This window comes from Eulemur rufifrons, chromosome 1, assembly GCF_041146395.1.
Source record: "Eulemur rufifrons isolate Redbay chromosome 1, OSU_ERuf_1, whole genome shotgun sequence".
Taxonomy (NCBI): Eukaryota; Metazoa; Chordata; class Mammalia; order Primates; family Lemuridae; genus Eulemur; species Eulemur rufifrons.
The window spans coordinates 13,408,583-13,480,671 of record NC_090983.1 but is presented as its reverse complement, the minus strand read 5'-3'; the positions used below and the strand labels follow the sequence as shown (position 1 = coordinate 13,480,671).

The 72,089-nt window shown below is 39.8% G+C and overlaps 1 protein-coding gene and 1 non-coding gene across 2 annotated transcripts; both read right to left on the bottom strand.

The window, feature by feature from the left end:
- Positions 1 to 1,750: 1,750 nt before the first annotated feature.
- LOC138387631 (U4 spliceosomal RNA) lies at positions 1,751 to 1,890 on the bottom strand. Its single transcript, XR_011233941.1, has one exon. It is a non-coding gene; the product is annotated as a U4 spliceosomal RNA (small nuclear RNA).
- Positions 1,891 to 23,569: 21,679 nt separating this feature from the next.
- AP1S3 (adaptor related protein complex 1 subunit sigma 3) lies at positions 23,570 to 52,811 on the bottom strand. Its single transcript, XM_069474100.1, has 6 exons — positions 52,730 to 52,811; positions 51,956 to 52,074; positions 41,570 to 41,748; positions 40,108 to 40,216; positions 28,780 to 28,917; positions 23,570 to 23,684 (listed from the first exon to the last, which is right to left on the bottom strand). Exons 1-6 carry the CDS (start codon positions 52,809 to 52,811, stop codon positions 23,649 to 23,651), a joined length of 663 nt encoding a protein of 220 aa, XP_069330201.1. The 3' UTR covers positions 23,570 to 23,648.
- Positions 52,812 to 72,089: the final 19,278 nt, after the last annotated feature.

Sequence of the window (72,089 nt, the reverse complement as noted above, 5' to 3'; positions counted from 1 at the left end):
TGGGCACGAAGGTCTTAGGGGCCAAGGGGAACTGTGAGACCAACACCCAACCCTAACACCAAGGAAGAGGAACAAATACAGATTGATCAGTCACACTCCGTCTGAGTGTGATGAGCCGCTGTTTGGCTCCTGACCTGAGGCTCAGTGGATGGTAAACGAGGGTGCTTCAAAACTCCACTCCCTTTTCTGGACATTTCCAGCTACTCCCAGGGACAGCTATTCATCTTGCCCCAGGGAGACCCCACTACGAGCTGTTCACCCAACTGGTCCCTGGAACATGGAGCCCAGGGTAGCGGCAGATGCCAGGAAGTTGTCTGTGGATGATTTAGACTCTTCATGCCCTCTGAGACAAGAACATTCCCCGTCCCTCACGCAGCTGAATCATCCTGCCACTGGTGCCCCCCACACAAATTTGTTACTTTTGATCACCATGATCCTGTGGATAAAATTGTACTACAGAAATACCAGACCATCAGTGGTTATAATGCAGATGTAAGAAAGGCTTTGTCTAGAGAAGAAATGCAGGAAGTTCAAAGTTCTACGAGTGGAAGAGGAGGCAACTTTGTTTTAGGGGATTCATGGTGGTGGTGGTAGAAATTTCAGACCAGGACCAGGACCAGGAAATAACTTTATCGGAGGATCTGATGGATAGGGAAGTGGATTTGGATTTGAAGATGGCTATCATGGGTATGGAGGAGGACCTGGTGATGGCAACTTTAGAGGTAATCCTGATTATAGAAGAGGAAGAGGAGGATATGGTGGTGAAGGACCTGGATACAGGTTATGGCAACTAGGGAGTGGGAAATTATGGAAGGGGAAATTACAATGATTTGGGAAATTACAACCAGCAACATTGTAACTATGGTCCAATGAAGAGTGGAAACCTTGGCGGTAGCAGGAACACGAGCAGACCCTATGGGGGAGGACGTTATGGTCCAGGAGGCAGTGGTGGCAGTGGGGATTGTGGTGAGAAGAGCCAATATTGGCTTCTTCCTATTTGCCATGGGCTTCACTGTGTAAGTAGAACAATGTTAGAGCCCTGAGTGGCAGAACGGCTTCAGGTTATGGAAACAACAATGTTAAGAAAACTTTTGTCTCAGTCATGCATAGATGTGCAGTGATATGGCAGAAGACACCAGAGCAGATGCAGACAGCCATTTTGTGAGTGGATTGGATTGCTTAATAACAATACCTTTCTGTGGAGGAAGGATTGTAAAAAAACATGCCTTTGATAAAGTTTATTCGCTTTTTAATTGCTGTTTCTAGTGGTCTTTGTAAGAGTGTAGATGCATTCCTTCTTTGATGATGTTAAATTTGTAAGTTTCAGGTGATATGGGAAACTTTTTTAAAGATTTTTCTCAAAGTTTTGAAAAGCTATTAGCCAGGATCCTGGTGTAATAAGATCTAACTTTTTCCTTTTAAAAAATGTAAGTGTGTGTATGGAGTTAAGCTGTTGTATATTTATGATCTAATAAAATTACTCTAAAGGAAAAAAAGAAAATAGATCCATAAAAATTATCCAATCTGAAGGAGAGTAGGAAAAAAGATTGGGGAGAAAAGGAGGACAGAGCCTCGGGGAGCCGTGAGATGAGATCAAAATTTCCACCATATGTGTAATTGGAGGGAAATGAAACCAGGTGAAAACCTAAATCTTTGGGAAATAATAAAGAGCATCAGAGTTGGTAAATATATGTAAATATATAAAAGACTATTTTTCCTCTTAATTTTTAATTTTTATTTTTTAATACAGTTTCCATAAAGACTTTCAAAACTTGCCAATGCTCACTATATTGCAAGTTATCATGGCAGAGTATGAGAAAAAGTTTTCAATTAGCAATAATCGCTCTGGGGATAAACCTCCTTGGCTATGATACTGCCAGGCTCAAAGCTCCTCTTAATTGTTAAAAATACATATGACTGTTTAAAGAATCACATTAAACCTACTATATGAAGATAGATTCATTTTTATCTAAATGTTGTCAAGCTTAGATCTTGAAAGGTCATCAAATTTTTCCCAGCATGAAACTGACATTTAGATATAATGTGATTATTATTTTCTGAAGTTAAATATACATCTTCTATCCACATTTACTTGTCATGCATTCTATTTGGAGTTTTTCCTCTCCTTTATAGAAGAATGTGTCTAGAGTTGACTAGTTTAGCAGGCTTCTAGCCTAATAGAATTACTCTCAGAACATCTCTTTTTAAAGGGAGATATTTATTAATGGACTTCCATTTTGAGAGATTTCTGATTTGCTAATCAATGAAGCAATAAATAACGAACACACTGCTATGTTGTCAGAACTCCTCGGTTCCAAGGAACCTTGTTCATTAAATCTGCCGATATTTAAGTTAACACAAAGATCAAAACATGTTCCTATAAGGGAAAAATTCCTATGGCAAAAACACAAAATGTGCCCCTATCATCAAATTATAATGTGAAGATCCCCCAAGATCTTTTTAATTAAATTTAAAAGTTTAATTAAAAATGCCTTCAAATTCTGATGGACAAAAATAAGGAAATCATATACTATGAAAAACCTAGAGCAAGAGTATACCAAATAAAGTCATTAAAGGCATTATGTTTAGATTCTTTTAATAATTTCTAGAAGTAAACAAAAAAAATCTATTTCCCCAATTCCTGCATTTGCCCGCTGGTCGTTTGTACTGCGTGCTCCATCGGTGCCCCAAGGTCTCCATGTCAACATTAAACGCCTCATCTTTGTCTCCAAACATTTTCCTCTCCTAACAACACATCCCATTTCCAAGGAAAGTATTACCATGTTCTTTGTCTCTGAAGTTGCAAACCTAAAAATTAATTTTAGTCCCACCCTCCCCCCTCATAAAAGGATTTACCTTGTCCTGACTGTTACAGCCTTACCAGGTTCACTGCCCACTGCTCAAGAGGAGGCCAATACACGGAGACAGCAGGAGTTACAGCAGAGAAAGAGTTTAATATCGCAGGCGCCCTGCAAGGAGACAGAGAGAAGTTCTCAAATCCGTCTCCCCAAGAATTTGGGAAAAAGTGTTTTTAAAGATAGTTTGGTGGGCAAAAGCCTAGGCAATTGGGTCTGTGATTGGCTGGGTTTGGGGCAGAACCATAAGGGTGTAGAAATTGTCCTCTTGTGCTGTCAGCTCCTGGGTGTGGGTGTCAAGACCAGTTGAGTCAGTTCCTTGGTACGTATGGGCCACCGGTCTGGCGGGGTCCGCCGCTCCACCAGAATGCAGGGCCTGGAAGATAGCTCAAAAACTAGCCTTGGGTTTCACAAGGGTGATGTTTTCTATGGGAGCAATGAAGAAAGCGAGGAATCTTTATGACAATCAAGTATATGACTCCTGAGTCATAAGCAGTTATAGGAAAGCAAGCTAGGGAACACTGCCTGGTTTTAGATATACATATACAAAACCATAGTTCCCTACCACAGTCCCCTACCACAGTTCCTACTTTGTGGCCCTTTATTAATTTTATAAAGGGTGGTTTCCTGACATTTTTTCTTTGCAAAGTATCTATAAGCTAGCCTTTTCTTTCCTTTGTCCCTCCTTCCAACCTAATTCAGACTATAAAACATTTAACCTGGAGCCAAGAAGCTTGGATTCAGGGATAAGGAACAGAGAGGTAAAGAAGACATTATCTGGGCCTTAATAATAACTGGTTTGTATTGCACATTTAAATTATTTCATCTAATCTTTACTACAATTCTATGAGACAGATGCTATTGGTATCCTAGCATGGGGGGGGGGGAGACTAAGGCACAGAGAAATTAAGTACCTTGCCCAGGTAACGCATATTTTATAACCGTAAGTGGTGCCTAAAGGAAAGCTAAGTCTGTTTGAGTGTAAAGCTCACATCTTAACCAGTTCACTGCTGCCTTCCAAGGCCAGCACTGGGCCAGCACGTAGTCTAATGGCATTGCTGTGCCCTACTCCCGCCAAGGCCTTTTCAAATCAATGAAGTTCAATGTTCAAAAACATGGCAGTCACAGAAATTTGTTCCGTGGATCAATACCTGCTCTATTCTGGTATGCTCTCCTTCACTGGCAGCTTTAGAGAAAACATAGAAATAGAATCTACCTAGCTAATTGGAGATACTTTCTAGTCTAAGGGCAAAAGCTATTTAGAATCCCAGTGCGTTCAGCTTCTGCTGGGTTGACCCTAATTATTTGTAGCTTCTCTGCCCTCAGCCCCCAAGGCCATCCTTATTCAAAGGGAGAAGTGTAAAATGCAAAAACTTAAAATCTGTTGGAGTTAAGAAAAGATATGGAATGGCCCTGCTGCTTGGGAGGAAAGGAGCAGTTGCTATTGAGAATGTGTGTATCACCAGCAGAAAGCAATTCCTGCTTGATCCTGAAGATGCAGAAAAAGAAGGATCAGAAAGGGAGAGGGCTTGCCAGTACTGTGTCTGTGATGGAAAGTTTTTGTTTTGCCTTTTGGAATGAACCTTCGTAGTATAAAATTTGTCTTCAGCTCTGCATGAACCCCAGGGTGTAGGAACACTGATGCCCCCTAACTCTGATTGCCCTTTTAGTATAGATTGGAAAGAGGGTCTCAGAGTCAAGGCTGGCATAGCCCGTAGGACAGGCAGATGGAAGCCCAGAAACATCTCCTTGCACCATCTATTTGTCATCTCAGCAAACAGCATCTGTGGGCAACTTTTCAGCCAGAGTCATGACTTAAGGAGTTGTACTGCTGCGTGAAAGTGGCAGGACCTGAGCTTTTTCTGCCTGTCAAAATCTGTGCCGGCTGGCACAAGCACAGAGATTCCTTTTAAAGTTGAATGTGTCAGCCAAATTAATCCCATTAAACTCTAAGTGACCTTCCACTGAGGAAAGCTCATTAAGAAGGATGTTGCTGTATTGCTATTCCTACTCTACAATAAAAATCTTCTTAGGAAAATAGAATTTTTTTAAACGTCATAGAGTATCAGAGGTAGAGATCATCTTAAAGTTCGTAGTCTGCCATGGAGGTCACCCCATCCAACCATCTTATTTGACAAATGCTTAGGGCATAAGAACAAGGAAAATCCATCAGAATATGTGAATTACCTAAGGTCTTTTTCCTTCGTTGGAACATAAATTTTAATACATGTACTACACAATATCTATAATTTGGTTTATGAAATAAACAATACATTTTGATGTTTTCTTTTGGTCCCTTAAAATAAATCTCTATATAATCTAAACCAATCCCTTGTCTAAGGATAGCTTGAAATAGCTCTTTATGTACAGTTCTAATCTATACCATTTCTCTGTTGATTCAAATGTCTTCCCTGGCCAAACTGATCTCTGCACCATTGAAATAAGCCTTGTTCTTATTCTTCACTTTCTTTCTAAGCTCTACCCCATTCTTGGTATTTTTTCCACAGGTCTGAGCCCACTGCCTTCTCCCCTATATCACTAAACATATCTTGACTTCCCTCTTTCTATATAAAGTTCTGCCTTGGTATGGGGTGGGGGGATTGGTTCCAAGACCCTCATGAATACCACAATTCATGGAGGCTCAAATCCCTTATATAAAATGGCATAGTATTTGCACATAAGCTACCCACATTCTCCTGTATACTTTAAATCATCTCTAAATCACTTAATACAATGTAAATACATATAAATAATAAATAATTATTACACTGTGCTTTTATTTGTATTCTTTTAATTGTTGTTTTGTTTTTAATTTTTTGATCCATTTTGTTGAATCTGCAGATGCAGAGCGGGTGGATATGGTGGGCCAGCTATACTTTAAGCTGAACTGTAACATGGTAACAAGTTCTTGTACTTCAGGTTTGGGGCTTCCAATGTCAATTAGAGTTTAGGAAAAAACAAGCAAAGTTCAGCATGAGATACATTATTACTATTATAATACTAACAACAATAGCTACTCCGTAGAGTGCTTACTAAGTATAGGACAACTTGCTAAATGGATTACCTCATTTTATCATGACATCTGATTTTATCAGGAGTTGGTGATATTGTAATCTCCTGCAGATCAGGAAATAGGTTTAGTTAGGTAATTTGCCTACAGTCACACAATTAGAAATAGTAGAACGGAGGTTTTAGTCCCAGGAGTCTGACATCAGAGCCCTCTCTTATCTACTGTGCCATTCTGCCTATAAATTTGTGATAGGGCATAAGTGAGATTATGCTGGAAAAGAATTTGTGACAAGATTTATTGGGCAGCTTTGAATGTCATGCTAAGGGCTGGTATAAAAAGGGGCACCTAACCCAGCCCGGAGCTGGGGTCTGGGGTGAGAGACAAAGGAAAAATTCACAAATGAGTTACCCTCAGAGCTGAGTTTTAAATAAAAAGTAAGAGTTAGCCAGTAAGTCAGGGGGCTTCTCCAATCAGTGGGGAGAACAACTAGAAAAAAATTAAGATAATACAAAAAAGTGTGGTGTGTTTGGGTATGGCATAATATTTAATATGGATAGATGTCTTGCAATTTGTCTTTGCAAGAGGTACCATTCCTAGAGGTACCATTCCAGTCCTCCAATCCCTCTCCTCAGAAGCAGTTCTGCTTTTTCATAAACTATCAGTTGAGTGGGTAAAATAGTAGCTTCTTTTGGTCATTTCTCTACTTTTGCCATCTCTGAGGATATCATCTTCAGTATGATATTGGATTTTTTGGTCTGAATTTCATAATGCTTCCGGCAAGTTTTCTAATAAGCCCTGGTGGAAAACATTGGCATAAACAATCAAAAGTTGCAAACCTTTAATGTAGCTCATGAGGAATTAAAGTCATTCTTATTTTAATGAGAATAACAAAGTGCTAAATGACCTTTTTCATCAAGGGATCATTAAAATACTATTATGTTTGTTTTATCTTGAATTTCCTTGCTTTTGTGGTTGTTGAGCCAGACTCTTAAGAAATAATGCTGATCAGACCTTTTTTCATTTATAAGTTTGCTATTTTTTTTTAATTTATAAGTTTGCTAGAGTCAACAGAACTTCTCTCTACTGCAATTTAAATTTTTGAAGAAAATCGAGCTTTCCTTCTAGCTGGGCTATCTGAGTGATCAGATAACTCTGTACAGGAGTCAGATGAGACTGCATCTATGTAACTTCAGAGACGAAAAGGAAATTATTTATGTTTTTGTCCTAAGTACTCTCAAGGCAAGTTCAAAAATAATAGAAAGTGTCCTGGTTTTATCTTTCATTCACCACTGCTCTCTCTCTTCAATTTATTTCTTTTGTGACTTTTCTTCTAGAGCTTAAGAAGAACTTTGTTGATCATCATTACCTCAGGTTAAATTCAGCTGGGAAGGAAGTGAGACGCATGGGAGTTGATAAGCAAAAATTTTTGGTTCAAATAAAACTGGCTTTTGGATATTTCCATCTCCAAGGAATATCGCAGGATGAAACTTTGGGAAAGCTTGTTCAGCATGTATCCAGTGCTTGCCAACCAACTGGGAAGGGGTGTTGTGGACTTTGGGGATATGAGGGTGAGAAAAACAAGACAGAGTCCTGGCAGCAGGAAATCTACAATCTGATCAGGAAGACAGATTAATTAGTCATGTAAATTAAGGTAAGCTGTGATAAACGCCAGACAGGAAAGGTAGGTGGCATGAGAAACGCAAATGACAGGAAGATCTGGAACATTCTTTCAGGGTCAGATGAGGCTTCTCTAAGGAAATGTCATTTCAGTTGAGAGGTGATGTTGGGCAGATCCTAACTGGGTGCGGAATAGAAGGTAAGGAGTGTTCAGGAAGGGACCGGATCATGTGCAGCGTCTATAGGAAGGTCGGAGTAACCAGGAGCCGTAAGAAATGTTTCATGATATAATTTCACATGAAATGTATCAGTCACTTTGAGAGGAAAAATAGAAAAAGGGGTCACAGTACTTAGCACAGAGTCAGTACAAAGTAAACTCTGGATTCTATTATTATCATTTTCTATGTCAACACACCGTCTCTCGTCTCTCTCCACAGGGCTGGAGCTCTGCCCAGGCAGCTTCCAAACAGGCTCCTGCGGGCGACTCGTCTGTTCTCTCTGCCCCTTTCCATGAACATTCTAAAAGCTGTTCTGTCACACAGCTGAAGTTTTTCTTGAATAGGTGAAATTAGTTTACTGGTCCTTTAACAAATACATGTTAGGTACCAGTGGTTAACAACAGTGACAGCTAACACTTGCTGAGTGTGTGCATTGTGCCCGGGGTCTCTTACGATGGGGAGCAATCATTTCATAATACTTTTAAGCGGCAGGCACTTTCACCCCTAATTTTACCAATGAGAACATAGAGGAACAGAGAGATTAAACAGTTTCTTCTGGGTCACGTACCTAGCAAGTGGCAAAGCCGGGCTCTGAATTCAGGAAATCTCTCTCTAGAGTGTGAGAGCTTAATCCCTTCTCCGAGCCGTGCTTTTTAAGGTAGACAAGGCTGCTGCTCACCTAGAGGCCACAACTTACCGAGAGAGAGGCAGGGAGATGGTGGAAATATAATAAACAAGTAAATAAATAAGCTGGATGATTTCCATATTTGATTTATTTTAAAAGGGAATTAAACGGTGACGTGATGCATGAGGACTGGGGAGTGGGGAGGCAGGGGGACCTGCTGCTTTAGAAAGAGGATCCAGAGGCAGCTTCTCAGGGGAGGCCCCTGAGAGCTGAGATCGGAAAGGTGGAAAGGAGACAGCTCCATGAAAAGGTAGAGAAAGAATTTCTAGCAGAGGAAGTAGCGAGTACAAGATCTTAGGGTAGGACGAGACTGGTGTGTTGGAAGAACCAAGAGAGGCCTGAGCAAGGAGGGGAAGGTGGAAGGTGATGGGCCGGATCACGTAAGACCCTGCTGCCGAGGCCTGGGTTATAACTGTCATCTCAGGGACAATGGGAAGCCAGGGAACATGTTTAAGCAAGGAACAATGTAAAAAGATCTGATTAATATTTTTAGAATTTCACACGAACTTCTGTTTGGAGAATTCATATGTCATAGGAGTCTAGAGTGAAGTAAGAGAGACCAGAGTTACTGGTGTCGACCTGGTAAGAAATGAGCATGGTTCATACTAAGGTGTTGGCCATGGACATGGAGAGAAGGGGACAGAGACAGGAGTTAAGTCTCACTGATGGATGTAAGGAATGAGAACAGAGAAATCAAGGACGATTCCCAGACTTTTTGGATAACTACAAATCATGCCTTATGCCAAGGAAGACAAGGGAAATGCAAGTTTGAGTGGAAAGTCATGAGTTTTCAGTTTGGATGTGAAATTTGAGATACCTCTCAGGCCTTCACATAAAGGCGTAAAGCATTAAGTTATATAAATGAGATTGGAGCTTGGAGCTAAAGATAGAAGTGTAAGAGTCATCAACACGTACATGGTATGTAAAGCCGTGGAGATCGCCTAAGTAGGGAAAAAGAGGAGAGGGCTTAGGTTGTGGTTCCGAGACTTTGCTGGCTAGTTGACCATGCCTCTCTGGGTCTCAGGTTCCCTCTTAGTTAATTGGAGGCAAAGCAATAATGATACACCCTGTCTCAGGCTAGAAGAATCTAGGACTAATATTCTTTCTTTTCTCTCACTCTTGATTGCTCCTCTACATTTCTGGCAGGTAAGGAGATATTTTTATTCTTTTCCCTCACAGGTTCTCCAAAGCGATTGAGTGACTGCTGAGGGCTTCCTGGAGCAGAGTGGAGAATAATTCTTAGATCACAGTTCAACTTTTCTTCCATTGAATCCTACCTGTGCCCCCAGCAGCTAAAAGCTTCGGAAAGGGCCTCATTCATTTTCCTTTCAGAATATTCACGATAGTGGGGCCAGCAATGTTACTAAACTCTTTTATGTAAATCCAGTCAATCCAAGTTGACATTCCACGGCACAGAGAAGTAAACAGGCACAAAGCTGTATCCACCAGCCACATAATCACATCTGAAAATTCAGTTTCAACACCAAGATTCACAAGGACCCAGCAGATCCTTTTGTCTGTCAACCCACAAGTATTTACTGGGTGCCCTTAGGGTGCCTGGTACTGGATGAGGCTGCTTTTGTGAGCAAGCCAGCAGGTTCTCTGCCATGAAAATAGAAATTTAATTACTTGTCCATCCAAGCATTTCCCTTCAGCTTTTCTCGAATGCTTTTTTGTGAATGACTAACAGAATAGCTGCTGCAAAGGCAGCCTGCAAATCCCAGCTGGAGGCCCTGAGAGGAAAGATGACTCATTCATACCTGACGTCAAAGCCCCGTTCCCTTTGGAGGAGTAGGAAGAGAATGGTAATGGCCCGGGTAGAATGACCCAAATGCCCTCCTGAGTCCCGTGTGGGTCATAACTGCTTCCTCTTCCCCCACCTGGCAACGATGATTTCAACCCAAAGAAAGTTTAAACTGCAAACTCTAATCTCACTGTCAAGTTAACTGGAAAACTAGAAACAGAAGTCTTTCTTCCTGTCAGGCAATATCAAATCTTTTTCATGAGTTTTTTTCCTTTGGAAAATATTAAAAGCATTCAGTCCCTTTCCTAGGGCGTTTTGTATTGATTTATGTCTTAGTTCATTCCAGCTGCTGTAACAAATACCATAGATTGGATGGTTTAAACAACAAATATTTTTCACTGTTATTTCACAGTTCTGGAGGCTGGGAAGTCCAAGATCAAGGTGCCAGCAGATTCAGTGTCTGGTGAGAGCTCTATTTCTGGTTGGCAGATGGCTGTCTTCCTGCTGTATCCTCACTTGGCAGAGAGGGAGCGAGAGAGGAAGGGAGGGGGAGAGAGTACAAGTGCACTCTAATCTCTTTCTCTTCTTATAAGAACACTAATGCCATTATGGGGGCTTCACCCTCGCGCCCTCATGACCTCATCTAAATTTAATTACCAGCCAAAGGTCCCACCTCCACACATTGGGGATTAGGGTTTCAACATATGACTTTGGCAGGGGATGGTGGAGGAGGCAAACATGCAGTTCATAATAATTTGCTTACAATATCTCAGCAGTGACCATTTCCAGATTGTCTTTCACTTCAAGATTTCCAAGGACTTTACCAGATTATGCATAGGGCTATTCCACTGTTCACTCTGATAGTTATTCAAACGGAGCTTCACGTGTGCCAAGGGACCTGCACGGACAATCCAACAAATCTCTGACATCCCAGTGTAAGCAGACAAACAAACTCAGCCTTGGAAACTTTTTGGCTACCCCAAGGTTTAGCCTCCAAGTATTTGTCCTGGGGCCTCCCACCTGGGCTATGCCCTAATTTACACCATGGGCAGTGCCATCAAATCCGTTCTAAATCTATCTCTTCTTTAAAAGGAGACTGGATATCTCATTAACAGATCGAGCCTGGATTGTTTATGACCATCACTAATGGTTACTTGGTCCACCTCTGAAGTCCTGTTTCAAGTCACATGTCTGGCTACACCAGCACCCTCTACTCACTTAGCTCTTTGAATTTTTCTTGCATAAGAGTCCTTTGGCCATTTTTTGATATATTAACTTTTCCTTGCATCTTATGATTTGTGTTGTGGCTCCCGAGAGTGATAAACTTACTTTATCACCATCTTAATTTTTGCGGTTTTTCTTTTACTCAGAGTACCCATCACAAAGCCCTGCATTGAAGGTTCACCTAATAAGAATTTGTTAGGTTGAACTGAACTCACATTATGATAACTTCTGAACTAGAGTCCAATGGCATAAATCTAATGGTAGCATTTCAGACATTATAGCAGATGAGTAGGAAAAATAATTTGAGGTTAGAAGGACTTTTAGAACCCCTTAACATATCCACGTATATGCAATTGGTGTGGACAGTTAGCCCTCTGATGTTCGTCCTGGCCCAGCTCAGGCCTCAGTGTAACATTATCACCCAAATACACACAGGACTGCTCGGTAACGGTAACAGGAAAACAATTACAACTTACCAAACCAGAATGAGACAAGGACCTGGCCTGTGAACTATCACATTAGCAGAGGGCACGTACTTTCTAGCATACAAATCTGCTAAGGAACGTAAATTAGACTGAGAAGAAGATGCCCAATGAATATTGAATAAGAGTCACACAGAGAGATTTTGAATAAGCTATGGAAAGCTAGTGAATGGTCTTTCCTTCTCTAGAGGGATAAAACATTGGTCACTTGGGAAATGCCTAGAGCCAGCATGATAAATCCTTATTCTCTGATTCTCTTTTCTAAATCTCCCGGTGTAAATCTACATCTTCTGAATTTCAGATCTCCGTCTTATTTCAAAACTCCTTGCCTTTCCCCCTTATCCTTAGAGGGGCATCCCTGTGCTAGTTGTTATTATTGTCACTCTTACTGAGACTCTGCCTGTTTTTATGCTGGAGACAATTTCAGTCAACCACCTGCCTGATAGCCCTCCAACTCTTTCTAATAATGTTCAGTCTGGAATCTTCCAAATTTGGGTGTGTGTCAAGAAAGTGAGGCCATTCCAGGAGCTCATGCTAAACAGATTCAAGCTCCAGGCATCTATTGAAGAATAAATAAAAAGAAGGTGGGGGTCATAAATAATTATTACAGATTTAAAATAGGCAGGTTATTCATGGTTATTGTAATATAGAGGATTATAATTTAGGGGCAAAGAGTCCGCAAATGAAGCATAGAATAAGTGTTGGAGGAATAATGACTCTAAAGAGTTTGGTTTTAACCCTCTAGAACTCAAATGTGTGATGGTAGTAATAATAATCCCACTTAAAACAAAGAGAAATAAAAACTGAAGTGCAGAGAGGTTAAATAACTTGAGTAACGTCACATGGGATAAAGCTGAAATTTGAACTCAGTTCTATCTGGGTCAGAAGTTTCTCCCGTCTTCCCACTGTATGTTGGGCCCAAATGTTGCTGCTTCTCAACTCCAGGAATCAGCAACTGTGTTTCTCTTGACTTGCCATTCGTTTTCTGTAGGTTTTTCATCACTATCGACAGCGGTTTTAAAGTAGAGTAAGAAAAGTCAAAGTTATCTGTGTGAAATATATCCTCAATTTTCCTGAATGTCATCTCCTCTTGTGTATTTATTTCTTTATCACATTCTTGAAATAAATCAAGTCAAATAAACTCCCCAACCTGGTATGTATGAACTGATGTTCCTACAGCCTTGAATGAAGCTTCATTTTCTGGCTCCACCATCTGTCCAACATTTAATACTGCCCCCTGGGCTTTCTCTCCTCCTTCCCTCCTCAGAGGTGTGACTGTCAACCCTTCAGGGCCCTCCTCCAAGTCCTGAAACTCCTCAGAGGCCTAGGCCACCTCTGGAAGATTCCTGCTCCAATCTCCTGGATTCCAATAATCCCAATATTTTTCCTTTGTTTCCTAAAACACAAAGTAGCATGAAGCAGTTACTAACTCTGTGGTACACCAGGATTCCCTTTTAGCTGTTGCAATCCTCTATCTTCCTTAGCCAATTCTTTATATCAAATTCTCTCTGCTAAAATAACTGATATCTGCTTTTAGGATAGAATCCTAACTGACACAGTAATTTATATCAGGAATTGGAATTCTCTGCCACCCTCTAGCTTACATGTATCTTCCCAAGGAGTCTAAAGTACTTAGTATCCCTTGCTCATCTCATTCCAATCAGCACAATGTCATCAATAGCACAGTATGTTATTCTCTGGAATGTCAAAATAGTCAACATCTCTGCAGATACATTGTGGCAGACAGTAGGAGAGTTGACACAGCCCTGAGCCTACACTAAGAAAGTATCCTCTTGGCCCTGTCAGGTAAAAGCAAACTGCTTCTGGTAGTCTTTGCAAATTGGTGTAGAGAAAACAGCATTTGCTATGTCAACCACTTCATACCAAGATCCCAAGGGCTTGGAAATTTTCGTTAGTAAAGATACTATACCTGGAACAGATGCTACAATTGGAGTCACCATCTGATTAAATTTATGATTATTCATAGGCATTTTCTAACATCTATCTTCCTTTTTGCACAAGCCAAATAGGCAGGATGCATGTGGATATGACAAATTTTACCACCCCTGTATCTCACAAGTCTTTGAGGTCCTTTTGGGAAAAGACTTAGAGGAAGACTTAGAGTACATACTTGTAACTATGTGGGGGGGGGAGGTGTGTGTGTGTGTGTGTGTTTGTGTTTCAGTAAAACAATACTTATATTTTCTGAGTCCCTACTAAGTATAGAACATTGAGTAAAAGATGAAAAGATAAAGACACAAGAAAGCTGACCTGAAGGAGTAATTCTTTTTTTTTTTCTGGAAGAGCTTCACTATTTGAAGAAAATGTACACAGATAAATCACTAATGTAATACAATCATTAAGTAGTATGATGGAGTAGAAAATGAAATAGCATGGTGAGAGTAACTTATACAGAAAGAAATTTATCATTTTTAGGAAAGACTCTTGAGAATATACTAGATAATTCTTTTGGAATTGTCTTGAAACCAGTACCAGCATTATAATCCACATCATATTAAAGTGGGATAGTGGGTGGGCTCACCTTTTATTTACACTTTTTTGCATTTTCTGAACTCTCTCTAATAAACTTTTTGCTTGTTTCATAATTCTAATAAATCTTATTTTTAAACCCTCTCAAACAAACCCTCTCATTTAATAGCTACCCAATAATCCTCCTTCTTGGATATTTCCCAAAGCCAGATGTAACTGACAGTGGTGATAATGATGCTTCTGATGATGATAACATGACTTTATCACTTTAATTCTGTGATCTGAGCTCTCTCAGTTTCTTCAAATGTAAAGTGGAAATGATAAGAATACCTACTTAATAAAGTCATTGTAAGAATTAATGCATGAAGAGACGCAAAACCCCTGCAATAGCACCTAGCACATAGTAAGAACTCAGTAAATAGTAGCAATAATAGTAATAACAAAAGACAAAATGAATAGCAACCAGTATCCACTGAGCATTCACTGTGTGCCAGTTACTATGCTAAGCACTTCAATGGATTATGTCATCTATTGTCCTCAGCCAGATGTAACTAATGAGGATGAGATTTTAATTTCAACTGCTTTAGTTATCCGCAGCCATAGTCTCTCATCAGTAAAATGGCAAGTATGGATAGGTATGAATAATTCATTACTCCATTAGCTACTCATTTCTGCAATTCCTTTAGATCTACCTACCTGAAAAACAATGGCACAGATTAGATCTTAACACCATGAGTTTGGGCCTTTTCCCAAAATTGGACAAAAGCTTTAGACTCCTCAAAGGCAGCCCAGCCTGGGTTTTACTATTTTGCCTTTGGAATAAGGACTGACTTCAGCATTAACTTCAGATGACAATCTCACTGTCAAGTGATCTAATTACTGTCAATGGATGCTATTTCCACTCTTTTAATGGGGCTTCAGTCTCCGATTTTAAAAAGAAGAAGGAGAAGGAAAAGAGGAAAGATAAAGGCGAAAAAAAAAAAAAAAAACAACCCTGCTTTGAATAGACTCTGCACTAGAAGTCACAGGTGGAGGTGATTTCTAACCTTAAGTAAGGATATCTTCAATAAAATGTTCCTTGCCCCTGGTTCATCCAGATAAAACCAGATCAAAAAAGCCAATACAAAAGGGACAGGCTGAAATGAGAGCTTGGTAGAAAATACGAGATAAACTTTTGGCCGTGTCTCCTACAAATTGCCTGGGGCTCTTGACACTAAATTTAGCCTGCTGAATTCAAGTCCACACCACAAATATAGGAAGAAGGGCCTCGTATAACTGACATACGGGCTGCAGAGTTCTTTCAGGGGTATAATTCACACATCAACACCAGTCATTCACATTTTTCTTTGTCATTGACTCCTCAGGGACAATTTTAAATCATTTGTGGGTAGATAGTTCAACCAACTAAAAAGCAAAATTTTTAATTTTTATAAAATAGATACTGTATGAATATTAATAAAACAAATGACCGTAAGGACATCTTATTCTCCTTCTGGACATTTTTTCCTTCTATTTGCTTCCTTCCTTTTACACAGCAGCAAACGTCATTCGTCCCAGAATGGGCTGACTCAATCCTGAACATGTAATCATACCTTCAGAAAATATTTAGTGACTGTTGGCATGCACCAGGCCTTTGTGCTAAGCTCTGGGGAATAAAATGATGATCAACACAGAGGCCCTGATTTCAAGGAAATTGTGGTCTAGAGGAGAATACAGATAAATCGGCAGGTAATATGAAAGTGCTGAGACAGGAAAGCACCACGTATCAGGAAAGAACCCAGCCTGATTATATAACCATTAAGTGAGAGTAGGCAGGAATCAGAGAAGGCCTCCCAAAGGTGGCCTATAGGCTGAGATGAAAAGAATGGAGAACAGAAAACAATTCCCTTGGCCTGGAGGGCTGAGCAGCCGGCAAGGCTGGGCAGGGTCCACCTCTCCCCACCCCCACAGGTCTACACTCCCGTTCCCCAGAGGAGCCCGTCCTAAGGCTGATGGACAAGCTGCCCCGAGCAGAGTTAGAACCTCAAAATCGGCAAAATCGCCAATCACATATACTCACCCTTTGTTCACTTTGTCCCCTTCCCTTGGGAACATGGAGACGACTTTTGAGCCAGAAGAAACAAAGCCTGAATTATACTAATTTCAAAAATTGGCTGAGAGTTTTTACCCAAGCCGTGCCAGTTCTGGCTCTCACCACATAATCCCAGGAAAGTGAGAGGGCCTGACTTTCTAACGGAACCTCCCCCCTCCAGCCCCAAAACACCTTCCCAGACGTTCCCTCCAAGTGTCCCCTTCCTGGTCTCCACAATTATCTGTTTTCACATACTGTACTACTGAACCACAGCATCTGAATTGGGTGGTGAGTCAGGGGTCTCTAAGACCACCCTCAGGCCTGGTGATTCACTAGAAGCACTTACAGGACTCACAAGCTGTTATCATCACAGTTACAGTTCATTGCAGTGAAAAGATATAGATTAGGATCAGCAAAGGGATAAGGCACAATGGAGCAAAGTCCAGAAGAAACCAAGCGTGAGCTTCCAGCTGTCCCCTCTCAGCAGTATCACAGCAGATGCACTTAATTCTCCCAGCAAAGATGTGTGACAACATATGAAAAGTGTTGCTAACCAGCAAGGCTCACTGAGCCTTGATGTCCAGGGGTTTTACTGAGGGTCAGTTACCTAGGCTGCTGCACCCATGTGACTGATCTCAGCCCCACCCAGAGCAAAAAGACTGTTCACCAGAATCACATAAGCAGGAAAAACTTCCCTGGTAACACTGGCACAGCACGGCCCGAGGCCTCAGGCACGCAGAAACACTCTTATGAGGCAGAACGTTCCAAGGGCTCCGAGGTTTTATCTCAAGAGCCAGGAAGTTCAGGAGGCAGGTTTTTATTCAAGATGTGAAGATTTTGAGCAACCCAGACATGCTGAGTTAACCGTCTCCTGTACAGGTTGTCACCAGAGAAAAAGATCTCTCTCCTCAAATGGCTCTATCTGCAATATCAAGGACTAAAAAGGGACAGTGGGACCCTGAATCTATAGTCAAATGTGTCCAGGGGGATGTGGCAGGTGGGAACCCCATGGCCCTGGTTTAAATGCACTTCCTTCCATGGGAAGTTTGAAAGTGTGACATACTTATTTATGTAGTAAACATTATGTAATCCAACTGAATAGCAGCATGAAGCTCACTGCCTCTGGAAGTCTTAAGGAAGAGCCACCTGGTTGTCACTGTGTGGTCACATATACAATATTCTCTGCTCCTGCAGTCCCCAATAAAATTCATTAATGCTGGGGAAAGGAGTAATAGGGGCAGTTTCACAGGAGCTGGCACCGGGCTGGGCCCTGAGTGGTGACCGAGACTCGGGGGGATGGGGAGGCCCAGGCAATGTATATAGCCTGATCTTTTGTACCCCCGTAATGAGCTGAAACACAAACAAACAAACAAACAAACAAAACCAATCCTAACAGGGAAAAAAAAAAAAAAGGAAAAGGGCAGGATATTCCAGGCCGAGGGCTCATGCATTAGAGACTTGAGAGCTCAGTGTATTTACAGCTTCTGGACCATCGTATTAGAAAGGTTACTTTTCTACGTCCTGTCTATAAGGTCAAGTTTGTAAGGCTAGTTGTTATAAAGTAGTTTATGGCAAAGTATCCCAGCCTTTTTATGTCATGGGACTCATAGAAAATAATCCTACTTTTGGTACACTTCCTTTGGTAGGGAAAGAAGGCTCCTCTGGGGCCAAAGGATTCAACTCCGTCAGGTCACCTGCACTGCACTTGTGTCACTCCCACGTCCCACAGCACACTGGCGGGGAAGCCAGCCGCGGGGCAGACGGCCACAGGGAGGCAGTGGTGAGGCATCCCGATGTGAATGTCCTGATAGAGAAAGTGCAGCATGCTTTCCCAATTTTCTGTTTAGTTCTATTGTTCTAAATATTAATCTTTGCATTGTGGTTTCTACTGAAGCAGTTGAGAGTGAAGAGGCCATTTCCATAGTATACATTTCACAAGGAAACACTTGGTGATAACATATCGTTAAGCCTAATTTTCTACTGCCTATAATTTGCCTTTGCCACTAAAAGGCAATTATGAAGAACGATGGAGAGAAGTCAATACTGTATAAAGGTTCTTAACTCGGCTCTCAGCCTTTTTTTTTTTTTTTTTTTTTACAATTTTTGTTCACTCTAAATTCTTGTTTCACTATGTTTTCATCTATATACAAGAGCGTAAAATGAGAGAATCAAATAAATGGGGAATCTTTACATTTACGAACATGAAATAGCATTCTCTTTTACAATCGTCTGTCCTTCCTCACCTGCTCATCTGTTCTAAATTAAGAAAAGAAGAAAGGAACTGCTTTCCTGTGTTATATGCGTAATACCTTAGCAAGGCCTAGTGTTCAGCGTCACTGGTGGTCAGTCAGTCCCATCACAGCCGCCGCTTTCAGCTACAGGCAAGCTTCCTTAAAAGGTCTTTTTCCATTTCTGGTTACAAATGTGCCTTCCTCGGTTTTGTCTTCACATCTCTTGCATTTGCACAGATCTCACACGGTTATCTACAGAGAAAGTCAACACATTTTTGAAGCAAAGGGCAAAAGGAAGACTGAAGAGGCAGAGAGGAATTAGTGTGCCACTGCTTTCTATAATACTTCATGAGTTAGAAAAAATAATAACCAAAAAGGGATCTTCTATTCTAAAAAATTCCCTCCTGTAATAATCATGTACTAAAATAATAATCCATGTGACACAATTAAAGATACAAAAAGTACACACCTTTGGGTGTGGACTTGAATTGTATTTTTTTTTTTGAAGGCTGTTCCTCTTTGTACAACCATGTCAGCATGCTGGCAAGAGTTGACAACGGCTTTGCCACCCAGATGAATGGCTTCAGCATAAACGCCTGATGTGTCACTTGCATAAATGGTATTGCGTCAAGGCTGGCCTGGAACCATAGCAGCTTAAACAAACGATTAGCACGGGGACCTGATCAAAGCATAAATGTCAGTGCACTGATTGTCCTCTCTGCTTCTATATACTGAGCAGTTTCAACTAGCTCACCTCCAGGGTCCCATCTGACTCCGACTCGATGTTCCTTCCATTCCAAAGAGCCAGTTGATGAGCCTTGTCAGTGGCACAGCCAGGACCCGTATGAAGGTCCTCAATTCCTAGGCCATTTTGATGCTCTAGGTAATCACAAATATGATACTCAGTCTTACGGCTCAGGACATCCCTACTAGTGTACTATGGCCCACTCATTGCTCTGAGAGACTGATAGCTGAAAATCACACATTGAGATTAAAAAAATTAAATCATTATTTTTCACAAGGTTTGAGGTTATATTTGAATAGCATTTGGATGGCTGCCCCAGAAAAATCCCTAAATTCAGTAATTATGTATTTCGGCTCCTAAGATTTTGAATACAGAAAACAAAGACAGCAGAGAGGGCTTTAATAAATGTGTCTACATATGAAGAACTTCCTAAAATAATCAGCTAGTCTGCTTTTCATTTTATGATTCTTTTTATGTACGTAAAAGATTTAAATTTTCTTCTAACTTAATTTTCTCTATGCATTTATATTTTTAATGAATTTTCCAACTAATAAAGTATATACAAACTGTTTTCTTAAGATTATTACTATTATCGTATGAGATTAGGTGTTTCAAATAGAACTCATAATTGATTTTATTCATTTTTTCCATTAATATGCCTTGGTTTATACATTCATTTATCCATCGTTTCAATTCTGGCTTTTAATATTATAATTAGTCATAGTCTGACTCAATAAAATTTCATTACGAAATTTGTTTCCAGAAATAAAAAGATGCTCATTTCTAAAAACAGGAAAACATAATTAAATCAATTCATTATAGGAGACAGATTCTCCAAAATATATTTAATCCTACATAAGTGAAAGTGATATTTATATTTTAAGACTTTTTAGAAGTTTATTTTATTAAATGAAAATTAATATTTTAATGCTTCCAATTTTTCACATTAGTTTTCAAAATTATATTATTACACTTCAATTTTTCAATTTATTTTGTACCATTCTAAGAATGTAAATGACCTAAATTATTTTTTTAGCTTAATTTATGACCACAAACACCAGCAACTCCCTTAGTTCTTTGTTCTTTGCGTTTATATAGTCTTAAGTTTTACAGATATTTTTCCACTATACTGGAAAAATTTTATTAAAACTGTAGATTTCACAAATTGAACAGATTACCCCTTTCAAAAAAAATTGTTAAAAAAAAGTTTAAATCACTATTGCAGTCGAATGTTTATTGCAGCACAATTCACAATTGCAGAGATTGGAACCAACTCAAATGCCCATCAATTCATGAGTGGATTAATAAAATGTGGTATATGTATACCATGGAATACTACTCAGCCATAAAAAAATGTGAGCTGATACCTTTTGCACCAATCTGGATGGAACTGGAGACCATTTTCCTAAGTGAAGTATCTCAAGAATGGAAAAACAAATACCACATGTACTCACTATTAAAATGGAACTAACCGATGAGCACACATGTGCACAGAGGGAAGTAAAACTCAGTGGAGATCAACCAGCAGGGGAGGGTAGAGGAGGGGAGGGGGAAAAAAACTACCCAATGGATATTATAAACACTATTTGTGTGACCAGCACACCTTTAGCTGGGACTTAAGCATTACAAAAGTGATCCATGTAACCTAAAACATCTGTACCCCTTTAATATTTTGAAGTAAAAAAAAATTACAGTAACCATGTGAAAAAGTACATTAACATTTACTGATAAAATTATTGATTAAGCCTTAAAAACTGACATTAAACACAGTTCACCACTGATGTTTCATAGTGTTACTATATGAATCCTAAAGAACAATTATTGGGGTTTAGAAGAACAATGTGTTTGATGAAAAGCTTTATTATTATTTTAAGAGACTTGACATGGAAAACAAATTTGAATGAACTAAAAATCCATTTGCTTTATCATAAGAATGTTAACTTTATATTTGTTAATGAAAGAAAGGAGTTGTTACTAGATTTAAAGAATGATTACATCATTAATTACACGTAAAGAGATGGGATTCTCAAAATGTGGGTGGATGGGAGAAAAAAGTTAGTAGGAGCAAAAACAATAAATTCTCTTCTCCCATTTGCTGTCACCTACTCTCCTACTTGTGGAGTTGCTCCCTAATGGTAAGTACCAAGAAAACGAGGAGGTCATATTAAAAGGACTTCACCAGGAATTATGGGTAGCATTTTCAAGCATAAAACCTGATTTCAAAAACTATATTCATGAAAGCATACTCAAGGTCCTCATTTAAAAATTTAAAGTAGTTTTTATTATGGAAGTTTTATAGAAATTTAATATTTATTATCTTCCTTTCACTTGGTATTTTTCTGATAATTATATAACATAAAGAAAACATGATTATTTTTACCAAGGCCCATATAGGATGTCCTAAAAATCCCTCAGATTTACCCTAGTGTGCCACAGATATGTTTATTTTCTATGTATGACATTGACAGGAAGTAGTCTAAGAAGCTCTGTGCATACCTAGACAGTGTCTAATACAGAATTATCTAGAATATGTGTAGTACATTTGAATGAGGTTCAAAAGATACCTTCATCCAGATATGGATGGTTCAAAGGAACCAGAAAAACCATGACAGATTTATATGAGGTCCATTTTTTTCAATTGTATTGAAAAATAAAGAGTTTTATACCAGTAAAACAAAAAGTTAATAAACCATAAAACTGAAGCAGATCTAAGGTAAACAAAGTGATCAAAAATGATAAACTTTACTCTGATGCCATGATTGTAATTACATGGTTAATTTGAGGAAATATTAGATATTAAAAGCCCAGTGATCACTTCATATGGTAATCTGAACTGTTTCCTTTGAATAATAGTTATATTGAGGATTTAGTCAATTTCCCCTTTGTTCTTCTACTCTTGTTTTGCTGTTTTCCCTAAACATGTCTGCTGAGATGAACCAAAGAGGCTATTTTCCCACCACATTCTCTAAAGGTCTACCAGAGGAGATCTCCTATAGAATCCAACAGAAAGGATAGTCTTCTAGGAAAAGCACTAAAGGGTCCCTAACCACTCCAATGTGAATGACACCAGTCTTCAAAACTAACATTGAAAATGCACAGGTCAGACATTAAAAGTAGGCACAAACACAAAATATGAGCTATTTCCCCATAATATGCCTCATCATTTTTAGCACCTGGTTATATAGAATTTTCATTCCAAGAAGCCCAAATATGACATATTTATAATAATAATGGTGGGCAGCAAATATTTCCTTTGGGGAGGAAAGGGTGGAAAGAGAAAAAAGGAGGAAATGAATCTACGATAGAGGCTGCTATATTCAATGCCGTAAGTAAGTCTAATAATAAGTCACCAAATATATTCGATATAAATTAAAACATTTGAAACAAAATCTCTCAAGCAACTAAGAGTGCTTGGAACATAAGAGATTTTTAAAATAGTAGTAGCAATAATAATTATTGCTATTGTTATTAATCCTTATCAAAATATTTTCATAGTAAAAGAAGTCATAGATACTATATCTCCAGATCTCTTTACACCTTAATAAATATATAGAGTTTGTAGAAAACCTCACTGGAATGTCCCTTATATTTAATTAAAAGGTAAAATTAAAACCTCAGCCCAGATAGCAGCTTCTAAGGCATCAAAAACACTTATTAAGTTCTATACTATCTTTGGTTATTTTCTTTAATTTCAATTAGGAAAAAATAAATGAATTCAGGCCATTAAAATCAGATACATTGTATCTGAACTGAAATTACAGTATTATTAAGTGTATGAAAAATGTCTAGTATTCTGTATAAACTCTGAACTATTATCATAATTTTACATTATTATACAATTTAAAAAACTAAACTTTTAGAAAAAGTATTAATGATATGGTATTTCCTTTGCATTCAACATCAAGGATTATTAAAATATAGTTTTCAACCTGTCAGCAGAGGATCAAACGTAACAAAAATATATAGCAACTATTTTATCCAAATTAGCTTAAAAATATTACATGGAGTTAAAACATTGCAAACAAATATTGTCTATTGAGTTATGAAGCAGTTATTTTAAACACCCAGAGCCACAATAAGTACACATATACGGTACAATACAGACACAGTAATTATAAATATGTCAAACAACTTTAATTTCTGTTATTTAACAAAGAATCCCTTTAAGTTATTTTTGGCATGGTGCCAGAGGCTCTATCAAAAAACTGGATGCAAAGCATTGGTTATTTACAGGTTTACAATGTATAGCACTCGGAGTCTTCAAGTAGATGTACAGTTAAAAGGTAGGCTTGTTCATGTATTCTTCCATTGTCTGAAAGAGAACAATAAATTAGAACAATTTTCCCTTTAAACCTCAGACTGTGAAATCTTTTTCATTCTCTAACTTATTTATTTGCCATTGTTGAAAAGAAGTTTTCAAAAGTATACATGGACATAAATCTTTGCATTCGAATCAGGAAAGGTGGTTCAAAATCCCAGTATAATTTGTATACACATCCATATGGCTAGAATTAAATAACTTTTGACTGAGAAAAAGTTAAGCTTGATCATAGAACGGATGTCTGATAAGAGAAATGCAAAAGCGATAGTTGCCAAGATATCACTGTTGACTTAAGATAAATGTGTCTGCTAAAACCATCATGAAAGCCACATCCGGGCACATGTATCAGAAGTCTGAATTGTATTTGTATGACATATGCATTATTACATGTATTGTACAGAACACCTTTAATATAGTTATTGACAAGACATAAAAGATAAACTGACCATAATTCTTAAGAATTTCTGCCATGTGTTTTGAAAAGGCTTTCCTCCAAAGTATACAAATTATGTTTCTTCGTACTGTTTATCAGTTACCAAGTTTGCTATCATGCCACATGTGAGGCCGTAATTTTTTTCTAGCACTTTTTTGAAAAATCTTTGAGCAGACTCACAATTACAAGCAGAGTTCAAAGTCACGGTGATGTTGCAAACCCTATAGCATACAAGATGGATGGACTTTCTCCTACTATAAACGTATGTATTTATATAAAACCATGGCCCGGGGGTTGAATCAATAAGAGAGCTCAAGGGGGTAAGAAAGTCATCCTTAGGTAACACCCTGCCCTGCCTCTTTTGTTTGAGTCACCATCAGCTTCTTTAGCAATCAAGACTGGACTTGTTCTTAAAGCTTAAACCCCAGGGTAAGTGATGCATTTGAACCTACCAGGAAATACAGTGAATGGCATGCACCAAAGAGACCAAGGCCACTGGCCACACAAGATTGATCAAGGGATACAAGGGTTAGAAATAAGGTCTTCTAACTTGTTTTCACCAGCTCTGTTTAGAATTCCAGAACTCCTCTGCTGAAAATACTTGAGCTCAGTCATCCACATTTTCTTATAAAGCTCTTACCTCCTAAATGGGCACTGGCCCAAAGAGCCCCATTTCCCCTGCCCTGTATCTCCTCCTACAGACACTGCCCATGTCTCTTAACCTAGCAGAGGTATCAGACTGACCCATGCTGGTTTTGTGGAGTCTATATGGTTTAAAAAAAAGCACAAAGTTACAAATACAAAATCAGAGGCCGGGCGCGGTGGCTCACGCCTGTAATCCTAGCACTCTGGGAGGCCGAGGTGGGCGGATCGTTTGAGCTCAGGAGTTCGAGACCAGCCTGAGCAAGAGCGAGACCCCATCTCTACTAAAAATAGAAAGAAATTATATGGACAGCTAAAAATATATATAGAAAAAATTAGCCGGGCATGGTGGCGCATGCCTGTAGTCCCAGCTACTCAGGAGGCTGAGACAGGAGGATCGCTTGAGCTCAGGAGTTTGAGGTTGCTGTGAGCTAGGCTGACGCCACGGCACTCACTCTAGCCTGGGCAACAGAGTGAGACTCTGTCTCAAAAAAAAAAAAAAAAAAAAAAAATCAGGTATAAAGTTTATTTAGAATGAGAAAAAAAAAATGATGGCAGATTTTGAATTTTAAAAAGATGACAAATATCACAAAATACAAAACAGTCACGTTATTTTCATTAATTAATTGCTGTACACCCCTCTATCATACCTTATACTCATTGTATGGCTACATATCCTTTGCAGTTAAAATATCTTACTTTTGCAAGTTTAACAAAAACCCATGACCAGATGAGGGCACTGTTAGGCCCTTCCTGCAGCCTTGGAAGGGGCCTAAGCCAGTCAACAGCCCTAGAGTTGACACCTGGACAGCCTTGTGGTTCACTGGCCTCTAGTTATTGGCACAGCTCACACCACCAGATGACTCAGTCTGCTAAGTGCCACACTGGCTGCCCTGTCTGAGCTGAGCAGTCCTGTTACTCAAGTTACGTGAACCGATAATGTAAATGTTGATATTTTATTGAGCTTGCTACTTTAAGGGTTTGGAACAGATTTTTAAAGCTGGTACAATCTTAACTGCCCTCACCTTCACAAGAGGAGAGCTGGAGTCTACATCTTGGGACCTCTTTGGATCCACCTAGCTCTGCAGTGTTTCTTGTACATAAGGAGCAGTACCTGTTATGACTTGCTCCCGCATTATGGTTTGGCTTAGGTGTTAACATGGTTTATGCTTCTAAGGGTGCAGTATTGCAGTGCACCTACCATTTTGCAGGTATTCACTGCAGGATACGAGGTATGCTATTGCTGGAGCCCATGAAGTACCCACCACCTGACCTTTCCTGTTTGCTGGTCCCCCCTGGCCATCTCAGGAATTGCAACCTCTGCAGTTAATGACCACTATCTTCTTTATTTTCCTTCTAATAACTGTGCCATCGTCACATTGCTGTTACTCCCAAGTAAGTCACCCCACTCCCCAAAGAATTAAACTGCTCCTTTTTTCCCCTATGTCAGTGACTAGCTCCACTCCACTCAGAATAAGCTGTGTGTATTTGGAGATTTGATACTATATATCTTCTTACTAAATAGTAGGTAGGCACAGTTTTTTTTGTTTGTTTGTTTGTTTTTTAATTCTAAGAAACTCTTATTAACTTGTGGTTAGGAAAAATCCCCAGGGGCTACCTCAAGGTTTACAGTTGTTCTAACAGTTAAAACAATGTCACAAAGGCCTCCCTTGACCTTTAGTAACTACAAATACGTGCTTAGTTCCAAAGGACAGGAAGAAAAGAAAATAGTAATTTCTTTTCCTTTACAAAATTATATTATATGCTCCTATCCATTCTAACTTTTTCTGATATAGACTAGATATACAAAGTCAATCTTTCAAGGAGTTCCCCAAAAGATTCATTGATTTCACTAAGTGAGCACCAGAGCCCAGGAAAACACTAATAACAACACATCCTCTATTTGGCAGATGCTATTAATTCAATGAGAGCAATTTAGAGGGCATCCATGACATTGCCTGCTCACTTTGGGGACACGGGCTAAATGCAGGGTCCCCTGAGACCCACCCAACAAGACCTTCCACTCAGTCACCAGGAACATGAACTACCAATTAGTGTTTAACTGTGAAAGAGCTCACACTTGAAATACCTGTCCCCCAGATTGAAATGGAACCTGAAACACCAGATTCATGGCGCGCTCTTTAAAACTCTATTTCCTACAGAGGGGATTTCAAATTAATCCAGGTGTGTCTTGGCCCCAATTCAGGGAGCTTTAATTACTGAAGTGCCAAAGACCCTGTTAAGAGTCTGTTTCTCCTCTGAGGAGATTCCACAGTAAGGACCCCAAGGATAGAATTATAAATAGCCTCCACCCTCACCCCCCATGCCCACCCCCACTCGCAGCATATTTTAAGAAACGCTGTTCTGTAGAATTTCCAAGCCACTGATTTCTCAAGTACCTTGTAAAATTTCCTTCCTGTGGCATTTGGGGAGAGCCAGGTAAACATTGGAGAGTTTCAATGTATGTTTTGAGATGAAAACACCTCTAGTGATGAATGCATTGGCTTCCTAATAGGCACATGGAGGAACTCACAGGGACCCACTGGAATAGACCTCTTTCTCCATGCACATTCATCTGAGGACAGAGTCCCTCAGTGGGCAGGAGCAAGTAACCCGCTCAAAGATGTGCCAAAACAGTTGCTGGGACATCATGCCTACCAATGTTTTAACTTTTTTTTTTCCCTTGAGACAAAGTCTCACTCTGTTGCCTAGGCTAGAGTGCGGTGGTATCATCATAGTTCACAGCAACCTCACACTCCTGAGCCCAAGCAATCCTACTGCCTCAGCCTCCCTAGTAGCTGGGACTACAGGTGCATGCCACCATGCCTGGTTAATTTTTTTTTTTTTTTTTTTTCCTGTAGAGCCGGAGTCTTGCTCTTGTTCGCGCTGGTCTCAAACTCAAGTGATTGTCCTGCCTCAGCCTCCCAGAGTGCTAGGATTACAGGCGTGAGCCACTGCATCGGCCACATTGTTTTATTGACTTAATCAGCCTCTTATTTCCAAATAGCAGGAAGAATGGCTTTAACACCAATGTTTCAAAAGTACTTTACAATGCTCTGGATCCACTTGACCTACTGTTATGAAAATAAGAAGATGGAAAGACCCACTGATGCTGTGGAAAGAAGTACCTAGGGGTGGCAGAGCTGGGGTGGAACTCAGGCCCTCAGGCACCCGCTTGGGCTGGGGCTGGTCAGATCACTTCGTTTGGGAGGGCAAAGGTCAGTGGGGGGAACCACTCTTTCTCAGCGTCCTTGGGAGAACTGAAGGGGTTAATGTAAGCACGTTCCCTTATTAGGTAGGGTGCAAATCTGGGCTGCTTTTGAAAGAAAAGTCCCACTATATTTTATATAAAAATCACAGAGAATCAGCAGGACCAAATGGATGCTTCAGGGCTCATTTATACCTTGGCAAGCAAGCCTCAGTGTTCCCAATTTATTTATGCAAACAGGAGCACACACACAGCCTTCCCAGGAGGTGTAAGAAATTTTAATTAAAATGATAAATGCCGTCTTCAATAATAAAGCTCTAATATCCCTGGCAAATGAAATAACTATGTACTGCTATTCTCCTTTCCCAGGGCAGCACAGATATTTTAATGAAAGTCTTTTTATATAGCTCATAAAATTATTCTTGAAAAGAATAGCACAGAGCATTTGATAACCTTTTTGACAGTGAGGTATCCTCACACTAAAAAGCCCAGGCAGACATGAAAAGCCAAGACTCCGGAGCTGAATTGCCTGGATTCAGATCCTTATTCCACACTTGCAAGCTGTGTAAAATTGAGCAGGTCATGTAATGTCTTCACGTCTTAATTTATTCACCTGTAAAATGGGGGTAACAAGACTACCTACCTCTTAGAGTTGCTATGAGAATTAAATAAGCTAGTACATGCAAATGGCTTAGAAACTGTACCCGGGACACAGTGAGTGCTCAGTAAGTGTTGGCTAATATAATTATTAACACTACCATTATCATCATCATCATCATCTTGGCATGGGAAACTGTACTGACCTCTTGTAACATATCAGAGTCTTCAATGGCTTTGACAGCAGTTTTCTTGGATGTTTCCTGAATTTCTCCACCTATTATGAACTCGTCAAGGATGAAATAAGCCTTTTCAAAATTAAAGATAATATCCAGTTCACAGACCTGGTAGGACAAAAACAAATGTTTTGATAAACTTGCAGTTATGTCAGGGGAAACATATGCCAGTTTTCAAGTTTTTTCAATGTTTGCACCCACGTGGCATACCAAAGATAAAAATATCAGATGGCATTTTAAGGACAGGAAAATAGAACCAGGGAATTCCAGGCCTTTAATAAAAAGTAAAACCACATTCTATTAAAGCAAATCATGTCCTTAGATAATAATGTATTATGTTGCAACAAGAAATTTGAGACTCAGGAGAGGAACGAGGCCGCTCTGCACACGTGAACGGGGGCCCCAGCTGCTTTCCAGGCAGGAGGGCAGAGCTTCCTTTCTCCTCTCTGGTCTGTGAATCTTGGCTCCGAGCTTTAGGATTCTCTCAGCAGCTCACTCTTCAAAGGCAGATTAGCTCAATTGTGCTAATTTTTCTCAAAATTATGTCACAGGCCAGAGGTTCTCAAACTTCGGAGCACATCAGATTCATTCCAAAAGCTCATTAAAACACACACTGTGGGGGCCTCAACCCCAGCGTTTCTCATTCAGTAGGTCTGGGTAAGACCCAAGAGTTTGCTCTTCTAACAGGTTCCCCGGGGATGCGGCTGCTGGTCCAGGGAACTTCCCATCAAGAACCACTGTCGCAGACCAAAGCAGTCTCAGAGACTTGGGTATTTAACTGTAGCAAGTGGCAAGACCACAACCATAATCCAAATAAGGCTAATATCCAATGCCTCGACCAGACAGCTGTTCAGGCACTATCCTTGCTGTCTTCCTTCCTACTGATTCCTCCACTTGCTGACACTTCCCTTTTGCCTTCCACACCAGAACCCGCCCACCCAACTGGATGAAGCTGCCCTCCTAAAGCTCTGCTCTTTGGCAGTCTTCAGTTCTCCTCCACATTCACCTCTCTGCAGCATCTGAGACTCTTCACCAATCTGTTTGTTGAAAATTCTCTCCCTTGCTCCCTAGACTTTGGCAATGCCATTTAATGCCTGTTCTCCCCCTCCATCTCTGACAATTCCTCCTCAGACCCCCTGGATGATTCATCTCCCTTCTTTCTTGCATTTGTTTAAGAAATATTTACAGCATGCTTACAACATGTCCCCATCAGCAGAACAGGCAAACTTCTCTGCCCATGGTGCTTACATTCTAGTGATCTGATCCATCTTTTCCTTGAATATTCGTGTTCCTCAAGGGAGCCTCTTCTTTTTGCAAAACCCATATTCTCCCAGATAATCTCACTGACTCTCCAGAGCTATGTCCAGCATGCAGATGGCTCAACAATCCTAGATATTTAGTTCTGATCTCCCTCTGGGGTGCTAGTCCAATACTTTCACCTGCTAACTAGACATCTCTGTCTGCCTATTCCTCAATCCATGGCACAATGTCCCAAACCATTATCAAGCTTACCCTTTTTCCTTTAGTCCCTATTTTGCCTAGTAGTTGCAACTTCTAATTGCTTAAATCTAATTTATTCTAGAGTTCAACTTATTTTCCCCTCTCCCTCATTCACCTCCCTCCCTTAGTCTTATCTTTCTCCATTTGGTCACCAATTCCTATTGATTCTGTTGTTTAAATGAATCCTAAACCCTGCCTCTCTTCTCTGTCTTCACTGCCACTGTTCAGGCATACAACACCTCTCACTTGGACCACTGCAATGACCTTCTAGATGGTGGCTGTGCCTGTTCAAGGCCATGGACCACTAACCCTTCACTAAAATGCTGGTCTTGTGCCTCTCCTGTGTAAGGTCTTCCGTTCAGGACAAAGTGTAAGTCTTCAGCACAGCATGTACGAATCTTTACCAGGGCCCTGCTCTCTGGTTTCCCATGCCAGTGCTCATCCATGTGTCAGCTACACGTGCCACAAACTCACAGTGTTCTTTCATGCCTCTTTCCCTCGCACATTCCAGCAATTCTTGGAATGTTCCCCCAACTATTTTTTTCTTTATTCTCCTGCTGGCAAAACCAAACTCATTTTTGAAGGCCAAATTCAAATGTCAGGGGCAATTCCCCAAATCCTCTTTTCCCTGTTCAGATTTCACATCACTTCCTCTGGGTTCTCACTTACATCTTCTGTGCACTAGTTTATGCTTATATTTTGATCACTAATCACTCCCTCTGCACTGTGGGCTCAGGGCAGAGACCCTGTCTGCGTCATCTTTAAATCCCTGGTATCTGGCACATAGTAGGACGCAATCAATGTCTGTAGGACAAAATGAGCCACCACCATTTAGGCCTTGTTTCTATTATACTGGGGATTAATGGCTTCCCTGATAATTCTCTGATTCTACTGAATACTGTAACTTTACATAAAATAAATGTCCATATTTTAGCAAATTGCTCCATATATTTACAAGTTAGGTCCATAAACTTGCAGATTCCACAAAGAACATAGTTTATGTTGACAGCATATATCATACTTTATTTAAATAATTCCTTTATGAATATGGATGGACTTTTGGTTGTTTCCAATTTCTGTTATAAATAATGCTGCCATAATTTTTGTTGTTCATCTATATTATTGTACACTAATTTGAGTATAGCATGGGAATAAATTTCTTGTGGAATTGTTAGGTCAAAGAATTTATACATTTAAAATTGATAAATACTACAGTTTGGTCCTCCAAAATAGTCTATAAAACTTACAAATTCTAGTTAACAGTGAGAATGAATACCTATTTATCCATACCATCACCAGTAACAGGTATTATCTCTTAATTTTCAGATGAACATTAATTAAATTTGCATCTCCCTGCTTGCTAGTGAGGCTGTACATCTTATTAGATGTGTATTGGCCTTTTCCATTTCATGCCTTGTCTATGAATTGCTTCTTGAAGGCTTTGTTTTTTTGGTTGTGATATTTATCTTAGGGATTTTCAAAAATTCTTCCTGTATCATGGAGACTATCTCCTTTCCTGCCTGTTACATACATTGCAAATATTTGCTATGTAGGAGTTGGAAAGAATGAGGTAGATTTACATGGACAGACATGGAAAGGGCTCCAAGATAGACTTGGACGGGAAAAACAGAAAGTTGCAGAGTATATGCATAATGCAATCCCACTTATTTTTTTAATTGTGTATGTCTAGAAGAATATGTTAAAAATATGCATTATTTTGAAATTTTAAACAATATATATAAACAAAAAACATGACAGTAGCTCAAACATCTATGCACATGAAAGAAGGTATGAGAAATAGCAGTTACCAGAGGTCAGAGGAGGCAGAAGTCAGGAGTTATAGTAGCAATAACGGAGGAACCTCAGAGTTCAAGGCAGGTGTAGACCAGGAATCCCAAGACAGACAGGAGCCTCATTAGGAGAAATCATCAGTTAGAATCCTGCAAAGTGAACCTGACAGACACTAATGCTAGTTCTCTAGGAACTTCTTATACCTTACTCTGAGAGCAGTAACCCATCCCCGGGCCCGTAGGGCCCTCTGGCAGCCATATTAATTTATTGCACTTAGTTTCAAAGGATGAGGATAAGGTAAGGTAGCATGCAGAGTCAGATACACACAAAACACACACGCACACCCCTTGCTATATAGCTGCTATCTCTAGATCATAAGAGAAATGGATGTACCAGTTCCATTGGTTTTACAGAGAATGTTACAAAAAAGCAACTATTTCATATGTAGCAACTCCAAAGTGCCATTCTATTGTTATTCTTTGAGTCTACTCCATGGTTATTCTCGAACCATCTGAGAATATGAATAGAAAACATCCAGGAGAATCATATACCAAATTCATGTTTCTTCAGCCACTGCCTAAGTACTCAAATACTTCTAAATTCCACCTTAAGGTTTTGTCCCAGTACACTGAAAAAATGTCTTTTTGCTCAAGTGACTGCACTCCCTCTGATCATGCAAACACACATGCTTCCTCCTCCCTCACCGTGTTAATAAACACATGAGCATCTTTTATGCTCTCAGGTGTCTAGATTCTAGAAAAGCTTACAAAAGGCAGAAACTGATCATTTAACTTTATCTTCAATTTCCTAGCCTTGTGCTTTACTATAATTTGGCTTGAGGTTCTTTTCTTACAGCATACATGGTGTAGTGAGATTATTTCTGGCATTTCACCAACTAAATCCTTCTGGACAGAGTCTAAGAAACACCTGTTTCAATTCTGTTCTAAAGTGAACACAAAAAGTTTCAAGTTCCTATGGTAAATGTTTCAGATAATAAGAAACTATATAAATACTATAAAACTACATAAAAAATAAAAATAATTATAATGCAAGGTACAACTATATAGCAATTAATGATTTTTTAAATATTGCTACCACTCTATCTCTTTGCCCCTCACAGCAGCCCCATGAGGTTAACAAAGTAAGTACTTCTTTTAACCTTTTTTGAGGGTCATTTTTCTCATCTGTAAAATGGAGATACATGATGGGCCCCAAATCATTGATCTGGTGAGCAAGTGAGCTGACATCAGCATCTACCTGCAGGACTCAGAGTGCCCCTCCTTTTACAATACAGAAACTCTCTAAGTCAAGTTCAAAAACTGTCTGGGGCACCAACATCCACACACTCTGAGGACGTCAGTAAGAATTCACATTACTGTCTGTAATGGGAAACTATGGCAGGTATCTAAATCCTCAAACAGATCCTTATCTACTGTGAGACTCTGAGGCATTTCCTCTGAGCCTCTATAAATTGGAGTTAATGCTACTTACTGAAGATCGAAAGATTAACTAGTTAATCCGTGTAAATCTCCTTGGAATTGAAAAGTGCTAAAAAAATACATAACTTAAATTAGTAGCCAGAGATTTTGATTCACCTGTCTTTGGAAGATAATATTTTCCAGTGTTATAAGAGAAGCTCAGTACAAAGTTTTCCCTTGGATAATATAAGGGCAGCATCCAAGAAAAGCTTTAGTATTAACACAAGAAGAAAAGAAAACCAAAGAGAAATATACTATTCCTGAGATGATGTCAATGAGAATCAGACTGGAAGGCTTTGCTCATCACTATTAATTAATAAGAACTGAACATCTACTGGGCATATAGCCTTGGCTTGCTCTTAGCTGCTCTTAACTTAGTGAAAGATTCATAGAATTTTTTAGTGAATTACATTTTGGTACATGACAGAGATAGAGCTTCCAAAGGTATAAAAAAATAGGATGGAAAATTAATGTTGAACTAGGAATTCATTCTGATTCTCCTTATGCTTTAACTGGGCTTAGCATTGGTGAAGGTCACTCAAATTCACTCAAGAAAGCAACATGCTCTGAAATATCTGAAATTTGATCAGATAGATTGAGATCAAAATTCAGGCCCAATTCACACTATCACACTTGGTTTAATCTAGGAAAATGCAACAGGTCAAACCAGAGTTCAGAAGTGAGGAAGAAAAGGCAGGTTATGGGAAAGCCCAGACGTAGGAAAACTTCTTCAGGCCCTTGCAAAAGGCCAAGTCTGCAGTTTATTTCAAAAGTAGCAAAATGTAAGCATTCATTTGAATTATAGAAAGTATTAAATTAAATAACATCATATTTGAAAATATGCTATTATATGTTTGCAAATTTCTCTTTAAAAAATGAAAATGGGGGGAGGGGCAAGATGGCTGACTAGAGACATCTCTTGCTGGACTGTCCCAGAGGAAAGGAGGGTTTCAGATGAAGGAGAGGGGAGAGGGGATGCAGCTCAGGTGTAGACAGATCATAGAGAGAAGTGCTGGAGCCTGTGGGGGACCTCACAGAGGAAAACTGCAAAGCAGAGAAGGAAGAGGCTACAGGACAAAAAGATGTTGGTGAGGACCAAGCCCAGAGAAGCTCAGAGTCCAGTGAAGGGCTAAGGGAGAATCCCTTTCTCCTTCCCACACTCCTTCCGTGATTAGGGGGCTACCACGTAACTTGGAAGCTTTACCACCCCCACGAGCCCAAGCACTGTGACAACCACATAGTTGTGGGGAGAACTTGCGTGATCCCAGAGCTCAGACATTCCATGCAGGGTTCCCCTCTAAGGACAGTCCCCTGACAGACCAGACAGTGGCTTTCTCCCGCTCAGAGTCCCGTCCTTCCCCACCCCTCCCCCACCCCTGCCCCCAGAAGAGCAGTTTGAGCCAAGAATTTGGTGAGTGGTCACCTCTCCCCAGCTGGCATGTTCTCCAGTCTGAGGTTCCCCCAGAGCGTGGGGCCCACGCCACTCCCCTTGAGGACCTGCAGTGGACCTGGGGTGCCCAATCTGGGAACTCCCCGCCCGCCAGCATTTCTCAGAGACACACGCTAGCAGGTCAGACACACAAGCCGGATCCTGACCTGCGTCAGGATCCAACCCCATGACTCAAGCAGGTTGCTGGAGGACACAGGCGGGAGGCTTGGAGGCTGGACTCAGGAGGTGAGAGAGCCCACATGGATGGAACCGATGGAAGAACACTGTCGGGCTCCAAGACTTGGCAATCTGGGAGAGCACCCATCCACCCCCCACAGGAAAGCCACGCTGTCGGACTAGGCAGGTCCGCCGGCAGGGAAGGTCACAGCCTGCAGTGCCATAAGCAACCAAGCACAGCAAGCTCAGGTGCCCTGGCTGTCAGGGAATTGTGGCCCCTCCTTCAGGAGCAGCCTTCCTGGTCTGGAGAGCCTGCCTTGACCCTCCTCCCAGTGGCTCCCCCTAGTGGCCAGGAAAACAACCTCTGAGCCCTGCTGAAGGGTTGCAAAGCCTTCCAGGCTCGCACAACCTAACCACACCCTGCCTCGCTCTTCTAGCCACCTCTGCTGTAGTGGAGAACAAATAACCCCTGAGGGGCTACAGAGCCCCTCCTAAAGCCTGGGGCACTCAAGTGCTCCACCTGAGGGACTAGAGCTTACCACAGGCACAAAAGAACATCCCTACAGTTGGCTCTTCCTGCAAGCATCAACCACTAACAGGAAGAACAACTTTATAGCTCATTACAGCATCTACCAAATCAATCCAACAGGGCGTAGCTGCTCCCCACCCACAAGTATCATCCACCATCTCAGAGATTAAGCTGGGGATCCCAATGCAATTCACACCGATGGAAGAGATGAAGATAGCAGGATAGACGTAAACCGAGGAGACACTGTTCTTTAGGTGAGAAACAAAAGTTACAGGAAGCTTAATCTGTCCACTGAAGACCTCTGGGATGATGGAGGAGCTGCTCAGAGTCTGTGCGGAGACATTCCACTGGAAAGCACGTGCAGCAGAAATCCAGTGCCTGCCAATCCCAGGTTTCTGCAACCAGCAACATCTTGAACACTCTGGTACATGGAGCCAAGTCTGCTCATGGCCCAGCCTTCCAGAAGTAGCCTTTGCCTCACCCCCACCAGGCCAGGGAGGGAACAGATGCTCCCCTGTGCCATGTCCAGTGACTGGGGGCCAACCGTGCCTCCTTCATGGCATGGGAGCTGTACAGAGGATGAGCCTCAGATACCACAGGCACCACTTGGGAAGCCTGGGGTGACTGCCTCATCGGGTCCTAGATGTGGGGGGAGAACTTTGGCAGACCAGCAGCTCCAGGGCCCCTACACAGGCCCTGGGCCACCAACAAAAAGAAGCCAAACAGTATTTCAGGAAATCAACGAAAAAAATGAAAAAGTCACTAGAGAGTTAGACAACATAAGAAAGGATATAACAGAACTTAAGAAATGAAAGAGTCATTTAGGGAATTTCAAACACAGCAGAAAGCTTTAACAACAGGCTAAACTAAGGAGAAGAAAGAATGTTAGAGCTTGAGGACAAGGCTTTCAAGACAACCCAGTCTTTCAAAGAGGCAGAGAAGAGTATAAAAGAGAGGCAGTCATTCAGAGAGGCAAAGAAGAGTATTAAAAAGTCCAAACAATCACTGAGAGAGATATGGGACTATGTGAAGCAAACTAATTATACTACAAGGCCATAGTAACCAAAACAGCATGGTATTGGTACAAAAATAGAGACATAGACCAATGGAACAGAACAGAGAACCAAAACATAAAACCATCTACCTGAAACCAACTGATTTGTCATGAAGCAGACAACAATGTACACTGAGGAAAAAAGCCCTATTCAATAAATGGTGCTGGAAAAATTGGATAACCACATGCAGAAGAATGAAACAGGAGCCATACCTCTCACCACTCACAAATATTAATTCAAGATGGATAAAAGACTTAGATCTAAGGCATGAAATTGTAAGAATTCTAGAGGAAAATGTAGGAAAAACTTGTCTGGATATCAGCCAAGGCAAAGAATTTATAACTAAGACCCCAGTGGCATGATGGCAACAACGAAAATTAGTAAATGGGATTTTATTAAACTAAAAACCTTATGCACAGCTGAGGAAACAATCAACAGAGCAATCAGACAACCTACAGAATGGAAGAAAATATTTACATGCTGTATATCCCATAAAGGACTAATAACCAGAATTTACAAAGGACTCAAGCAAATCAGCAAGGAAAAAACAAATAACCCCTTCAAAAAGTGGGCAAAAGACATGAACAAAAGCTTGTCAAAAGAAGAAAGACAAAATAAAATAAAAATAAAAAAAATAAAAATATGCAAATATGCTTAATGTCACTAATCATCAGGGAAATGCAAATTAAAATCACAATGAGATATCACCTTACTCCAGTTAGAATGGCATTTATTAACAAGTCCAAAAACAATGGATGCTGGCATGGATACAGAGGGAAAAGGAACGCTTCTATACTGTTGGTGGGACTGCAAATTAGTACAACCTCTATGGAAAACAGTTTGGAGATTCCTCAAAGAACTAAAAGTAGACCTACCATTTGATTTAGCAATCCCATTACTGGGTATTTACCCAAAGGAAAAAAAGACTTTTCATCAAAAAGATACCTGCACTCAAATGTTTATTACAACACAACTTCCAATTGCAAAGATTGGAATCAACCCAAGTGCCCATCAATTCATGCATGGATTAATAAAATGTGGTACATGTAATATATACCATAGAGTACTACTCAGCCATAAAAAAAGATTAATTAATACCTTTTGCAACAATCTGGATGGGACTGGAGACCATTCTCCTAAGTGAAGTATCTCAGAAATTGGAAAACAAACACCACATGTACTCACTATTAATTTGGAACTAACCAATAAACACACATGTGCACAGAGGGAAGTAAAACTCAGTGGAAATCAACCAGGGGGAAGGGGGAGGAGGGCAAAGGAATAAGCCAATTTAAAAGTTACTATGAACACTATTTGGGTGACAGGCACACCTTTAGCCAGGACTCAAGCATTACAAACATGATCCATGTAACTTAAAACATTTGTACCCCCTTAATATTTTCAAATTAAAAAAAAATGAAAATAAATTTAGTATACCAGGAGAAGGAGAAATAAAAGCTGGTCTAGCTGTCTTATTATTTCTATATATTGACCAACAACCTGAAATCCAGGAAGCAGGGATTTGTTTTGTAACATCATTTACACGGGAGAAAAAAAAAAAAAGGAAGGAAGAAAAATTCTTTTAGAAATCTTTTGAGTGCTCAGCCTTATAAAAAGTGTTACCACAAATCTGATAAACTCAACCAATCTGCAAATACTGCTCATTCCATTAAAGAGAATGCAGAAAACTCTTCTGGAAGCAAATTCTTCTAACAACACTAAAAATCTTCAGTGAGCAAGGGAATAGGAAAGAGGTTATTGCTCAGAAGAAAACATGTTCTAAATCCAATGATTTATTTCTGAGACTGTGAATTGGATTAAATGTTTAAAAACATTTGGTAAAATCTGGCCCACAACTGGTTACAGGTGGTGGGGAAAAAAAAATGAGTCTCAGGTCGTGATCTCAAGAGACTTGTAATTTGGTGGCCAAGCAAATCCTGTGCCAATTAGGGATGCTACAAGGTTGTTCCTTGTTGCCAGATCACTGACCACTGTCAGGTATATAAAGAGAGAAAAGCAATGAGGTTGGAAGAGTGGTCTGGGACCAATGTTTTGAAAGCTTAAATGTCGAGCTAGGAGGTTTGAATTTTATTCAATGCTGATGACGGAAAGTGGCTGCAAAGGAATCCCACACCTATATTTGTGTTTCATAAGGAAGATGGTGTTTAACAGGCCAAGATGGGGAGTAGAGAAAAGCCCAGAGGCATAAAGGGCCATATGTGAAGTTCAAGAGAAAAGCAAAATTGAAATCCCAAGTAAACTAATACTAGCAACAGTGGAAAGGAGGAGATGGATTTTAGCCTAATTTGAATAGACAGAGACAAAGGGTAGAAAAAGATGAAAGACACACCTTCCTTTTGCATTGAAGGATCGTGGAACTTTGTAAATTCCAACCATAAGACAGAACAGGTTTTCAGAAAATGAGTTTGGTTCTTGACCACAAGAAGCCCAGTGGAGACCATCACCAATAATGTGAAGAGTCACCTAGTAATGGATTTCCAGGAGACACACATGGGAAATAGGAAGAGATGGAAGGCATGGAGGGGGCAGGAAGGGGAAGGGAGTGAAGTGGATGAAACCAAGAAAGGGCCTTCAGAACTAGAGGACAAAAATCAGCAGAAATCAATGTCCTGTGGCAATGAAGTGGAACCAATTTAAAGAAAGCAATGCAATGAGCAAGGATCCAGTGCCGCTGAGACATGAAAGCAGGGGAAGACTTAAGACATGACACTGGTGTTGACCCGTAGGGAGGGCTCAGTGCCACTCTATGATTTCCTTGGAGCAGTGGAGATGGGACCCACACTGTAAGCCACTGCAGAGTGAATGGGTTCTGAGGATTGGGGCACCTGCCATCGTGTATTACTTGGCAGAAAATGCAAAAAGATTATCAAATAGCAATGGGAGGGAAAAAGATTTAGATTTTTTTGTGTGTGTGTGTTTTCTTAATATTAAAGAATATTTGTAGCTTAGAATAAAAAGCTGGAGAAAGCATAAAAAGTCAAAATAGAAGAGGGACGACAAAGCCAGTGAGGAATAAGAGACAGAATACCAAGGAATCCCTCACAATTAAATTTTGGTTCACGGAAACAAGGGTGGCTAGGGTATCTGTGGTCTGAAGACAAATGCACACTCTCCTCTTTACGGCTTTGGGTCTTTCATTCACTAAGAATTACAAGCAAGGAGAAAAGCCTTGTATTTTCATCCTCGGTGGACTAGTGTGATCCTTGATACAAATGTAATTCATATTTTAGATTTGAGAGAGAGAAGAGATGCAATGGGAGACAAACTAAACTGAAACAGAGATTGTAACTGATACTAAGAGACCAGTGTAACACTTACATTTCCAAAGTATTTGTCCAGCAACTCCACATAACGATGCACAATCTCTAGTGTCAAGAGCTCATTGTCCTGATTTTCTATTGCACAGCAAAAATATAAACTAGCATACCTTGAAAAGAAAAATAATAAAGAAAAGCAAAATATGATGATGCATTAAACAATCTGAAGATGATTTTTCCCAATGAATATGCAAAGTCACCTCCTCCCCTTCAGAGACTCTCCCCATCCAAGGTTGAAATCATTTGTCATATTCAACATCCTCCAGAAATATAAATCAGAGTATATCAGGGTGATTGGATTACTTCTCTTAATTATGTGAAAAGCTCTCAACAAAACCCCACCTTGAAGAGCTATAATCAGGGAGACAGAATCCTTTGGCCCATGATAATCGGTGTCTGTCCGTGCCTCCCTCCAGCTTGTAGATCATTCTTTGTAAAATCGAAGCCCCCTCACCACCACTCACCAGGGCCCAAGTTCCCTACACTGTCACACCATGCTGTACTTCTCAGCCATTGTGTGTGTGTCTCCCACCCTCAACTTGTCAAACTTTAAGCTGGGACCCAGCAAAAGGAGCTCTGCAGGAACTTACTGGTTAACTTACTCCATTAAATATCAGTCTACAGAGGTTACTTCTGTTTTTCCAATCTGGTTTAATAAACACCCTCTGCAAGAACATTTCTAATGTGTGTTTTCCCTCTAGAAGTTGCAGTATGAGGTTAGATGCAGAGTCAGGTCAGCTGTGTTCTGGTCCTGGCTTGGGGAGGGTCTCTGTGGGCAAAATTATGTTACCTCTTGGGCCTCAGTTCTCTTGTCTATAAATTGAGGTTCCTTTTTAGTATGGTCTTGCCATGGCAGGCAGGTGTGGTAAAAAGAATATATAGGCTTAAACGCCAGAAAGATCTGGATTTGAATCCTGGCTCTACCAGTTACCACTCAATTACTGTGTTTGGGGACTGATTACTAAACTCTCTATGTTCACATTTTAGCATCTACAGATAGGAGTGATAAGGATAATAAGAGCTGCCAGTTGAACATAGTCCCCATCTCTCCATCACACTAACCTGCATTTTTTCCATAGCATTTGGTACTAACTGAAAATATTTTGTTTACTTATGAATAAGTACACTCCAGGAGAGCAGGAATGTTATGTGTTTCGTCTGCTGCTGTATCTCCAGCCATGAGAACAATGCCAGGAATATAACAGGTACTCATAAAATATTCCTGGAACGCATGCATGCACTATCGATGTGTGGTCTGAGTACCTAGAATCCATCCTGGCACATAGAAGTCCTTTCAATAAAATGAAAGTTCTTTTCTAGTGAGTCTACTGGTACAAATAGTTGGGCCCCAGGCTTCCAAGATTTCAGTAAATGATGGCATTGGTATTACAATCTACAATGTTCAGGGTTAGAACAAACCGAAGCAATAATGAAAAATCCAGTTCTCATAAGGTTACTCACACCTTTTATAAACAAGTTTTAGCTCCTTCCAGTCAACAAAGCTGCTTGTCCTGTGACCACGAGAGAGAATAATCTGAACAATTTCCCGGGTGATCTTCTTCCTTTCTTTGTCGGGCAGAGTCGTGTACCACTTCTGCAGACGTAATTTCCCTTGTCGACTGAACAGCAGTATGAACTGTATCTAGAAGGAATAAAGGGCAGGGAAACCAGAACCTCGTCAACCAAATCATGCTGCACAGACACTGAGATTTGGCGGCTGGATTGACAAAAAAATATAACTCTGAGCCAATGAAAAAATACTTACCAGCATGAAAACTATCATCTGACACATTTTATCCTTCAGAAAAATAGGAAATGTGTACATCCCAAACAAAGCTTACTTCTACTATAGGAGCAAGATGAGATTTTTATTTTAATTCTTTTAAAGAGTTATAAACCCATTACGGAGAGCAAAATATGTCAAAGGAGCAAGAGTACTCTTTTGAGAAAACATTAGATTCTTCCTTCACAAGCCAACAAAAAAGAACAATGGCAGGGTTTACTTTAAAAATTACACCCCATATTACAGCTATAGAAACATATGGTTAATATACAAAGAAAGGAGAAAAGTAAAAAATGGAGGAAAGAGTGAGAAAGCAAGAAGGGAACTATATCCTAAGTCTTAAATATAAGCTCTTTCCTCCACTTGTTGGGTTACGTGGCTGGGAGCTTTAGAATCAGCCATCTCCAGTTGTAATGTCTTTGGCATCACAACAGATTTTTAACAATTTAGATGGTATGTTGGCTATACTAGGAAGCAGCTTGATTTTATTTTCAAATGTTTCAAAATGTGTATTTGAAATAAAGGTTCATATTTTATTGAATTTTTAAAAATCTAAATGATTGGAAGACATTACAGCATCTAGAAATTTACTTCATAGCCTGGCAGGTATGGTAGATTTGATTTTCAGAAATTGTCAGATGGCCTGTCTTTATTTTATGAGAGTTTAGGTTTCCTCAATCTACAGTATTAGATCAGGTTTAGAATCCTAATTTATTTTGCTGGGTTTTTATTTTATTTTTTAAAAATAAAATGCATTGTTTCAGTTAATTATGTCATGCAGAAAATGATATATATTGGAGCCAAAAATCTTTTGAAAACTTCTTACAAATAAAATATTCAATTCTTCATTGAAGAGGTTTGGCTCTAAATGACGGGGTACAAGCCACGACTGCTCACTAGGTGGCGATATCTGAGGGTCATATGAAATCAGGCTCCTTACTCGGAGCTTCCCCTAAACCCCAGCCTACAGAACTGGAGGTGTTCTTAATAGCTCATCTTCTGTCTTAGAAAGGAAACATCTATTATAACAAGGATCTGAGTACCAAGGCTTCACAGGTGATGAGAAAACAAGTTAAAAAGCCCTGCTTATCAGAAATATCATCCTCAGTCTGGAATTTTATTTTTTTTAATTTTATTTATTTATTTTTTTTTTTAGAGACAGGGTCTTGCTCTGTTACCCAGGCCAGAGTGCAGTGGCCCGATCATAGCTCACTGCAACCTCCAATTCCTGGGCTCAAGATATCCTCCTGGCTCAGCCTCCCAAGTAGCTGGGACTACAGACACAAGCCACCACACCTGGCTAATTTTCTTTTTAATTTTCTTGTAGAGACAGGGTCCCAATATGTTGCCCAGGCTGGTCTCAAACTCCTAGCCTCAAGTGATCCTCCCACCTTGACGTTTCAAAGTGCTAGAATTACAGGTATGAGCCACTACACCAGTCCTGGAATTTTAACACAGCATTTTCTTCAATACCCATTTCACTACCAACATAGGTATAAATAATTCAACAATGGAGCACAGTTACTACCTTCTAAGAAGCAGGTGGAGAAGGATATTTTTGCTTCCAAGAAGAGATCATTGTAAAAGTGATTGCCAATCTAAAGTACAAAATTGAATGGTTATAGAATCCTAACGTCTCAGGATCTTGAGAATAAAACTCAGCTTTGCATCAACACCAATGGGTAAGATTATTCAATGCAGTGTCTAGTGAATGGTCAGATTTTTACTAGAGAAATGAAATCCACACATTTGCTTGGTATTCACTTTGTACCTCCTGTCAGAAATTTTTTTCTTCCCATCTAACCTAAATCTCTTCTGCTACAATTTAAACCAGTTCTCTCTGATTTTATCCATGAGTATACAAAAAGAGAATGTATACACTATCCTTGGAATAATAATTAACTCCACATATTTGAAGATGGCCTTTAAGTCTTTCCTTCCCCTTTTCCTTCCAGAATGAAGAACCCTGGTTTTATGTCTTCTTTTTATTGGTTCTATTTTCAGATCTCATAGTCATCATTGTTGAGGGTCCTCTGGGATTTCTCCATAGGCTAAACGTTACTTTTAATTCAGCACACCTAGATCAATGCTCAGAGTCCTACTGAGAGGCTGGAACTATTGCTGAGTTTAAGGGTGGATTCCTTTCTAGTTCTTCTGTGTTGGAAACTTATCTCAGGATCGATCAGGTCCCTGCTTTTTTAACACCACGGATCAACAATGCAGAACAATGAACAAAGCACAGCTTTTCATCCTAACAACGAATTCAAGGAGAAGGGATGATCAGGAACATAATACGCACATCCATAAAGCCCATATAAAATATAAAAATTCCAAATTCAAAAAAAAGCAACACATAGATTCAAGTTTATCCAATAATTGCACTACACAAGACAGCGTTCAAAGATTTCCCCCCGTCAAGTTCTGCTCTCCTTGAGAACTGGGCTTGCGTTACAGTGGTGGGGCTGTCAGATTTACCGGTGTAGCTTGAGCAAACTGGCAGAATGAATTGTAATGATTCGCGAGAGTTCATCACCTCCAGTAATTAGTTTATCCAATTTATCAGTTTAGTCATCCAAAGAACATTTGAATAATACTCTTCAAGAGGTTAATCAAATACTGTGTTTGATTAGCATTAGCATGAGAGGGGGAAAAGGTAGTTGAAAGGTTTTTTCAATATTTGCCAAGAGCCAACTTAAATTCAAGTTGATGTCATAAAAAAACTTCCCCTGACTTCAGAAAACAACACCCCAACGTTCCCTTTCAATAATATCGCTGGGAAGAAAGGAACAATGGAGAGATGCAACATTCTCCTGGGAAATGCCAACTCCAGCAATAACCATAAAATCTAACGAACTGTGTTGAGCATGGTTGATTTCTTACGCTTGTCCCAAATGCTTGGCCTCAGGTGGGCTTCTGGCTCCACCAAGACCTCCCACCTCCACCCCAGGAGGAGCCACTTCTGTCAGCTGCCGTTTTGAGGGGCCTAGTTTGGTCACAGATGATCCCCCAAATCCAAAGATGTCAGGTGAATCAAGCATTCCTTGTCCTCAGAGTGTCCACTAGAGCAATCCTTGACCTAACTGGGCACAGCCCCAAATTCTCACTTTGACTCAAAACATAAACTTCTCTGGGTGTTTTCTTATTATATGTTCTGAAGCATGTCCAAGGCCTTTGAGGGAAGCGCAAAGCAGAATATTAGCAGTGTGGTTGGTCTGTTGCTATGAGCCAGTGTTAGCATCTTCCTTCTAGTCGAAGGAGAACAGTCAAAGCTTCCTCTAGCAGCCTTGGTTCCTAATGTTTGCAAATCTCCCTGCTCTTGACCTGGACCCACAAAATGGACCCACCACCAGCTTCCAAAAAGACAGGCATCCAGGAACCTTTCCTAGTCCCCAACACTGTCACACCATGAACAGCACCTCTTCAAGACTAGCTTGTATTTCAGGATCTGAGCTGTAAATACGAGGACACAGAATATGCTCCCTTCCTCTAATTCCATCAACCTAACAGGCCGCTCCTCTGGTGGCCCAGATCACATGACACATCACTTAAACAACACTGTTGCCATGATCGTCACCTCCTCACTCCCTTTTCCAACCTCTGCAGCCACTCTACAAATTCCCAACCCGGATCAGCCTGTCCACCCTCATCTTTACTGCTATATGGAGGCATCAGGCACACCTGACAAAAATCACAGAGGGCTTTGCAGGTTGGTGCTACCATACACAGATGATGGCTGAGCCCTGCTGAATCTCTAGTGGGACTTGAAAACGTCCCATGTACCTCTTAATGCAAAGGATTTCCCAGCATTTTCCCCTCTATTCCCCGCATGGGTCATTCCAAGTCGCCTCCATGCCCCTCGGAGTCCCCAGCTCTACCCTCCCTCCCTGACTCCGAGGAGAGGATAAAAGCCATTCTGGGGGTTTCCTCAGCTCCTCCCACACCTGCATACCCCTGTGCACAGACTTGGTCACACCCACAGCCCAACCCAATGTGTTTTCCCTCTGTGCCGGGGAAACACAACATCTTCTTATGCCCTGGCTTTCAACCCTCACCCACCTCTTGGGGACCATCGTTTTGCCATTGCTACAGTCCTGCCTATGCCCCATGCTAGGGCTCTGTACCTGCAAATGCTGGGCAAGCCTACATCTCTCTCACCTTTCAAGAGCAATAGTCCTCTTTAGAACTCCAGCCCTCCTGAAAGGTGACTCAGCAGCAAGCGCCAAGCCTCCTCCAGTGTCCATGCCTTTGGAATCTGTAAGTCTACTTTTAAAATCTTAAGCATGTGCCTTAAAATGCAGATGATTATTTAGGCATTAGATGTTTACCACAGTCCTTTATAGTAACATACAAAAAATAAATAAGACTGGAAGAGACCTAAATATCCAGTAACAGAGAAATGTTTAGATGATATGTGTTAATTTCAATAATGTAAAAATGTCTATGATATAATGCTTAGTTAAACAAAACAGAATATAAACTTGTATGTTTAGTATTATAGCAAAAATGTAAAATTATACTTGCAAAGAAACTATATGAAGAAAATACACTAAATGGTTAACAGTGGTTATCTTAGAATAGTGGAATTATAAATGTTATTTTTTTATTTGTACTTGCCTGGATTTTCCAAAATTCATATGTATGACTAGAAAAAATGCTTAATAAAAAGAATATTAGTGAGTTCAATAAAAATCAGTCAACATTCTATCTGAAGGCCTAATACTAAGTAAATGCCAAAGTCCTTTCAACAAATAAAATTATATCTCAAAGACATGGCACATTATTCAAGAGCCCCTGTAGTAGGGCAAAAAGAATATGGACTGTGTGGTTGCCAATGGTGGTATGTAGGTGAGGAATAAATAGGCAGAGCACAGAGGACTTTTTAGGGCAGCAAAAATACTCTGATACTATAATGGTGGATACATGTTATTATAAATTTGTTCAAACCTACACAATGTCTGACACCAAGAATGAAACCTTGGGTAAACTATGGACTTTGGGTGATAATGATGAGTCAGTGGAGGTTCATCAGCTGTGACAGATGTACTCGCTCTGGAGGGGATGTCGAGAAAGGGAGAGGCTATGCATGCGTGGGGGCAGGAGGTATACGGGACGTCTCTGTACCTTCTGCTCAATTTTGCCGTGAATCTGAAACTGCTGTAAAAAAAAAATATATATATATGTCTCAAACAAAAAAAGAATACAAACCGTGTAGCCAAAGGGTCTCCAAGCTATATGACTAAGAGGACAGCTATGTATGCATAGGGACAACGATGGTGGGTAAGGAATATACAAAAATGATCATTGTTGCCTTGATAAGATGTGGGAGCCCTCATGATTATTTTTCTCTAATCCCAAAGCAATATTATTTAATTCCGGCAATGAAATGAAGGAAGTAAGGGGGCAAGGAAACATGAACCTATAGTTTAGACTTTATTCACATTAACTAGAACATTGTTTTTGCAACAGCAGGCAGTGATCCAATGGGTTACGAAACAAACTTAGTGGATCACAATCAACATATTTTTAATGAAATAGAGTAGAACAGAACAGTACATTTCAGAGCAATCACACATAAAAAGGATAAGTATTGTTTCAATAAGCTTTTTTTTTTTTTCTAGAGATAGGGTCTTGCTCTGTCACCCAGGCTGGAGTACAGTGGCATCATCATAGCTCAATACAGCCTCAAACTCCTGGGCTCCAGTGATCCTCCTGCCTCAGTCTCCTGAGTAACTGGGACTACAGTTGCGTGCCACTGTGCCCTGCTAATTTTTTTACTTTGTGTAGAGGTAGGGTCTTGCTATATTGCCCAGGTTGATCTCAAACTCCTAGCCTCTAGTGATCCTCCCACGTTGACCTCCCAAAGTGCTGGGACTACAGGCGTGCATTACTACACCAGGCCAAGAAACTGTTTTCCAATTGCACATACTTATACTGGGTAGTGGTGTAAAATATATTTCTTGCTATTGGAGGAAAAGGAGGAGAAAGAAAAGGAAGACAACAACGACACTGAGCCCAGTGACAAGGTCATTTTACAACAAGGTAAAAAAGCAGAAAAATAATGCTTAAACACAAGGCTGGTCAGTAAGGAAATGTTAACAGAAAAGCAGCTTTATATTTAGTGTTAATATTTAAACTCTCAGAGCATGCTGCATACCAGGAAGAATATTCATATATATAAAATTTTTTTTTTTTTACAAATACAGGAAGCAATTGTTTGGGCGGGGCTCTGGGTGTGTCAAACCACTGCATTTTAAACAGTCAGAAAGCCAACCTTCTGGAGGGGTAGTGTAAGACTAAAGAGCTAATATGCTTATGAAAGATAGAAAGATACTTCTTTTGAAGCAGAAATGAACTCAAACTTTTTTTTAATGCTAGCAAATTAAATAAACAAGTAAAATGGAGAGGCCATACTCGAGGCCTCATTTCGTCATGGTGTCGGTTTGAAAACACTCCACCTGGCAGTCAATGCCCTTCTCTCATTTCAGGATTAACCAGAGATGATCTCAGGGGAAATAATCACATCAGCAGATAAAATAATTGTATCTCAGAGAGACGCTACAGCACAGCTCATTTATTTATTCCAGTAATATTTACTGAGTGCCTAGTATGCGCACTATAAAACACACAAATATGAGACTTGGCCCTCTACCTGGAGGAGCTTATAACTATGATAACAAATCAAAACAAATTTCAAGGTAAATATATGGAATTAAGCACAGGCCTTCATATCCTCTCCCCGCAAAAATGCTAATAAAATGAGAGTGGTAGAATATTCAGAAATGTACTAAGCCCCAAAGACTAAGAGACTGGCAGAGGAGACGACAGCAGCTGAGAGGTTTCAACCCCATCTTTGGAAGATGGAAAGGAGACAGAAGTATGATGATTGATTTAGCAAATAGGGAAAGCTGTCACTTAAAAGGTGAATTCCAAAGAGAAACCAGCCAACTCTCCCCAGAGAATGACTGAGAGTAACACTTGGGGGGTACCATGTCCCTAGAAGACAAGGAATAAGGCAAAGTTCTGAAAACAAGGAGACTGGCTGAAAGTCTGCCTGTAGAGTAGCTGACGTTTGCCACCTGCAGCATTTCCAGGGACTACAGCTGAATGAGAGTGTATATGCATATGCATACACACATGCACACACACATCCCACAATCAGTTCCCAATTGCTTTATTAAAGGATACAGAACTCGGGCCGGGTGCGGTGGCTCACGCCTGTAATCCTAGCACTCTGGGAGGCCGAGGTGGGCGGATCGTTTGAGCTCAGGAGTTCGAGACCAGCCTGAGCAAGAGCGAGACCCCATCTCTACTAAAAATAGAAAGAAATTATATGGACAGCTAAAAATATATATGTAAAAAAAAAAAAATTAGCCGGGCATGGTGGTGCATGCCTGTAGTCCCAGCTACTCAGGAGGCTGAGACAGAAGGATTGCTTGAGCCCAGGAGTTTGAGGTTGCTGTGAGCTAGGCTGACGCCACGGCACTCACTCTAGCCTGGGCAACAGAGTGAGACTCTGTCTCAAAAAAAAAAAAAAAAAAAAAAAGGATACAGAACTCTAGCAAAGGCCATGCAGCGGGAGGACCTCTTAGCATAGCTTGCCCCAGCCCCCAGAGTCAGTAATGAACAGGAAGCAGCTGCTACTGACATTGTCCATACAAGGCAAGGCTTTACCTAAACTGAGAAGCTCAAATGTGTGCAATGCCACAGTTCTTACATATTTAAGGCTTGCATTATCACTCAGAGGCCTTATACAAACCATCTATGCCTGTAAGAGTAAATAAGTATAGATGCCTGCAACTCTCTTGGATCTTAAACCTAATTCAGAGTCTGCGAAGCACATATCTTCATCTCGGAGAGAAAAGTGTTCCTGAGCCTCCACCTCTAGTTTTGTTGTACAGAAAAACCCATCTCCTCATTCAGGAGATGGAATGATTTTTCCTGAAGACACTAAATAGCAGAGAAAAGACCTCTATGTACTAACAATGAAGGCTACCAGTCAACACGACTATGCCCTCGGAGCTGCCTGTCAGCACTTTAGCGCCCCACTGCGAAATAGGAGTAGAGGCCAAGGCATTTGAAAATAGTCTCTAACAAGAAAGAAGGAAACAGAAACAAATTAAAAAAAGCCACTACATACAGTAACAAAGCATGAAGCTGAACAAATTGTTAAACATACACACACAATATGCTCAGAGTTAAAAGATGGAGTTCCCATAACAATAAAACAAAAACAGTGTTCTATTTTTTTTTTTTTTGTAGAAAAAGAGACAACAAAAAGCTCTTAAAAGTTAAAAAAGTAGGATAACCAAAATAAAGTCAAAGGAATATCCAAGAAAGTGGAATTAAAAAATATATATATATGTAAGCCAGGCATGGTGGTATTAGCCTGTAGTCCCAGCTACTTGGGGGGCTGAGGAAGGAGGATAGAGGATCACTTTAGCCCAGGAGTTCAAGGCTGCAGTGAGCTATGATTGCACCACTGCACTCCAGCCTGGACAACATAGCAAGACTCTGTCTTAAAAAAATTTTTTAAATAGATGGGAAATTAGAGGAAAAGATAAAACTATTAGGGGATAAACCAAGAAGGTGTAATGTCATGAAAGATAGAGTAGAAATCATAGAGAAGAAGAAAATATCAAAGAAATAATTTAAAATTTTTCCTAGGACTGTGTAGATGAAACTTCCGATTAGAAAAGCTCATCAAGGGTGTACCATAATGAATTTAAAAGTGCATCAGCAGTTCAAAACGACCAAGATAGAGAGAGTAGCCTAAGAGATTCCAGGAAGACAGTCGACATGCTGTGCATCAGAAATCAGAAGAGCAGCAGATCCTCACCTACGATACCAGATGTTGTAAGATGAGAAGCCTGCATCCAGCCAAGTTATCAATCAAGTGAAAGAACTGAAGGAACATTTGACATTTTCACACATACAGTGACGAAAAATACAAAGAAAAAAATAATAAATTTACCTCCAAATTTCTTAAATACAATATTTCTTACGAAGCCACTGGAGGATGTACCTCAGCAAATGAAGGAGTCAATGCAAGAAAGAGTTAGCTGTGTTCTCCGGGACGCAGGGAGCCCAAAGCAAAATGGTGGTGAAAGGAAAGGCCAGAGTGACAGCCACACTCGAGGCCAAGAAACCACCACGTTCCAGGTGGAAGAGAGTGTGTGTGCACGTGTGTGTGTATTAGGGTTGCGGGGCGGGGGCCAGAAAGAGAAGTAAATGCTCAATTACCATAACAGGAAGTCAAGAGATAATGTAAAAAGTAATGAATGGAATAGTACAACATAAGCATACTTCTTAGAAATATAGAAATAAATAACAAAAGAAAAGCCTGTAGTTATTGAAAGTAATTGCTCCAGGGAGGAAAAACTTGGGAAAGGAGAGAAGGTTGCTGTTTTCATTATAAATTATTGAACTCTATTTGATTTTTGAAATTATGTATATACCTCACATATTACTTGTATTAAAAAATAAAAAGTAATTTTAAAAAGAATAAATAAGAGGTGGTGGTGGTGGTGGAGGAGCTACATTTGACAGTGACATTAAAAACCTATTCTGGGATGTTATTCCCTCTCCTTCCCTACATTAAACTCAAAAGTTTAGAGGAAAAATCCTTAAAGACATTAATTGTTCTGAAATAAGGAGCTATCATTTGATTTTACCTAATGCAGTTTTTTTTTCAATCTGTACCAGTTCAAAGAATGGGGGTACCATTAGTTTACTAGTTTCTAGGTGGGGGAATACACTTTAATATATGTGCTGATTTTACTTTGAGGCATACAACATTCAATCTGAATTCTAATGTCCCTTATACAATTTTTTTCCAGCTCTATTGGGGTATAACTGATAAATAGGTATTTATAGTATAAAACATGATTTTTATATATATACTTTGTAAAATGATTACCACAATCAAGCTAATTAACATGTCCATCACCTCACAGTTATTTTGTGTGTGAGAGAACCAAAGTTTTTGCTGATTCTGTGCCTACCCTTCATGTTTTAATAAGTCACTACATCCCTCTCAGCCTTCACCTTTGGAATAAAGAAAGCTCACCTGTTGAGCCTCCTTCCCTACCATGCGTTTCTTAATTCCCTGATCATTTTGCATTTTTCTTCCTAAATCACGTCTAACTCCATTCTTTGCTTCTATCAGGGACTTGCACATTGGTGGAACTGTTAAATTTTCAGAAACGACAACTATCCCTGTATTAAAATTCTGGGTAGAGAATTGCCTGGGGTTTTCCATAAGGGTTAGAGAACATTACGGTGTTCTTGAGATGGGCTTCCTTAAAAAGCTCAGGGTTTTATTGAGCATCATAAACTTACAACTGGGATTACTCTTCTCCAGATACAATAAACTCAACTAGCACTCATATTTGCCAGATCTTCTGGCAGCGAATCCTGACTGTTTTAACAGTTCTCTGGCTAGAATTGCTTAATAGCATCTGCAAACTGAGAGGCCCGGCTGCCCTCTTCTTTCTGCTAGATCAATTATGAAAATGTTACGCACGACTCGTCTGCACACTCATTCCTCCAGGGCTCCACCGTTTACCTTTCCATGTAGCAATGAGTCTTTTAACAATTATCCTGATTTCCTTCCTCTAACCACGCTCTGGAAGCCACAGGACTGTCTCTCCCGAGCTGCTACCTCCCAAGCAACTCCTTTGGTCTGAACCCCCATCAGAGGGGCCTTCTGAAAGTAGAAAAAAGGACATCCACTATTTCTCCACCAGCATAGTGTATCCACCTTCTCAAAGGGCTCCAGCCACGTACAGTTCCCTCTTCCACAAGCCAAGTTGTCTTCTTTCTAAAACGCTCATTGGTGTACCTTTAGTATGGATTTTTACCAGCACGTTCTGGGTGGAAACAAGATTTACCAGCCTGAAGTTTCCCAGATGTCTTTTACCCATGTTCTTAGGATGAAGGTTTGTTGACATCTGCCATTCCTCTTAGTGACCCTTTGAAACAACCTTGTTATGTACCACAAATTAAAATGTAAGTTTTTCAAACTTGTTCCATGCCATCCAGGCAAAATGGTACAACTTAACTGAGGTCTCAGATTTGATCCAGGGCCCACTGGGCATTTGTCACTAGGCCAAGCCACACCTTTGGCCGGTAGAGGGAGGCAGGAGAGCGGCTTGGTTACTAAGTGGGAAGAGTTTGGTAATTGGCAGCTTGAGAGCTGGCATTTGAATCCTGGCTCTGTCATTTCTGAGCTAAGCGAACTTGGAAAAGTTACCTGATCTTCCTGGTCCTCAGTGTCCTCATTGATAAAATAGGGATGCCAATAGCAGTGACGTCAGTGATGTTAGGAGGATGCAATGGTATTATAACATCTACCTCTCAGCACACAGTCCGGCACAGAGTGAGCACCCAGTAAATGTTTGCTATCGCTAATGAATCAGCCAGAAGTCAGCCCCTGCCATTTACCTCCACTGAGCCAAGCAAAAACAGTCTGTTGCTCCCTTTGGAACCACTCGATTACTACCTCATTATTTTTTTCACTGATAGTTTCCACGTTCTGATGGAGTCTCTGACAGCCATTTCAGAGGTGCCCAGAAAGGCATCCTTAGTTAACAACAAACCACCTGATTTCTACCTGACTTGCTTACCTTGTCTTGTCTCCTCAATCACCTTTCCCATCCTGAAAGGATGAGTTTACCCCAGAGACAGCCCAAGCTTGCAAGCAAGGCATTTGGGGTTCCTTTCTTTTGACGGTTGACCAGTGGTCTTCTGATCATGTATTTATCCATTCTCTGCAAGGTTCCTTGTAAGGTGTTTCCTTTAGGGTTCCCCATTTTTCACTTATGTGTGTGTTTTCTTCTAGTGTCTTTTTCTATAATTGAGTAATGGCAGCTATTTTGTTTAATTTTTAGTTTTTAATGTCAGTCCTGATTCTTTACTTGAACTACGTCACTCCTCCGTGAAGAATCACTTTCACTCTTTTCTCACCAGTTTCTATGCGCAGAGGAGTCATGGTTAGTGGGAAACAGAAGGCAGGTGTGACCTGAACCAACTGTCAGCTCCTCTCTCTAGACCTCATGCAGAGCAGGGTCACATATTCAAATGCCTTTCCCAGGCTGGGCAGAAGAAGGTAACACATTAAATAAGGATAAAAGTTCAGTGCAATGTAATAGGAAGTGGAAGAAGCAAACAATAAGTCACAAGTTCCAACTAAAACGGTAGCCACAACTCAGCCACAGTAAAGTGTTGCCAAGAAAAAACTGTCAGTCACTCACTATTGCCAGGTCTTCAGAGTGTTTTTTTCCAAAAGAAGCCTGAAATCTGGATGATTAGGTGAAATATTGGGATTTTTTTAATGTTGGCAATTAATAATAACAGTGAAACATTGTTTAAGCTAAACAAAGCATTCTGCAAGTGGATGTGGTCCACAAGCTGCAGGCAGCATTGAAGGCTGCCGAATGAGAGGACAGTTGAAGTCCCTTATTGCCATAACCTTCTACTGGGCTCAAGAGTTTTCTCCTTTCTGTGGTTTCTGAAACTCCCAATGTGAGGAAGTGGTCTTCTCACCCAGCGACCTTGCTCCCACGTCTCAGTCTGACAGCAATGTCTATTCTGAGACCAAAGTCTCTCACTTGCACATCAAATTTTATACGTTTTTTTTTTTCTCTCAAGATTTCCAGCCCAGGATTCTGTTTTTGTCATAAAGAAAAGGGAAGTTTATATGAATAATTAAGAACTACACAATCTCAGATTCTCATTTTTGGCCCGTCAGCCTTTTTCCTCAAATAAAATGTTGAAAAGCAACCACATTGGCTAATGTATTTCAATTCTTTTCCCAATCCTTGCACACCATCTGGTGGCCGAACGACCTACTCATAACAAGTGAAATGCTCACTGAGGATGGCAAACTCAGTGAACGGGGGAGGAGGAAAGAGTTAGGAAGAACAGAATAAGAGGCCGGGCGCGGTGGCTCACGCCTGTAATCCTAGCACTCTGGGAGGCCGAAGCGGGTGGATCGCTCAAGGTCAGGAGTTCGAGACCAGCCTGAGCAAGAGCGAGACCCCCGTCTCTACTAAAAATAGAAAGAAATTATATGGACAACTAAAAATATATATATACAAAAATTAGCCGGGCATAGTGGCGCATGCCTGTAGTCCCAGCTACTCGGGAGGCTGAAGCAGGAGGATCGCTTGAGCCCAGGAGTTTGAGGTTGCTGTGAGCTAGGCTGACGCCACGGCACTCACTCTAGCCTGGGCAACAAAGTGAGACTCTGTCAAAAAAAAAAAAAAAAAAAAAAGAACAGAATAAGAGGAACAGCAAGAGAAAATGGAATGACATAGAAACAAAACACTGACATGTGTTAGGCAGCTATGCGTAATCTACAAATTAAAAGGTTAACTGCTGTGAATTAGCAAGTGGCCACTTATGTAAAACGTTAAAGTTCTGTCTATCAAATAAATTACATGTAATCTGATAAAAAAAAAAGAAAGAAAGGAAGAAAGAAAGAAAGAAAATTCCTCATAAAATTGTCTGGGATCCATCCACCTGTATTTCACAATAACATTTATTGGAAGAAAAGAAGGAAGGACAAATGAAAGGACAGAATAATCAATCCTCCTGTTATAAACTGAATTGTGTCCCCCCCCACACAATGTATATGTTGAAGTCCTAACTCCCAGTACTTCAGAATTCTACCTTACTTGAAAATAAAGTCATTGCAGATTTAACTAGTTAAGATGAGGCCATACTAGAGTAGGATGGGCCCCTAATCCAGTATAACTGGTGAACTCATAAAAAGGGGAAATTTGGACTCAGACATGCAGAGAGAACACAATGTGAAGATAAAGGCAGAGATCAGGGCGATACAATAGAAACAAAAGTACACCAAAGATTGCCAGCAAACCACAAAAGCTTGGAGAAAGGCATGGAACAGATTCTCTTTCAGAGTTCCCAGAAGAAACCAATCTTGCCAACACCTTGATTTCGGAGCTCTAACCTCCAGAACTATGAGACAATAAATTTCTGTTGTTTAAGCCACCCAGCTCATGGTACTTTGTTATGGCTGCCTAGCAAACTAATCCACAGTCTATCTCTGGCTTTCAATTTTATTTATGCCTTTTTATTTTTAATCTCAAAAAATCACATCATTGTCTTTTGTCTCATTACAATTTGGTATCATAAAACCAAATCATCTACATTCCAGAGATAAAGTCAGCAGATTCCATTCGACTTAGCAAATATTTATTTAGTATCTACCACAGTGAGATATTTAAAATGAAATAATAACTCATTCCTAGACTCCTAAAATGCTAGGAGTAGAAAGTACAGCACTAGAAAGTACATCGAAGCTGATTTGGTGCAAACCTTCCCATCTTAAAACTAAAGAGATCCTCTCTTGAACATAGATGTAAAAATCCTCAACAAAATATTAGCAAATTGAATCCAACAATATATAAATAGAAATATACACCATTAACCAACTGGAATTTAGCCCAGGATACAAAGCTTAATCAATATTCAAAAATAAATTAATGTAATTTATCACATCAATAGGCTAAAGAAAAAAAATCACATGATCCTATCAGTGGATTCAGAACTCAGCTGAGCATATAACACTCCCCCACAAAAAAAGGTCAAACAAAGCATTTGGAAAAACCCAACACCCATTCATAATAAAAACTCTTAGCAAACCAGCAACAGACGGGAATGTCCTCAACTCAATAAAGAACACTTACAAAAAACTACAGCTAACTATATTTAACAGTGAGAAACTAGAAATATTCCCTCTAAAATCAGGAAGAAGGCAAGGATGGCCTCTTTCACAACTACGTTTCAACACTATACTAGAAGTCGTAGCTAGTGCAATAAGACAAGAAAAGGACACAAAAGATATACAAAGTGGGACAGAAGAAAACTGCAGAAATCAAGGCCCAGAGAGCTGGTGACTGTACCCTCGCTGGTATTGTCAGCAAGTGGTAGAATTAAAATGATCTCCTCACACCCTGCCCAGGGCTCTTTGCACTCAGAGCCTTAGACCTCTTTTTCTTGTGCACCCAACCTAAAACTACTACTATTCTTCATTTTTTCCATTTATGCAAATAATTAAACCAGTCAAGTCTTTTCCTAACACCAGAAACCTATTTACCATGGTTGATGGTTGGCGTGGTTAGCATGTGCCAGACACCATGCTAAGCACCTTACATGCAGTACCTCATTTAATCTTCCTCAAAACCATATGAGGTAGATATTATTATTACCCCCATTTGATTGATAGGGAAACTGGGACCCAAAAATTAAGCACCTTATTCCAGATCAATCAGCTGGAAGGTTCTAGAGCTGAGCTTTGATTCCAGACCCCATTCTCTAAACAGAAATGCAACATTGCCTCCTTGATGAGAAAGCAAAGACATATACACTGGCACCCATCGGCGTGGCCTCACCCATTTTTAAAGTCACTATGATATTGAACCATCTTTATAATGAGACAATAGCTCTTGAAGCTCCCTCCGCCCTATCCAATACCAAGGGGTTCTGTGGCAATCATAAAAACAAGCAGGAGAGGCCAAAAGGCCCATGTTTATAGAGACTAAGACAGAAGAAGTAAATATTCAACTGAAGACAATAATGACAGTAGCACTGAATCACTCTGGGTCACTGGTATTACATATCTCACAGAAGTGACAATAAGATAGGTGGAAAAAGCTCTAAGCAAAGTTTTTTCAACTGGCAACTTTTTGCTAAGATAAAAAGATATCTCAGATCATCTAAGCAGTTTAGCTAGATCAAGCGTGGGCCTTCATCTCTTCTGAGAGAGCAATGAGGAACTTGAACTTACAAAAAAAATTGCTTGGATATCTCTACCAAAGGTCTGTAATCTTATGGAGAGGAGGAGCCACTACTTCCTTTGATATTATAAGATAACTGAACAGGCCTTGTATTAGCAGGGAAGTCCCTATTTCTCATAGAAATAGGGTGGGAGGACGGCAAGGAAGAAGGAACAGCCGCTACCTGCTGGGTTTTCTTCCTTATTGATAATACATTCAGTTTTATCTCTCTTCCTTTCTTTCCTTCTTTCTTTCATGTATTCATCCAGCAAGTATTAAATATTTACTGAATGCCTAATGCCAGGCCCTATGGCAAGAGGTGAGGATGCCACCAAGAACAGGACAGACAAGTTCCTACCCTGAAGGAGCACACGTTCTAGTGCAGGGAGATGGACAATGAGACAGTACGAATTATATCCCAGCATGATGTGTTAAAACAGAAACAGCACAAGGAGCTACTGGAAAATAAAATAGCCTTGTCTAAAGATCAGGGAACCCTTGAGGAAATGACTTTCAAGGTAAAACCTGAAAGATGAAGAGGCCTACCCCAGTGGAAAGGAGAAGACAAAGGGGAGAGCAGAGCTAAGTAAGAATGATCAGGCAGAGGGAACTTGGGCACGAAAGCCACAGAGAGGGAAAGGATGGGGTGTATTCAAAGAACTGAGACCAGGTCAGGGGGCTGGTTCACAAGAGAGGAGGGTAGGGAGAGGTGACTCAGGAGCAACTGCAGAGGCAGATACAGGGAGGATCTTTTTGATCCTAGTAAGGATTCCTATCTTTAAAAAAAAAAAAAAATCCTATAATTCTTAGACAGTATGTGGAACTGCATTAAAGATACAGTAGCTCTTAAACAACTGTAACAAATAACCACTCAAATCCCCAAAGCAGCCAAGTCAAACTGTTTTAACAGTGTACTTTCTTCTCAAGTACTCTGAGACATGTTTGGCCACAGTGTGAAGTAAATTGGTTCACGTTTCATCACTGGTTTCAGAAAGGGACATTTTTTCCTGAAGTTCTGATTCCACTCTGCCAGTCACAGTTCTCAAAAGAGATATCTTTCTAGAAACCAAATAATCTAGGAATATTTTTAAACAACGAAGCATTTTTTGTAGATGAAATTACAATAAATTTATATCCTTGGCTATTTAAACCAGTATCTGGTGGCACCAAAGTAAGATGATTGTCTCATTACGAAAATCAACTTAATTGTGTTAAAATCTGAACATTTCCAGCATTTGCAATTTCAGTATGGGTTCATAGTACAGACCAACCTTTTTCTATGACTGGTGGAATCCTGTTTAAAGCCACTTTAAACTGTAATGATGTTATCAAATGCAAACACACCATACATATCCACCAACAGTCAAGTAAGAAGTATTATTTTTCTCCTTGTAAATCATTGCTACTCAGTGAAGACAATCCACCCCAATTCCAGGATCTTCCATCCTCAAACAGGTCATAAAGCCACTTACAAATTCACTCTTTCAAAAATTTAAAGCTTTATTCAAAGTCAAATGCAACCAATTAACTTTTTTATTTATACCCAAGGTGAGTCAAGTAGAACTAAAATGGCACACAGAGATTGGATGCTATCAGCAAGGTTTATAATGCCCCAATTTCATGGTGCAATTTTAGTTGTACTAAATGTTACTGCTCAGAATTCCATACCTAATTGCTTTTTGCTTCATGCAACAACTCATTGGTTTTATCCTAATAGCATTGTGCCAGGATGGTGGGAAAGGTGGTGTACTCAAAGAAAATTGTTCTTAAAAGTCCCAGGATGGCATGTCGTGTTGCTTTGAGGATGAAAATTGTAAGCCTAACTTTAAAAAAACAATGTGGGAAATACTTGGAGATAAAACAAGCAAGAGGAACCATAAAGATGGAAGATTTGGCTCCAAAAAATACTTAATAATGAGTATAATTTTTCCAATCTTTGAAAGGTGGAATGGACAGCATAGATGTGAGGTGCAAGAATGTCTTTCTTCAAACTTAAACAGAATGTCTAATTATGCGATCCACCCTCCCCTCCATCTCCGTTTCCACAGGCTGAACAATGCACCTGTAAAAAAAACTGGAGTGATGAGAGTCAGGTAAAGCTAGACGTGTGGACCTCCCAATCCACGGCTAGGTTCATACTTCTAAATTTAGATCCCACCCCTGGTTCCAGCATGACAGAACAGCTGTCAGGCAAGGGCTGAGCATATATCCCACACCCTCCAAATTAGTGGCTGTAGACCTGTGCTGCCAACAGGAACACATACTTACTAATTAACTTCACAACATACCCTCAAGTGAGCATGTCTGCTTTGCCAATGCCATAATTTCCTTTCTTCTAGTTTTCCACGTCACTGATTCCAAACTACGGGAGGATAGAAAAGACTCGGATCTTCTGAATCAAATGAAAGGAAGGGGAGTTTTTTGAGTAAGGATATTAATGGTAAAATCTGCAAATCGTGTTTGTATGTCCAGCTCAAATATCTACATCTAGGAAAAGACTTAATTTTGCAGCAATGTTGCAGGGAAGGGCAGCTCCAGTTCTAGTTAGTTGAAAATCACCTTCAACTAACAGCTGAAATGATCTAGGCTAAAAACTCAGATGTGTACAACTATTAATCAAATGAAAAGGACCTGTGAGAAAATATTCATAGAGAACCAACAGCAGAAATGAACTTGCCACTGAATGGCCGAGCAAAGAAAAAGCCAGCCTTGGGCAGAAGCCTTGAAAACTTGGTAGTTGGCTTAGGAAGAATGAAACAGTGACTTCTGCAGCTTTAACATATGTTTATGTACAATTTCCTGAACTACTTCTGAAGATTGTGTTTTCTGCCTTTATGTTCATAACATAAAATGCTATACTTCTGACAAGACAAACTTTAGTCTCAAAGTTTATTCTGCTAACTAATCCATCAGATATTTTACATGTTTATCCAAGACCATTCTGAATTACTTTAAAAAATATATGTTAATGCGTCATTGTAGTTCAGAACTATATCTAACTTCTTATACTTCTTAAGAAATATATTATGAAAATAACTGGCATTTCTTGAAGGCTGAACTTCAAACTGTTTTGCTTTGAAGTTTCATTGAGTTGGGTTTATTTTTTTCCTTTTGCTTTATTCTTTTTACCCATCTATTATACATAATTTAGTTATAATTTTTCTAGAACTTTTGCAAATGATGATTCTGAGGTTAAATTTTAATACTTTCTGTGCCTTCACTTGTCTGAGTATACCAGAAACCTCCATTTCTAACATGATTGGCCAAGTACAGAATAAAAATGCTATAGAATTTGGCACTCCACTAAGAGATTTTAACAAATTACAAAGAAAAAAAGAATCAAAAAGAATATCAAACTCTTAACTTCTAGAAAAATAAAAATGCAGACAGACTTTGTCAAACACTAGAAAACTGCATAGCTCTTTGCTTATCAAGTTAAAAAGGAACTGGACACGTTCCAATCGGGTAGATGACCACATGCTTTCATTACTGACAGTGTCAAACCCAAATAACACTTCCCCGTAATCACGCCAGGAAATGCAAAATGTATGTCATGTGAAAGTGATGGTCACATTTCAGTTTTTGAAATAAAAAAAGAATTATTTTTATATCATTTTAGCTGTATATAAAATACATTCTCCCTTTTACTTTCCCAACTGTCAGAAGTGGACTTTATAATTTCAATCTTTGGAATATGGATAAATTCTTATATATATGTGTGTGTATGTGATTGAAATTGAAATTATAAACTTTCTTCTTTTGGGTTCCAATCATTTGAGATATTGTTCATATTTACTTTTATAATATTAATATCTTAAGAAAAAATCAATAGTATATAATACCTTAGATTTCCAAGGTTCCTTTCAACTTTATCCAACACTAGACATTTATCGACAAGGTGATGATAACCATATATTCTTTAAAATAATGGGATCCAGAGAGGACTTCTCAGGTCAGCAGTCATAAAGCATTTTGATATATATTTCTTAGAAGCCAAATATTACAGAATTTACACAAATATATTCATTGGCCAAAATCTTCCTCCATTTATGCACATAGGCATGTGAGCCTTTGTGTAAGGTTGGGACAGTATATTCTGGTTCCCTTTCCTACTCCTTGCTCTTAGAGAAGTGGTTTTCAAGTTTGGAGGATTTTTTTTAAAACATGGAAACTCTAGATCTAAATAAAATTAGATTCATCTTAATTGGGAAGAGTAAAATGTAAAATCTGCGCAGCTCTGGTTAAAGAGAGTTTGGGAGGCTTCAGGGGGTCCCAGGAGCCTGGCTGAATGCCACTGTCTTTGAGGGAACATGTTTTTGTTCAAGTAGTGGAGGAAGAGGGAAGGCGTGAAGTCAGGAATGTGCAGTAGAGTCACAAAAATGGGTAAACTGAACTCAAAACTACCAGTAAAAACAATGAAAAAATTCACTGTTCTTCTATTATTGCTTCACGTGAACCACTTTGACTCCAGAATGCATATTACAAAACCTCAGTGACTTTCAAAGTCTGCCTTTTGGAATTCATGCCTAGGGATGGAGTAAAGCATCTCCATGCAGTACACTCACGGGCATTCATTGCCTATATGAGCCAAAGAACAAGAGAGTAAATAGATCAAAATCTTGGGGAAAGAGTGAATAGTACAACAAATAATAATAATTTATTACTATTATACATTATTTGGAATATCACTTACCACATGTCCAGCTTTGTGCTAAATATTTTACATCCCTTCATCCCCACAACAAATGCATGAGGTGGACAACAATGACTTTCCATTTTTTAAAATGAAGTAACTGAGGTTCAGAGAGGTTAAGTAACTTGCCCAAGGTCACACAGCTATACGTGGGAGAACTGGGCTTAGAAGCTAGGCAGGCTGGCAACAGATCCACAACTGAATATTTTTACCAACTACAGCCCTGTTTGGAGGATAAAGCCAGGCTTAATCTTCTCTAACACAGCCCCTGCATCCTTTCATAAGCCATTTCCTAAAAGATGGACCCTATGAATGCCAATGCATGAGACAAGCAAAGACAAAAAAAATCCTCAGAATCGGAGGTAACCCCTTCAAGTGAAAGGCATAGTAAGGGAGGGGCAGCCCTCACATCCACAAAGAGTCTCAAATTTAGAATCGTGGCATCATTCAGGCTGTCACAGAACAACCCCAGTGGGGCTGAAAGACTGAGACATCCTTCATACATCGATCAGCTTGTGTCCCATTACAGCCTAGGCTCCTGGCATGCACAGCAAGGGTGTCGATATGTCTTATAAATGCTCAAAACATTTTGCAGAAGGCAAAATGAAAGTGTCCAGCATTTTATGCATGATACATGCGCTAACTTGTTAAGCATAAGCCTTGAAAATGTGCCATAATACTTATAGCCTTGCTCAGACATTTCCTCATTTTTTTCACATACCAGTGGTTTCAGAAGGTGGAAGCAGCCTGGGCTTTCCAACCCTGAGAAGCCCTGACCCCCTGTGACTCTGGGAGGAAGACTTCGCCAAGCACGCTGGAGGACAAAACAGTGGGAGGAGGCCTCGGTGGACATGGCTGGCATCATTAGGTATCTCACACTCTGCTCTTTGTCTTTCTCTGTTAACAGCGGGAAGCGGCTGTTCTCTGCCTCTCATGTTCTGTTCTGCCCCATCTAGTTCACAGCTGGCAGCCTCAGCGGAGACCATGTCCACGGTATTAAGTTTATTAAAGAGGCAAAGATGACAAAAGTTTGGCCTTTCTGCTCCTCAGACATCACCTAATTCTGAAACCAAACACTAGAAAGGTAACATTTAAACCTTCCCTGGATCTCCAGGCCAAAATAATCAGGCGCCTGTACATGAGACAAGTTTTCCAAAGGCCCTAACAAACTTCCCAAACAAAATTTTCACTGATCATGTGAACATCCACTATTTGCAAAACATTCTCATTTCAAATATAGAAACTCCTAGTTGTACTTTAATCAAACTGAGGCTTGTATATTAAACTAAAAAAATATGACAAGCGTCGGAAGACTGTACAGATTTCAGGCAGACAATAAGCACAAAGACCCAATCTTTATTTTAAATAAATGTGAGTTAGTATTTGACTTAGACTTTAATTCATTTTACCAATAGGGTTGATAGAGTTAGTAAAACGATACCACTGATTCTGAAAATGAATATCAATGTTATATAAACCACACTGGAAAATCTTTGAGTAGTTTTGCTATCATGCTAAGGACGTGGTCATCCGTTCTCTCTGCTTGGTAAATTTTAGTTGAGGACTCTAGTCCATGACACATTTTCTTTGGAAGACTCTGGAAGAGCTAATTCCAGGACAAACCAGCCAGGGTTGATTTTGGATGCAATTCAAGGAAAGCAGCGAGATTGAGTTAATTAATTACAGTCAGACCCAAGTAATGATTCTTTAGGGTCTGATCCAATTCTCAAGATAAAAATCACTTTCCCTCCTAAGCTTATGAACCACTTCAAATTCCTGAGCACTATGGTACTAACGAACCGAAAATGAATGCATGCATACATAGATTTGTAAAACCAACCCAACATGTGAACCCTGTAAGAAAAAATTAAGTTAATGGGTCCTAGTTTCCTAAGAAATCTAAAAATGTTTTAATTCCACAGCAAATGCTCCAAGCACATAAACCATTCATATGCATACATTACTGTGCATTCCACAGAACATAATACAGCGAGTCCTCACTTAACATCTTTGATAGATTTTTGAAAACTGCAACTTTAAGTGCAACAATGTACTGTACACCCTAAGAACTTAACTCTTACTTATATCAGTTAGCCTATGGTAAAGTCAGTTTTGTTATATAGTACATTATTTTACTTAAAGCCACAGTTTCCAAGAACCTATTGAATGACATTAAGTGAGGATTTGCTGTACTACTTTATCGCCAGTTGTGTTAACTGGATAAATGAGGAATGGAATGGAACATATTTGATGATAAACCTCTACGACAGACAGTGGATAATTATTCCTTCGATCCTCGTGCATTTGGAAAAAAACTACTTCAGCTGGTCACTTGTCAAAAACAAATCAAGAGATCAGATAGTCCTTTTTGAGCAAAGCCAAGTTTCCAGTCCATGAACACGCACTATTGCTAGAAAAGCAGGAAATGTGAGTAGCCACAAGCCATAGCAACTCTAATAACCACTAGCAAGGGACAGATAGCAAGTATTCATAGGAGGTCAGGGAAAGGTACCCCATAATACCTATGTCAATGACTGAGCTCAAAGGCTAGTAAGTGGCAGAGAGAGATTAACTCAGAACTGTCAGACTCTAAAGCCTAGGGTCTTCCCAGCATCGGTATGGCAGTCCTTCCCGCCAATCAAATGCGATCTTCACATATATGCAGTGTAAATGGGCCAACAGGAGACTTTTGGGTCTATGTTAAATAGATACATAATGCTAGGGTCAATGTACTACACTATTCATAAAAGACTACAGATAATTCCTATAATTTGGCAATTAAAGTAAAATAGCCCACAGGCAGCGAGATTAGCCCTCTGCGTGAGAGGTGGTCCAATCACCATGACCATGGAATGGTCTTAGTAAGACAAGGCTGCAATGACAACCAGAAAGTGGCTCCAGGATCTGTCTGAAGAAAGATTTGTTCACAGCAGTGTTCTGCTTAGAGTCCTGGAAAAAGAAGACAATGTGGAAGAATTTGTCAACACATCTCCAGCCAAAAAGGTGCCCTGTCTGGTCTCCGTGAGGATCTGCTGTTGACTTGTTTACCTGGAGTAGATAACAGATGCAACTGCTATGAGTTAGAGAACATGAGAGGCTAACTGTCTGGCCCATTAACTCTTGCTACTATGAATCTAAGCTCTCCCAAGAAATCTGATTATCATCTAACTTCACTTCTCTTGGAGTCTCCTCCAGGAAGACAAGCTGACCAAATAATAAGAACATGGTATTCTACCTGACAATTATATTCATCAATAAAATTGGCCCACTGCATGGCAGGCTTGTTGCTGGACACTTTTACATATGTTATGTTGTTTAATCCACAAACCTAGGCAATGTATCAGATTGAAGACCAAAAAAAAATTAAGTTTTTGACACTTGAAAGACTTTCTCAGAATCATTAAGATATAAGTGGTAGGAAAGACATCACATGCAGCTTGGACTCCGTAGCCTTATAAGAAATGTCCAAGGTTCAAGGATAATCCTAAAGGAAAAGAGGTGTCTGTAGACTTCCTGAAAGTTTGTGCAAAATCTTAAATTTATAAGCCCCAAAATTTTAGCATATTTTCAAAGTTGTTCTTATCCAGGAAATCTTTAAGAACTACCAGCTACTTTAAAGATGACCTTATTTAATGGTCATAGATTGAAGCTTCAATCATGGGGAAAGAGTTTAATAATATTTTAATTGCCATGAAAGTAACTCCAGGGCTAGCTGGTTGATAGTGAACCAGGCCTCACACTCAAATCCCATTACATGATTCTTCCCAAGGCCTTTTTCTCCTCTCATAATGTGCTGTGATTGAGGATGGGCAGTGAAATACACACGCATTCATTCTCTACTTGGTGGCTTCCAGCTCCCAACATGAAAGTAGTACAGTGAATATGAGAACCACACCCAGCACTGGCCCATTCTGGGTTCATGGCAATCAGCCATGTGCAGGGAGACTTAACATCTTCAATTTTGAAAAGTTGCTTTTTATTTTTTAATTAGACCTGCCAAACAGCCAAATTCATAAGTTTTTCCAAAGGAGGATGCAGCCGATATTTTCAGGTCCCTTTTGCTGGAAATAACCATTTTTACGTTACGCAGTAGAGAAAAGCACACTCTATTTTCTCACTTCTTTCCCTTGCCAAACATTTTAAATAGTTCTTTTAAAATTCAGAAATCTAACCTAATTTTAGCAATGTGTAGCTACGGAATAAAGTCATTGGCACCCATAAATAATTATAGCAGTTGGCAATAAAACTGACATTTAATTATAAATCTGTCAAGGGTGTTATAAAAATACTGCTTAGAGATGCTTTGTAAAGAAAAGAAAGGCCTACTCCATTTGTGACTATCTAATTTCACAGTTAGCAAAAAAGAATTTTGTGTCTTTTTTGGTCACTTTTGCTCAAGGTTCTAAATTTTTAGCTTTCATAGCCAAGACTCTAGTACAGAATATAATTCTAAATTGAAAGTATATTATAGAAGCATTCATGTTGCAAACATTTGCTACATACTCAGCGATCATTATAAAGTTAGTTATATATTCTTCTCTTTGAACTCTTACTGATAGAATACAATTATATCTACTGGTTATATAATAAAAATGAGCTCAAGAAAAATGGGATTTAAAAGCTGGTTGTGTTAAAAAGTCTTAATGTAACTCTTGTTAAAAGATTTAGTGTAGTCTTTAAATAATCAGTGTTTTGACCCTGAAACTGATTAATATGGAAAAGAGATTGCACGGATGCAAATTTTATTGGCATAATGTTTGCTAAGCTTCTTGTTCCAAAAATTACTTTCTATCATGATTTAAAGGCACTATTGATAATGATTTTGCTAATAAATCAGACAAGCCCATTATCTCAAGGAAGGTCACTTTAAAAAAGGTTTCTTCCTCAGACTGAAAGTCATTTATCTTGCAACTGATGTAGGACAAAGGTCTTTGCCCCAACGTTTTATACAAGGCACCAGAGCTGAAGTTTTCACATTCAGTCCATTATATTTTTAAATATTTTATTCTTAAATAAGCTTAATGGTTTGGAATTTAATAGGCATTGATTGACATATAGCTGTGCAATAAATATTTATTGCCTGGTGCCATAGGCACAAAGGAGGTCAGGTTTTTCTGTGGTGTGGGTATGATTGTTTAACTTATATAATATAAAAGAAAATGAACATAAAACTCTAAACTTCACTTTAAAATTTTAAGTCTGTAACATCTATATGTGTACACACTACCCCTATCATCTGAGAAAACCACAGAAGGGCAGAGATTTAGTTTAGGTGTTGTCCCAAGCAGTGCCTATTACATTGTCATAGTCCACACCTGTGAAACAGTGATTCTGAACGAGGGTCTCGGGGGAGGGCCAGACCTTCCTGGACTGCCCTCCAGACAAATGACAAGGAGAAAATTATCTGTCAATCAACAACCTCCACCAAATGACTCCACTTTTTTTCAGGGACTAGATTTCTGGTGCTTTTTGGCTTTTGGGTGCTTTTCCCAAACTCATTCCCACATGCACACAAGCCAATCCGTTTGCAGGCCCTGAAACACCTTGCTAGAAACCATCTTACTGCCCCAGCTCCTCCTCCTTCCCCATGTCTAAGATATGCCCCTCCCCAACCCAAGGCTATAACATCCTTTGATGACTCCTCTCAAAATGCACACTTCCCCATTTACCCTGACCCTCCCGCCCACAGCTTCATTTTGCATGTCCTTGAGAGAAACCCGCCATTCAGTATGGCATCCATGCTACTCTATATATGGATGTTTTCCTTTCCCATAGGTGCAGAAGCATAATCAGTTTTGTTAACTTTATATCTCTTAATAATGTCCAATTCTGGTAGGTATTCATTAAATTTGTGCCTAAAGCAAAATAATAGCGCTGTGCTTCTTTTCCACTTGATCTGATTGAAGCCAAAGCTACACTTACTTACTATGGCACCCAGACATACACGAAGAAATGAGTGAGCAATGCAAGGGCTCCATATACAGCTACGTGCGCTCTGTGTGGGTATGGCCGTAGGACCTTCCTGCTAGCGGCAGACATGAAAACCCCACACTTGCGAGCTAAACCCGGACAATCCCAGCTCCTGGGCAACAACAACACAAGGACGCATGGCTCAACAATTTAGCATCGGGCCAGCCTTGCTTCTGATCCTGACACATTCAGAAAATAAGGTATACTAGCTTTGGAGAAGCATATTATTATTCTCTTGCAGCTCATAAGAGACTGTGAAAGCCAGAAAGGATTTTTAAGATTGTATCTCAGGCCCAATTTCTCCGCATTTGACAGATGAGGACAGGCCCCAAGGAAGCAAGATGACCTGGTAAGTTTGCAGACATCGGCACAGCTGATGGAAACTGACTCCTCATCTTCCAGCCCAGTAATCCTTCTAAGCACATGCGCTTCGTCTGCCTTTCTAGTGGTGTTTGTCTTAAGTTGCTGTTAAAATAAACTCCCCTATTACAGCAAACTAAAAATCTTCTGCACAGCAAAGGAAATAATCAACAGACTGAAGAATGGAAGAAAATATTTGCAATCCATACATCTGAGAAGGGGTTAATGTCCAAAATATATAAGGAAGTCAAACAATTCAATAGCAAGAAAACAAATAACTCCAATTGAAAAATGGTCAAAGAACCTAAACAGTCATTTCTCACAAGATATACAGATGGCCAACAGGTATATGAAAAAAAATGTTCAACATCAGTAAATCATCAGGGAAATGCAAATTTAAAACCACAATGAGATATCACCTCACATCTGTTAGGAAAGACAAAAGATAACAAGTGTTAGCATGGTTGTGGAGAAAAAGGAACCCTTGTACAATGATGAAGGGAATGTAAATTAGTACAGCTATTATGGAAAATAGTATGGAGGTTCCTCAAAAAATTAAAAATAGAAATAGCATATCATCCAGCTATGCCACTACTGAATGTGTATCCAAAGGATATTAAATCAGTATGTTGAAGAGATGTCTGCATTCCCATGTTCATTGCAGGATTATTCACAATAGCCAAGATATAGAATCAACCTCAATGTCCATCAATGGATGAATAAAGAAAATGTGGTATATGTACACTATTCAGCCTTAAAAAAGGAAATCTGTCATTTGCAAAAACATGGATGAACCTGGAGGACATTATGTTAAGTAAAATAAGCCAAGCACAAAAAGACAAATACGATATCATTGCATTTATATGTGAAATCTAAGACAAAGTCATAGAACACAGACAATAGAATGGTCGTGTCCAGGGACTCGGGGGAGGGGAAGAAATTGGGGAGATGTTGGTCAAAGAATACAAAATTTCAGCTACACAACAGGAATTAGTTCGAGATCTATTGTACAACATGATGACTATAGTTGCTAACAATGTAAATACAGTAATACACCTGAAAATTGCTAGAACAGTAGATTTTAAGTGTTTCTCACCATGAAAAAATATATGTAAGGTAATGTATGTTAATTAGCTTGACTTAGCCATTTCACAATGTGTATATATACTAAAACATCATATTGTACACATCACAAATATATAAGATTTTTACTTGCCGATTTAAAAAAATAAAGAAATAAGCTTCCCTTCTCAAAACACATTAAAGTGGTAGAGGAAGAGAGCTTGGGGGCAGACATGTAGGGGAGTTGAAAAAGTAGGTGGATTTTTAGAGATACACAAAAACATTCAAAGAGATATACAAGTAATCCACTCAAAGACAAAATACACACAGAGACACTTGAATACACCCGCAATTTCAGAAGCATTGTACCTTGTCTGGCAAGATGGCAAGGTCATCTGAAAACCATGCAGTTGAGTGAAGTGAGGCTCCTCCTGACTTTGGACAAGCCTCAAGCTACTTTTAACCCACTTCCCCAAATGCATAGGAGGATATTAATATTTATTTTTTTAACTCCAATTTTTTTTAAGTTTATTCTTTTTGGTTATCTGGAAAATCCACTTGTGAGAAATGTCACTCGCTGATAATACTGGACAAATAATTTGTTAGGGAGGTTAACTGGAGGGCAGAGTTAGAGGGGGAGAAAGGGCGGAGATGAGAGAGCCGGTATGGAAACAGTTCCTTGTGGTTGACCTTCACCTGGCTGTCTTCCAGGATTTAAGTTTCCTTAATAATTACTCCCTTTCTTTATATTCCACTCACTGGCCCCTCTGCGCTCACACACGTGTCCAGACACTCACATGCACACTCTTTTCTGAAAAGCTGAAGGCAGGGTCACCCCGCCCTCGTGGGCCCAGCCCAAGGCCTGCCGCTCCTGTGAGTCTATCCCCTCTCCTCCTCCACTGAATTCCTGCGGCAGCCATATAATTTGAATGACACACGTCAGAGCTTAATTTTCCACTCCCGTACTAGTCTAGATTTGCTATGCAAGTGAGAAATTTCTCCCCAAGAACACAGTGTCTTGTAATTAAGAAACTGATATTATAGTTATGGGTTTTTCTTTACTAAGAAAGAAACTGCAGTTAAAAATGCAAAGATGAACACGTGGGAAATACCGAGACATGATAAATGTATTATTTCTCCATTTATCATTTCCCCTGGACAGAGTAATCAACTTTGAATATATCAGCAACACCTATTAGTTGTTTAATTTTTTTCCTATAGTAAATATGCTCTGATTAGATTCCTTATGGTATCCTCTCAGAGGCAGACTAGTCTTTTGTTCTCTTTCAAGTCATCCAAGGAGAAAAAAGACACTAGAAATAGGGGGCAGACGTTCCAGGCAATTTTTAGGACGACTTTGAAGTTGAATAAAACATTAATAACCTGGGACCCTATTTCTATTTCATAGCGACACTTGATCTTTCTGTGAATTTTTTTTAACTTTGTTCAAGAGGCTATGCTTAACATGCTAAACTCAATACCCTGCATGGAAATGATCACTTAAATGTTTATTAAGAACTTTCCATTTCTTCCTACTGCAGCCTTCTCAGCACTCATTAAAAATCTGTCCCATGGGCCCTTTTACACCTTGACAAAGATGCCTTCAGTTGCAAGCAAAATTTGTTAAGAGGTGGGCAATGGCATATCCATCATAGCCTTTCAAAGTTCACCACTAACGAAGTTCAGGCATCTATCCAAGAGATGAACCTGCCTTATTATAGATTCGGGTCTTTCCCTCACCCCTTATTTTTTGCAAAGACTGGTGATGTAGACTAGATTACCTGAATTATTAAGTTATTAATATCGTGACCCGAGTGGACTTTGAAAGGCGGGACTCATACGTCATGGACTTAGAATTAAGGGTGTGACGTCTCAGTAAAGAAACTGAAAGTATGTACTTGTTCACACAATAAAATAAGTTCTACATGCTGAGTTTTGAATCACATTTTTTAAAAAAAATGTGACATTACTATAACTCTTACCTTTCTCCATCTCCCACATATTTAAAGTCTATAATATTTTGTTTATTTCATCTGTTCTCAGGAAAAACATTTCTCGGGAAAGAAAAGAACTCATGGACTATTTGGAAGTATTTTCATTAGGTTTTTCCTATTTCTCTTAGAAATAACCCTAGCTAACATGTATGGAATGTGCTCCAGGTGCCAGGCCTTGTGCTAATTGAACTGGATGGGCTCATGCAAGGCTCAAGCGACCTTATGGAGAGGGATGAGCAAAGTATTGAAGATCATAGGGTTGGAACACGGGGAGTTGGGGTCACCTGCCTCACCACATTCTCCTCTCCATCACATGGCACC

What these genes read in the sequence shown, in the direction of transcription:
- AP1S3 (XM_069474100.1), bottom strand. Translation starts at nt 52,811, where the DNA reads ATGGGTAAAAGACATCTGGGAAACTTCAGGCTGGTAAATCTTGTTTCC. An exon ending in GGTAAAAATCCATACTAAAG is followed by an intron (nt 52,075 to 52,729) that starts GTACACCAATGA and finishes AAAATTTAACAG; the next exon opens with TTCCACCAATGTGCAAGTCC. An exon ending in TGGACAAATACTTTGGAAAT is followed by an intron (nt 28,918 to 40,107) that starts GTAAGTGTTACA and finishes TTGTCCTACCAG; the next exon opens with GTCTGTGAACTGGATATTAT.